Raw genomic sequence first — 67,277 nt, forward strand, 5'->3', positions numbered from 1 at the left:
CTTGCAGCTGTGAACTCGAAAACTGAGTCCAGCAGAAAGAAATCGCTTTCTTGAAAGATCAGCGAAAAGATCGAAAAATGTTTATCGGTGGCATAGATGTCAACCATGTAGAAAAGGCTTTGGAACAGAAAATCATAAAAGGAGGTGGGAAACGAGCAGTGAAGTTGAACAACCCAGCACTTCTGGCATACAATCTGCCAAAGCATCGGCACTACTATGTTCGAAACAGAGAAAAAGAAATGAAGCAGTTAGATGTCTACACAGTAGTGAAAGCGACTCTGATGAGGATATAAATTGGGAAGATGATAGGGAATACGAGCCTCTGAAACCAGCTGTTGGGAGAAAAGTGTACAAGAAAGTACATTCTTTTTCAATAAATGATAGAAGTTGTTTACTTGCTGATTGTAGGATGACTTCGGTACGCCAACAGTCAGATCTTATGAGATCGGTTCTTGGAAAAGACCAAATAGCTGCATCACCTTCGACAGTATACCGCCAACGACAAAAAACAAGAGAAAAATCTTTGATGGAAAGTGAGAACCTTCTCAACTCAGCTTCTACCATGCAATTATGTTATGATGGGCGCGTTGTCGATAAAATAGATCGATACGTTCTCTTGGGTCAACTTGTTGATGATAATGGCATGAAGCACGAAAGTGTGCTTGCTGTTAAATATTTTCCCAAAAGTGTGTCAGTCACTGCAGCACTGATTTTTGACACCATCATCCAGGAGGCTTGCAAAGTTCACCTATCCCAAGTATATTCACTATTCAGTCATGGCTGATACGACTGCTCTCAATACAGGAAAAAAGTCCGGAGTCAATACTCGACTGGTCAATTATTTTAATGATGAAGTTGGTCATGATATTCATACGCTTAAATGCATGTTCCACATAAACGAAATATATCTGTCCCATGTCATGTCTTTTGTGGACGGCGCCAAGAAGGGTCCCGGAGCAATGCAAGATGGGGCTTTGCTTAAGCAGATAGCAAGACTAGACAGGCCCAGTACTGAAACCTTAACACCAACTATTATTACGCAATAACAGCTTCCAAGAGTGGAAAAATACAGAAAAACTTTTTATCTTGATCACCTGATCTCTGTTCATCAGGTGAAAATAGACCGAAAATCAGATTTTTTGAAATAACTTTTTTTCTGAAGCAGATAGACCTTAATATTCTCTACATCAGGTATAGGAAACCGACCCTTCTGCGCATTTTGATACTAATTTTGTCGATCTATGATGAGTGGTTCCGGAGATATGGCCAAATTTCGAGATTTTGAGGCCCAAAAATTTCAAACCTCGTGGACCACCTCAATATGACGTCATAATTGAAAAAAATTTGGGGTGTAAACTTTTTCCCCCAAATACCACCAGATGGGACCCCAGGCATTTTGAATTTCAAAAATGGTGAAAAAATGAAACACCCTACTATACACATGAAAAAATGTATTATCGTTTATGATAAAAAAGACGATTTGTCAAGCAAAACATACGAGCAAGAGCAAAAAACATATCCAGCACAACAAGAGTTTCTACAGAGATGATTATTGGAGCAAAGTTATGGATGACTATTCGCCGATGGATGATGTGCCCAGCAAACGAAGCCAGACTCCTTGCACATTGATTCAACGTCTGCAAACGTTAAAGGCTGGATAATGGATATTGAACAATGCTAGAGCCCAGGACAAAACTTAAAATTCATTTTCAAAACAAACTTTAAAATAACCCTCCAAACATGGCATCTACACCTGCCAAGACAGCAAAAAGCCGTCCTTTTTACCAGTAACGTCTGCAGACGTTGAATTAATGTAAAAATGACGGATTTGTGCTGTCTGGGATGGATCCATTTACCCCTGAGTCCAATAATGTTCAGTTATAGGGTTTGAAAAATGAAACAGCAACCATTGCAACGGATTGTGCTTCCGGAGGAATGTCAATGAGAGAAGTTCTTTTTGTTACTCATCAAACCAATTTTTCCCAGTCCTAGTAGATAAAATTCTGAAGCTGAAATTAGGCCAAGAAGGCAGAAGCAAATTAGGAAGCGGTAAGGCGTGTCGTATCCAAACAACGGGTTTGAAAAGCATAACTATCAATGGAGAAAAGATTCTGGAAATCATCCATAAGGAATAACAAAATCCGCTCCTGGTTTTCGGACATCAGGAAAGGTTGATCTTATCCAATTCATAGAGGATATTTTTAAAGGAAAGCCGTTTCAAGGGATCTTTAATCCAGCACTTCAACATCAAATCATAGATTGGCTTCTCGCATTTCTCAGGACTGTCCATTCTGTACCCGGCAAGAACTTTGGTAAGGACGTCCTTTAGAGGCTGCAAATGGACATTGATTAAAAATGTTGCACTTTATCAACAACTCGCATGCTGTATGTACAACAAATCTTTGTCATTTATCAACGTTGAAGCGACATAAATTCACCTTTTGTAGACGGAAATATATTTTTTGACTTAGTCAAGCCGAGAGTTGCAAGAAACACAAATATTTCTTGGTTTCGCTTCGAAAGAAAATTTGTTTGGTTTCGGATCCGCAACGAACTCTTGTGCCGCAGCGACACAAAATATGTTGTTAAGTATTTGCTTTCACGAACTATCAAACGGTGGTTTGAACAGCCTTGAAGGGACCAAATCATTAATAATTAATTTGATAGCTTTGCGGTTTCTAGGGCTACAAAGCAAGAATGAGATGAGGAATTGAATAAAAGCATCCGGGGCTACGTTGGCTCATTATAAATGAGTAAAATGTAACTTAAACATTAGCTGTATTACAATTTACTTTTGGAGAGAAAAGTTGCTTTCCTTTGTGCGCCATTTAAATGACATCGACGTATTTTTGTAGTATTTACGTCATGAAGAAAGCCAAGAATTCATGAATATTGCAACTGAAAAAGCTTTCGTAGAAGTTCTTGATAAAATAGAGCCGTCTCATGGAGCTGACTTGGATGTAAAGCAAATAACAAAAACATTGAAAACAATGTCAACAAATGGCAGACCTAGAGTAAATATTAAAGAAAACTGGATTTTTAAAGGTCTTTCATGATTGATTTGAAGTATTGATCAAACGGACATTCTTAATCAATCACCGATCAACATGTGGAGCCGAATGATGACAAGACAGCAGAGTTACTCACCACACGGGGATACGGTACCCTCCCGAACGACCACATCTCCCACAGGGTGATCCCGTAACTCCACACGTCGGATTTGTTGGAAAATTTCTGAACATTTTTGATGTGATTAGTGTGAAATATGCAACAAATTAAACATGAAAATGTACGAAACAATGCTACTTAATACTCACCCTTTTTTGTACCCAGGATTAAAAAGTTGGAGGATAACATTGGCACGCACAGTATTTTGAAAAAGAATCATGTTGAAATAACAAATTGATCTAAAATAGTAACCTTTAATCAATTTTATACAAATTATGTTGCACAAAAACAAACTTGACAGAAAATATACTGACGCTTTCTTTGAGGGCCTCGGGGGCGGTCCATTTCACAGGAAACTTCCCCCCTTGAAGATTGAACGACGCATCCCTGGCTAGACCGAAGTCGGATATCTTGGCGATGCACTCCTCCGAAATCAAAACGTTCCTGGCGGCGAGATCTCGGTGAACCAGTTTCCTCTTCTCCAAGTACTCCATGCCACTCGCTATGTCCCTGGTAAAAGATGGTTACCGCATAAAAATAATGATATTTTAAGACAACATTTTGTGAAGATTTTTGAAAAATGTAAAACAATGTATGTTCAAAAACGTTTCACATCTATTCGATTGCTTCGAATTGGTTGTATGCCGTCAGAGAAATGCGCAAGTTACATTAAAAGTGCAATAAACAAAAACACATGAAGAATACAAATGGCACTTGGCCTACCAAATAGTCATACATCTCTGAACAAAATTATGTAGTTCTTAATGACTAAAACGCATCAAACTGAAAATAACTAACTTTTTATTCAACTTCTTTTTGATAAAAACAATGTGTTGGCTTCATAGAGGAGTGATCAGCAATTTGACAATCAGCAAACAGAGAAACTGATAAATGGTTAGAAAGTGTATTCAGCGTGACGGAACCATTCTCAAGCGATGAACCGGGCTTTAGTTGTTCGGTCGGAGTTCGGTCTCCGTTCCAAGTAACCGATCAGAGTAAACGATATATTTCGATCGAATACGATCATGTAAAAATGACGAATTTTGCTGTCTGGGAAGATATTACATAAATGTTGACGAGTCGACCTACTTGGCGAATTTCAGCAAGTCGTTACTTGTCACCATCGACCTTCCTCGTGAACGCAAGTACTCCAACAGAGCTCCCTTTGTCATAAACTCCAGGATCACGTAGATGGGATCATTGGACATTGGAGCCGGGAGGACGACTCCCTGGAGGGTAACCAGGTTCTTGTGATGCAAGGATCTGGAGGAGAATAATGGCGACGTTGCATAAAGAAACCAATAAAACTTCTTCTTCACCTTTCTTCGGTGGAATTAAGCTTACCCCATTTGGGAAAGTAAACCTCAATTTAAAAAAAAAAAAATCAAATTCGAAAGTCTTCATTTTTTTAACAATTGCATTAAAAATGAACAACCTTCTGTAGCGACTCGACGAAAAGTTGTCAACGCGTTGTGACACCTGTATGACGTTGGTCAGTTTTAACGCACCTGTACATAAACATCACCATTCCCGTGTTACTGGTCGGTTGCAAACCAAGAAACTTTCAACTACAGAAGTGATAAAGATCCAATCGTTTGTAAAAACATAATTTAACTGTGAATAAACAAAAAAGTTACATTGATCTGACGTTATAAAGCGTGAAAAAGTTCCAAAACTTACGTCATAATGGACGCTTCAGCCAAGAAGGACTGAGCGGCTTTCGAGCGATCTTTAACCGACTTGACAGCCACCTTCTGACCTCGGAAAGTCCCCTCATAGACGTCACCAAAATCACCTTTACCCAGGATAGCGCCAAGCTTAAGTTCTTTGGGGTTTATTGCCCAACCAGCTGAAAAAGTTCGGGTCATTTTTGAATTTCAATCACAGGTCAAATATTGTTCAATAAGAACGTCGTACGCATTATTGTGTTCTATCTTGAGCATCCAGGATGACCGAACGTATAAACTACATAATTTTAGCAATAACCCAATGTTTCAAAATTATCTAGCCTACTGCACGACTTTAACATAAGACTCAAACTGGCTCAATTGCATTGTGATGATAAAATCGTTCTTTTTATCTAACTTACAATTTGCTGAAAATATACATCTTGGTTTTGACAAGTTTTAAAGAAAAACACTCACTTTTTTCTCATTTAAAGATATGTTTCAGATTTCTAATACATAGCAAGAACATGAAATCGGTGAAAAAAGTGTTCAGATAATCAATTTGTTGGCTGTACAGTGCACAGTCTCAGTGTTTGCCACTTTTATGCGCAGAATACCGGTGCTCCAATTTGAAGCCAACCGACTTTGACGAAACGCGACCGTAGTTTGTTGATTCAATTTCTAGATTTCGTACATTCGATACTTTTTGAATTTTGTTAAGTTAAAAAGGTATGGGATTGGCTCGGCGCATGCTTATTCAAACGGACGATTAAAATACCAAACTCAAACAAATAATCGTGCGAGTTCATAGGACTTCTTTCCAGCCAGGAGTAAAACACTGACTTGCAAACAGCTCAAAACTCAATGCAACGTTCAAACGAGGTCCATCAAAGTTATTGTCGGCAACATACAACTGGAACACATCAAAAGAACATGATAAACTTTGCTCAGTAGCTTCATTTGACTCCAGGTTGAAAGCTGAAGCATTAATTAACTGCAACATTGGGGACAAATAGTCATTTTCTATTGGATGGTGTTAAGACATACTGCTGCTACTTTTGCCTACTTCAAAGAACTGCCAAATTTCACTTAGTAGACGAACAATAACGTTAAAAATGTACTAAAAAAATTAACACGAAGTATTCTTTAGAACGGTGGTTCTTAACCTTTTTAATATCGTTACCCGTGAGAATAACATGATGGATTTCAAATACCCCTTTTTAAAAAAATAACAAATTACAGCTTGCAATCAATTCATAAAAATACACACAAAAACGATGTCATAATTTACATTCAAATGTCTATTAAAAGTATAATTAATGGAAAGGCTGATACTGCTTTTTGACTATCAAGCTGTCCAATCTAGGCAAAGTGGAGGATAGACAGCCTTTCATATCATTGTCAATCGCAAGCTTGTTTCGATATTTCGTTTTCATAGACACTTTTGCTGAAAATCCTACTTCACAGTTCACAGCAATGTGTTGAAGGAAGTTGGGTAAAAAAACAACGCTTTTCTGGAAAGGATTGATACTCATTTTGAAGGCCAACCCATAAGTTTTCAATATCTTCCCTAGCGAATTTGGTGCTTAGATTTTCACGCAATCCAAGAAACTCTATTCCGCTGCCATAACGTCATCATTGATACAGCATTCTTCAATCGAAAATGGCTAGCTAATCCACAAGTCCTTGTGTCATCCTTCAATTCTAAGAAATTATTTTTCGATAGCGGTGACTATCGTGTTCTTATTTCAAAGAAATGTCCTTGTTTTTGACCTGAGTCCCTTACTTTGTCTTATTTTCAACAATTACAAAACTTTTAGAAACAAACTTGGTAAAATGACAGTCAAATCCCTGCTATAAGTCAAGGTGGGCTTAACTTAGACCTGTCGTGAGATGCAAGAAGTATTTTCTACAAACAAGGAGTTGCGGGGAACAAATTGTTTCTGTCAAAAAATACGTCATGTGGTACGTCATGGCTCGTATAAACGCAAAGACTTGTCAAAAAACGTTTGTTTTGAACGAAAATATTCAAATTTTAGGTTATCTTTTTTGTGGTCCATGTCGATGGCAACCTTGGTTAATGGTTATACATAAGACACCAGCATACTATGATGTCACAGAAGGCATGGTCTTAAGTGAAAGGAAATATACACGAACACGAAAATCTATCTGGTCTACGTATCGATGTTCTGATCAATAAAGTTGAAAATGAGGTAATCAACCAAAAAAACGATTATATAATTAACCCATCAAAAATGTCAAATTACTCCTTTGGGAATAATTACCCACAGGTTAAAAACCACTGGTTTTGAATAAAACTTTATAACAACTTAGCATTATCAAACGTCACGTCAATACTTGGGTAGTCTGCAGTGATTGGTCGATGATTAGACAAAAAGAAATCAAAACTAGCGAGGAGTGGCCTCAACAAGGGAAATTAAGGCATTAGCAATCTTTGTAAACAATCGGCAAAACAGTGACGTCATTTCGATAATAGCTTGCATCATTCACGGCCATGACGTCAATCAAAGGCGTAAGAATAAAGCCATGATTGCATCTGAAATAGCGCAGCATTTGAAAGTTTATGAAGCGAGCAGCTGCATTCCGATCGATGCGGCGGCTTGTTTATGTAAAAGTAAACTTCGTGAACTGAACCTAACTGTTACAAATGATGCGTTTTCTTTATGATTCGGTTACAATGAGCATCACAGAAACGCAAGAACAAGTGCCAAAAATGCAAGAACAAATTCCTGACAGAAGTGGAGACAAGTGCCACTATGATGTATTAGAAGACACGTCACTGTCAAACACGCATCACACAGACATACAAACCTTTCTTGAAGTCGTCAGTGTCGACAGAGAATTCCAACCCTCCTTTCTTCTTGAGAGGAGTCGTCAGCGCACACACTAAGCCGTCTGCGTCCCTTCCGTAGTGCTAGAAACGGAACATTTGCTTGGTAACAGAAGCTGCTATCATATTGAGCATTAGATAATATGGAAATACAAACATATCATAGAATAATTGTGTTTTGCACATAGAGTATTGGCGTATTACAATAAAACTTTGCTACCGTAAACCAAATTACAGTTTGGAATGTGAAGTATAATTAGTATTAAAACTGGAAAATATAATGATGTCAACACGTTTTTTATAGTTTCGTTATTGCTCAATCGTCTTGCTTTTCACACTATTTGCGGTCATTTTATACATTTTTCAAACAGCAAAGACTTTTGCTGTATTTTGAAAGATGACTCGTGGTTGAGTTTTACTTATAAATTCGGTTTCAGACAAGAATAATAAAAAAAGAAGCATAGCAACTCAATTAAGTGGTGTTGTAAAAAACTCGTAAAAATGGAACACTTTAAATGAAAGATCTGGCAACGTCAAAACTGTAGAATACATCAAACGTACAAAATTCCTACCATAGGTCATAACACTGATTAAGACAATATTATTAGCGTTGTTTTCTCACCTCTACCAGTTTTGTCAAATTTTCAAAATAGACTTCCTCATCGATCGTGACTTTGTTTTCTTTGAAGATGATTCTGTAATGCTCCACCTCCCCTTCGAAGCTAACGCACATCGTGTAGTCTCCCGGGTAGTTGGTCGACTCTCGAACCAAGAACAATCCGTTACTTCGAGGAACCAACAAACCTTCAGCATCCTGCCTGGTGATCTTACCATGAAACCACCTGTGAAATCACAAAAACAATGTAATGATCGTAATGTTCAATCGCACTTGTGGTGAATAAACGCTGGGTTTTGTTGTAAAGTTGCTTTAGTATGATCACATGCGCCGGAGATCGGAAATTGTACATGGGTTTGGTGTCAAGACGTTTAATGGCAATTGAATAGTTTAGCACGGAAACTACATATTGGCAAGAGTACATTGAAAAGGAAAATGACATATTCAAACGAACATTCTGAAACCAAAAAGCTTCATAACCTGGAAATAAGTTTTTGTACTTAAAAGGTTTCAGCATTTATTCAAGTATGATCAAATCAAACAAAACCAGGAGAAATGTAATGTAGAAAAAAATGTCTGGTTTCTAGTCTACATGACTTACGGCATTGCGTGCAGTTTCACTTCTTTGTGATACGTCTGAAACAATATATATATGAAAAATTTACAAAAAATTCTCTGGGCTTTAAAAGAAGCAGGTCGTACTTGCCAACTAAAAATGAATCAAGACAAAGCAACTAGTAGGAACGTTAATGTAAAAAAAAGCAGTTCACGACAAGCAAAACATTGGTCTTAGAAAATACTCCACATGCCAGTTTTACAATCACAATATGGGGAGTGCAAAACTGGACAGTTTTGAGACCAACATTAACAAGCAGGGTGAAATTATCTTAAGGTGAAGGTGTACTAGAGTGAAAACAACAAAAGAACTGACTTAGCGAGTTATGCGTCATACTCACGTTCATCAGAGGCTTTTCCGTTCTGTAAAAAAACGACACCAAAGTTACAGCATGCCAAAAATTATTCTACTTTTTTTTAAGAATGAAAATGTAAAAGTTTGACTCAGCAACAGGTGACATGTGATTACGTTTTGCCAAAATCGACTGTGTTGGCTAAAACAAAATAACCAGAGACTTCGAATTGATCAGAATAATGAAGTAGTTTTTAATGAAAGACCTTGACACGTCATGTCCATAACGTTTGCATGCTTGCTGAGCAGACTATATGGTTTTGTCAAGTGGTGACAAGATATTGTTCAGGAGTGATGATATCTATGGATTGATTTAACCTATTTTTAATTGTTTCTCTCATTAGCTATACCTGTCATTTTTACATTGATTAAACGTCTGTAGTGTAGACGTTAAAATGATGAATTTTGCTGTGGGGGTATGAATTTCCTACCTTTTTATGATGTAATTTGTTGGGACCATGCCTTGTTCTCCCCGAGAATTTTCAGCCTTGTACCAATTAGGGTCACGGGTTGCCTGTCAAGACAAATTTTTGAGTTTGCATTCTTAAAAAGATATTCTCGAGTAAAGCAAAACAAACAAAAGTTTGACTGACACCTTGCAAAGCAAAATTTTGGGAAAACAAATGCTAACTTATGTGAAGCGCTGATTGATCGTAGAATTGTCTTTTCTTCTTGATCTTATTGCATTGTTAATTGATCGTAGAGTTTTCTTTGCTTCTTGTACATCAACCATGATATTTAAACACCCATCCAAAGCAAAATTACCAAAAATGGTCTTTTGTTTGTTTTTATTCAGACAGCTGATACGAACAAAACGCAATAAATTCAAAAGTATTAACTAGTTTGTACTTTAAATACTGTATATACTATTATATATATAGTTTAAAAACATAGGCACAAATTTTGTAAAACTGGTTACTTTAGCCTTATCTATTTCCCATGATGGGTTCACCTGTAAAAGAGTGAGATGATCTCCTTTTCTAAAGTTCAAGTCGCCTTTGTTGCCTGTTACGAAATCAAACGCCCCTTCACATTTTGTCCCTGGGGGATATTGCTAGAGAAGGAAAAACAGGTTAATGACATTATTTACCAGTAATCAGATGCATGCTTACAAATTAAAACCAAGAACTTCATAAAATTTCAGGTGCAGGTAACAAAGTGAATGAAACACAAAGTTATGAAAGGCATCTTGTTAAATACAGAATTAGCATAACAGGGGATGATACTTCGAGCAGGATATGCACACTAACATTCCGCATATGAATATATTATGCAAATCATTAATTAAGTACGGATATTTAAAATTTAATATTTTTCCACCTAAACTAAAAAAGAGAATTACCAACAGGTAAAAAAATCGTTTGACACAACGCTAGCTTTAACCAACCGTCTTTCTTATAAAGGTTCATTTTGAGTTGGGCTACAAAATAGCATCATCAACAATTTTTATGCAACTTTGCATATGTGCCAACTGCAATGGATGCTTTAAAATTTCTAAGATTTATCTGATGACTGTAGTTGCAGGTGAGCTAAACAATAATAGCAACAAGTAGTTTAGTTTTAAGACAATATGCGGGCTGAACAGTTCTGCTCTGTATTTAAAGACAATGTAGTTGCTGCAATTAATGCAGATTAATAAAATCCACCAGCCGCACAGCTCGAGCGCTGGTTTTCAACACACAAGTTCAACAAATATTCTTGAATGATCAAGAATTTTCTGAAACGCATCACGGTGAAAAATATGATAATTCCTGTTTTACAGGTAAACTATTAATACAGTCTTCTACAAATTACTTTCACATGACAAGGGATGTACAGTACAATTGCACTACTTAAATATATTGCAAGTATCCATTGGACAAACACCTAAACTATATTATCATTACATGAATGTAATATTTATTTCCTGACAATGAGTAAAACTAATAGTAGGGTATGTATAATTTTATAAAACTGAACCCTTTCGTTTCTAAGTAATCTAAAGAAAGGGCCAAGTCCTAAAAAATTCAGAAGTTTGTACAGTTTCAACAATGAAGCATCAATTGCCCGGATATATGACATGTATTACCGTGCTGTACCTTTCAACTTAAAAATGCTACCGCATTAGCCTAATGCAATGATGGTCACATCAAACATATTGATCACATTTTCAATGTAACTTAAACAGATCTGGTAGATTGCATGCCGTAGTCTATTTTATTACATGATTGTAAGTTTCAAATTATAGCTATTCATTTGCTTAGACTCCAAATGATAGCAAAATAACACCAAGAATTTATTTCATGACCTGGAATATCAGCACATTTGAATGACACAATTCATTCCTTCCACTTACAAAAGCAAAACAGCATGCAAAAAAGCATTCAACAACAAGAGCAACTGCAAGTTATTTCAAGTGATAAATCGTTAATGTTTTGAATCTATGGCACGATGTTTATTTGTCAAGTGGCGATTAGTTTGATCCAACAGATTATGATGTGATCCGAACGACTTTAACTTGAATGACGTTATCTTATGCCACCATTCCAGTTTGCAAATGCAGACATTGAATCAATGTAAAAATGACGGATTTTGCTGTCTGGGGAATGCTCCAACGGTTTCTTGCATGAATACCACAGTGGCATAATGGCTTCAACTCAAATGACAGGAGACTTGAAAATTTCTTCTGTCTGTTATTGAGGTTGCGCTGTTCAGATATATCTAGTGCTTTTGGGAATGCCAATACAATTGTTTCTGAACTAGTTTATGGCCTGCATTCTGTAACATAGTCATCACCACGGTTATCGATTAAATCTCTATCTTCTCTCACGAAAAATTCAACGGCCTTATCTTCGATCATGTTACCATGCACCAAGTAACAAAGCAGAGAAGTTTCAAGCAGTAACATTGTGTAGCATTGCATATCTTAGGGGTGTTCAATTTCGATTTTCGATTTGATTTCGATTAAGGTGATATTCGAAATTCGTTTTTCGTATCGGACATATTCGAAATTATAGCCGCCCTTTCGGCTGAACCAGGGTTGTCAGACAGCTTTTAAGAAAAAGAGCCAAACAATGTTGAAAAAAGGGCCAAACTGGGTAAAAAACAGCCAAATTGTTCAATAACGTTGTTAATAATGCAGAATAACGTTAACAACGTCAATAACGTTACAACAACACAGTCTACATTCTACAAGAACAATTCCAAATCTTCATCTTCTACAGTGTTTCCAGTCGAATCTTTGGCATTGGCATTAACATTGTCGATAACTTTTGACAAAATACACCAAGCACTGTCTAAAAAATCATAATAACACTTTTCAGTCTCAATTTCCGACAGACATTCATTTAAATAGCTAGTTTGATAGTATGTGCCAACTGCTTCCAAAAAGAGCCAAATACTACTGAAAACAAAGAGCCAAGGGGCCAAACAAATTTTTTTTGCGCCAACTGCCTCTAAAAAAGGCCAAATTTGTGAAATTTGGCCCCAAAAGGGCCAATCTGACAACCCTGGGCTGAACGCGGTTGAAAGTAACTCGAGTGGCGCGAAATCTGTCTTGTCACATTTTGCAAGCTGCGAAAAAAGACTTCGACGCATGCGAATCGTCGATCACATGACTATCACACGCTCTCGCAGGTCTAACGGCCAGTCCTGCACCAGGAATGCCAGGTTGGCATTTTTAATGCCAAATTTCACAAATTTCTCTCAAGAATGAAGATAGCTAGGTTGTGCAATAGCAGAAAGTGTAAGCTGAGCTTTGTCGCAGTTTTATCCATTTTTTACCGAATCCATAAGCGCCTAAGCCGTGGGGGCAGGGCCGTAGCCAGACCGCAGAGCAAGGGGGGGTCAACTTTTTTTTAGGGGGGGCCGAAAAAATTTAAATGGGCAAAATCAATATAATTGTAGCTGTTGCTCGAGAATGTTGAGATTTTGCCAAGGGGGGGGGGGCAAATTTTTTTTCAGGGTGGGCCGAGGCCCCCCTGGCTGTCTACGGGCCTGCATGGGGGCCTGGCCCCAAGGCATATTTCTGTGTGGGGGCAACTTTTTATGCTGCATTGATACATAAAACAATAGATAAACTAGCGATCGGCAGCAGGAAAACACTTTTTGAATGCAAACCGCAACAGCTTCGCGATAAATAATCACTAGAACGAGTTGCGGTGCTACAGTCTAACAACAGACATCAAAATCTGTCATTTTTACATTGATTTAATGTCTGCAGACGTTGAATCAATGTAAAAATGACTGATTTTGCTGCCTGGGACATAGCAAAAATCTACCATTTTGTGTCGATTCAATGTCATCAGATGTTGAATACACCCAAAAACAACATAATTTGCTACGTAGACGGAGTGTGCGTTTAGCTTTATGCGCTTGAAAACATACTCGATGTCGCTTTCGAGTCGAAACCTCTGCAGTAGGGTGGTCCAAAAATTTTTTTTTTTTTTTTTTCAAGTGCTCATTTATTTTTGAGCTTCATTTGGTTAAAAAGTTAAGTTCCCAAAGTTTCATAGTGATTCGTTCACTGTAAGTACTGCCTAGGGTTTTTCATTCTTTCAAAAATCTCAATTTTAAACCATGCGAGACAATATGTCATTTTTTCAGCACAAAATTTATTTACAGTCACTGTTCCCTGGAAAGTAATTTATATTAAAGGATGAATACCATAAAGTAAAGATAACTAAGTAATAAAGTAAAGAATTTTGCATATTTGTAGGTGATTTTAACCCCAATTTGGCCAAAAATCATGCTTGTTTGAAACTTAGAGGAAACACTGTTTACAGTTCATAAAACATAAAATGCTTCACAAACAATGATTTTTGCAGATTATTAAAGTTTTTTTGTTTTTTTTATTGATACCAGGATATTGCTTTCTGTATCTTTGCACAACTTGGAGAAGAAGCTGTTTTTGTGATTCATCCATTGAAGACATAGACTCATTAAAGTGCTAAATAGTTTTTCAACTCTTTCAGCAGAGTTGTTTACTACTTGATAGCCTTTGACGATATCCTTTGCCACTTTATAGCTTTCCAAAGCATCCCACAGTTCAGTATTTAAAAGAAAAAAATCAAGGCTATTTTATCAAAAAAGAGCAATGAGCTTTTTCCAATCAAGGTTTCCATTTTCCAATGGTGAAGTCGATAAAATGTTATGATAGCGAATCTGTAACTTTAAACAAATGCTTCGATTCAATCTTGTACAATTTTCCTTTTTATCTTTTAATACATTTATCTTGTTGATCATTCTCTGTTTTTCTTGAGCTGAAACAACATCATTGCTTGCAAATAGGCAAAAAGGCATGATTTCCTCGCTTAAATACCACAAATGTTGTAAAAGAGCTTTAGTTGCAGGGTCAGCTATTGTTTGATTTGTATTCCTATACAACTGCAGTGAACGGTAAAGCTGCATATCATTTGGACTGGGAAATCTGTTATGATGTTATAATCTGAAATCTGTTATTGGTGGTTTCATCCATGCGTCAATGTACACAAGTGATGCAAATAATCCGACCTCTACAGCAATTTTCCTCTTGTTTTGTCAAGCCTAACTGGTTTTGCAAACAATATATTTTGAGAACATAAATGACCTTGGCCATCCACCAGGAATGGTGGAAGGCACCTGCAAGCCGGAAGCGCACGCCATGCTGTGGTTTTTCTCCAAGGAAAATTAGAGCAACTACAGTAAGCTCCCGGTAATTACCCCTTGGTATAACTACACTACCATTAGTGTAAAATGTAGAAATTTTACAGGTTTTTTCTTGAAATTTGCAGGAGTGGTTTCTAAACGAGGATCATCACAAACTTCATATGCAACATTGGAGAGGCTTGACTACTTTTTCTTGAATTTTTTAAACAACAGAATGGTTAGAGCTAAAGATGAACTAGAGACAGCAGAAAATACACCACCACATATAATTTCATGTATGTAATGCTTAAAGGCTAACCAAAGCAGTTTACATTCTATTTCCCTTTCCAGCAAGTGACAAGCTCCATTAATAGACCCAGTGTTTGAAGCTGTAGTGTCAAATGACATCCCAACAATTACACCATTCAAACTACAATCTTTAACAGCCTCGAAAACACTCTTGAAAATCAGAGCCTCTGTACCCCTTTCAACGTTCGGAACACCTAAAAGCTTTTCATCATTCTTACAGGTAGCAATGATTGCAATTCTATCTTCTTTTTCCTCATTCTCTTTAATTGATGGAACAGTTTTTCCATCCCAATGAACTATAACTCCTTGCCATCCCTCAATGTAAGTAGCATCATAAAAAATGCGAAACGAAGACTGTCAAAACCGAACCTCGACCCGGAACGCTCAGCACAGGACCCCACGAGAACCGCTCTTTTCAGAGCGCGGCAGTTCCACTGTCGACAAGTACCGTCGTCCCACCATCTTACAGCTGAACGCCGAGGGCATCACATCCAGCAAGATTGATGTGATCGAGCAGCTCGCTCATAAGGACCGAGCTCTTGTCATCCTCCTCCAGGAGACCCACTGCACTTCTGCAGACAAGCTAGTAATTCCACACTACTCACTAGCTGGGTTTACCCAAAGCAGGAAGCATGGCCTTGCCACGTTCGTCCATGAGAGCTTAAACTGGACGCTTGCAAACTCCTCCGCCAATGGGGAAATAGAATGGGTTTGTGTGAGCATTGAAAATTACAACATCATCAATGTATACAAGCCACCATCCTCACACCTGAACCCATCATCAATACCCGCATTCCCCTCACCCAGTATCTATGCTGGTGACTTTAACTGCCAGCACACCGACTGGGGTTACAAGTACATCAACAGCGACGGAGAATGCCTGGCTGCTTGGGCTGCAAACAACAACCTCGCCCTCCTTTACAATCCAAAAGATCCAGCCAGCTTCTGGTCCGGACGCTGGGGAACGGGCACAAACCTTGACCTGGCCTTTGCAAGCATGGATACAGACAGCTCTCTTCCTGACAGACGTGTGCTAGAGAAGTTCCCACGTTCCCAACACCGACCTTCGCTTATCACTGCCCCTAAGCTTGTCTCTCCCATCCCAAGTGCCCCAGTGAAGCGATGGAACTTCAGAAAGGCCAATTGGAATCGCTACAGCCTCATAACCAATCAAACCGCGGCGGAACTACCCTCACCTTCTACCGCCGACGTGGATGAGGCTTACCAAGACTTCTGCCGTGCTATCAAATCCGCAGCTAAACAAGCTATCCCTCGCGGCCGCCGAAAGAACTACACGCCGTGCTGGGATTCAGAGTGCGAAACTTTATACCGCTCTTATATTCGTGCCACACCAGGTGCTGCCTCTATCTCAGCCGCAACAAGACTGCTTGATCAGCTGGACTCACGAAGGCTGGAGCGATGGAAAAACACCGTCAACAATATCGACTTTACACACTCTAGCCGGATAGCATGGAGTACTGTCAACAACCTTACGGGCCGTTCAGCACGCCCTTCCCGCCAATGCCCCGTTACTGCCAATAACATCGCATCAGAACTAGTGAAAAACGGGACGTACAAAATAGGCGACCGCAAGTTCTCCAAACTTGTAAAGAAGGAAACGTCTGATCTCTGGAAAATCCCAACACCAGACGAGGAAAGCATTTCTGGTGAATTTACGTCTGATGAGTTCACCGCTGCCCTACAATCAACTAAGACCCGTAAGGCCCTTGGTCCCGATAACATCTGCCCCGAACTTGTACTCCATGCTGGCACCGCCATGAAGTCTTGGCTGCGCAAATTCCTGTCTTCCTGCTTATGCCAACTCAAAATCCCCAAAATTTGGAGACGAGCCAAAGTAGTCGCGATCCCTAAGCCTCATAAGCCACAAGAGGATCCAAAGAGGTATCGACCTATATCTCTTCTCTGTATCCCTTTTAAAATCTTCGAACGTCTTATCTACACTAGAGTCGAACCAATTATAGACCCACTCTTGCCCCGGGAACAAGCTGGTTTTCGACGTGGAAGATCTACTGTAGACCAAGTCACTCTCATGACTCAAGACATCGAAGACTGCTTTGAGGCAAAGAAGAAGGCTGGTGCTGTATTCCTTGACCTCACAGCCGCATACGACACCGTATGGCACCAAGGCCTCACCTGCAAACTCCTCCACCTGCTCCCGGACAGGCACATGGTCCGCATGATCATGGAGCTCGTTTACAACAGAAGCTTTACCCTCACCACCGGAAGTGGTAAACCAAGCAGGTTACGACGCCTTAAGAATGGCGTACCTCAGGGATCTGTCCTGGCCCCCCTTCTGTTTAACATCTACATCCACGACTTGCCAATCACGGTATCCGCAAAGTACGCCTACGCCGATGATTTGGCCATTTTACACTTGTCGAATCAATGGGATACATTAGAAGAGACTCTAAACCAGGACATGTCGACACTTTCGGCATACCTCCAGAGATGGAGACTGAAGCTCAGCGAAACCAAAACAGTGACGACAGCCTTCCACTTAAACAACCGGGAAGCGAAGCGTGAGCTCAAGATCAACACCGATGGAAAAACCCTGCCCTTCTGCCCAAACCCTAAATATCTAGGGGTAGTCCTGGACAGGTCGCTCACTTACCGTCAACATTTGGAGTCACTACGCAAAAAGATCTCAACACGCACAGCTTTGCTAAGGCGTCTGGCCGGCTCAGGTTGGGGAGCCGGAGTCGATACCCTGCGCATTGCCACCATCGCGCTAGTTCACGCTCCAGCAGAATACTGTGCACCTGTCTGGAGCCGCAGTGCCCACTGCCATCAAATCGACACTGCCATAAACGACGCCTTGCGTATCGTGACAGGATGCCTGCGACCTACACCATCGGAAAATCTCCCTGTCCTTGCAGGCATCCAACCAGCTGAGCTTCGTCGCGAAGAAGCTATCCTGTCTCTTTCTCGTCGCGCTACGAACCCCAACCACTTGCTCTACTCAAGTCTATATGAGTCTGTGAACGAGAAACCTCAGCGACTGAAATCGAGACACCCATTTGTACGTGCCGCACAACTGCTGATGAAAACCGCTGAAGACCAATCCATCAGTGCGGCTACCTGGGCGGACCACCAATGGAGCTTGGAGTTGAAGAAGAACTCCTCAAGACTCCAAAGTTTCATCTCCGACACCAGCAACCACCCAACCGGAATGCATTTGCCAAGGAAGGCCTGGGTGCGACTCAACCGCCTGCGTACTGGCGTCGGACTATTCCGCTCCAACATGCACAAATGGGGGATGGCTCCATCCGCGATTTGTGAGTGTGGCATGGAGGAACAAACCGTAGACCACACCATTTGTAATTGCGCCATCTACCATGCACCAAATGGTGTGCGTGGTCTGCGTGAACTGGATGACAAATCAATTGAATGGCTGCTCGACACCTGCCCAAACATCTAAGTTAGACCGCGTTGCCGCCACTGCCCAAGGGTGGTAAAAGGCAGAGCCCCTCGACCCTTGGAGTGGCGAAGAAGGTTCAAACGAAGAAGAAGAAGATCCCTCAATGCTTCTTTTCGCCCTTTCCTTTTCAGTCACTCGATTTTGTATTCTGGTTTGAGGGGATGATAGGTTTGAGGACTGCTATAGCAGCCAGCCTCTAAAAATGGATGAACTTCTAGTATCTGAGTGCCTTGGGAAGCACATTAATAGGTGTCCATCTGCATGTTTAATCGAAGGATGCTCATCTGCTATGCCTAATCCAGTGGAAGGGGGGGCAAATTTTCCCTTTACATTTTAGTTTGTGATAATTTCATCATAAGTTACATTAGTTAATTTATTTGTTTATTTTATGTACATGCACTGTGAGTGTGAAACTATTCCACCATTTGCATCAACATTATCCCCCATGCATGATACGATATAAAATACGCAGTTGGTATGCTTGCGCCTAGGTCTAAAATCCAACAAATAATTCAAAAAGGTAGATTTATGGTGCATCGCTAGGCAGCACTAAACATAAAGGTATAGGCTGGAAACTTTGGGAAAATGTTTTTTTAGGGTATTGTATCCAAATAAGCTATGAGCATCCACGCTAAAGTAAACTTTAATTTTTCCTATTCTAAGTTGGACCACCCTACTCTGCAGTGAAATGTCGCGGCAGTGAATCGCTCGCTGTGAAAATGAACTTGAAGTGTTTAGTATCCCAGCGACCTCGGCTTCAGCGGAGCAATCGTTTTCAAAAGCTGGCCTGACAGTCACGAAGCTGAGATCCCGACTGATGGGTGACTAGGGATGGGCAAAATAGAAGAATAAGCTATTCTAGAATTATTCTAGAATAATTTTTCGAATCTAGAATTTCGAATACCTATTCTAGAATAATTTTTTTAATTTCAGAAAAAAAAAGCTTTGTTTTTATTCTGGTTTTATTGAAGACACATGATGGAAAAGTGGCAACAAAACAAAAAACAACAGTAACTGCCTGCCTAGGAGAGCAAGAATTTGTTGCAGTGAAGATTGTTTAAAGCTTCTACTAAAATGCTCGCCAGTGAGCCACAATCGCAGTTTTGATGCTGTTAATCCAGCACTAGAGAGGGATCTTTCTGAAGATGCAGAAGTAGCTAAATACTTCCTCGCAAGATCAAACAACAGCGAGAACTTTTCTTTATTTTTGTTCCACCATTCAATTGCATCGCTGTTTGGCACTTTTGCCTTAAGGTACAATCGGATTTCCTCGGCAGCTAAAAGCTGTTTGTTGTTACTTGATGCTGAAGTATTCGTCGCTTCAACACCGGAGCTCAATAAAGCATCCATTTCATTGGATTTAGAACTGCATTGTTATGAAACTTCCTACACTAGGTGGTAGCCTCACCCAGAGTTGAATTGTTTTCCATGTTTCGTACGATGAAAATAGATGCAAATCCACAGCACAACGGTCTTCTGACGTCTACAAAGCGCACTGGTAAAGAGAGCTGGCTAGCCGTTTTCGCAAGAGCGACTAGCTATCGCCGAGCCGAATGTAATTGATCGGCGAAAAATTGATAAAAAAATTTGGTAGTCGGAAAAGCGGATATTTCATTTCGGTTTGGAAAATTCGATTCGAAATGTGATTTCAATTCGAATAATTAGATATTCGGATTGCAACTATTCGAAATTCTATATTGCCCATCCCTATGGGTGACCATGTCGCTTGTGTTCTTAAACACCAACATGGGCCTGGAGCTGTAGACGTTATTTTGTGTTCTTTTTTTCGCAAATTTTCATCGCTTTTTTTCGCGTTTTCTAGCGAATTTTCATGTCGTTTCTTTCAATAAAATCACATTTTGCAGTGTGGTGAATAGTTGTGATATTCGAAATCGAAATTCGGAAATCGAAAATAAATTGAATTTCGAATATTCAAATAATCGAAATTGAACACCCCAAATAGTACCATTGTTTTTGTATGAGTATTTTAGCAATGTTCAGCGATAATTTATTTTCTGAGCTTTCTTTTATGCAGGAAATTTACTATATATAATATTAGTCATCGTCAAATATAAATCTGAGGTCTCTTTCTATTAGACTAGACCAATTGAGAAAATTTTGTATAGATTGCCTGAAATAAGCGAAATGCCTTTTTCACCCCTAGTGACAGTAGGTGCTGCTTCGTAATCTTCTTATTCTCCAGCACACCTTCCAAAATAATGCTAAATATCGAAAAGTTGATTTTCACTTGTGGACTATCAGTAAGGCATTTGATAAAAGTGTTTTCAGTTGAAATAAAAACTTCCACCATTGGAATCAGGGCTTAACAGGTCAAAAATGGGTGATTTTGACAAAATTGGAAATGTTTCGGCCTTTTTAGGCAGGGTACGGTATCCCATTATTTGAGAGCAAAATGGTTGTCATGTTTGGATGTCTCATGGTCAAAATCATAGAAAACAATAAAAGCCAAAAAATTTGAAAATTTTTGATTTTTGAACAGGTCTAGTACCCACACATGGTTTTGTTAAATTTTCTGCAGAAAATTAAATTTCTGTTTTTACTTGTCACAAGCCTGTAAATTTTCTGTGTTTCTTAATGCAGTAGCTTAGCAGGTACAGGATTAATTGCAGAAAGTAAAATTTTCATTAAGACCATGCGGTAGCCAACCAGACTATTATTATAAAGATTATTTTATTTTACACATGCCCATAAAGGTGAGAACTGAGAAACATAAAATTAATTAATGGCACCTATTTACTGAGATTTAATTTGGTGATGTGTAATTAATGGCAATCTTAAAGATATCTCTGAACACTGCAACCTGTTCAAAAGCTAACTGAATCATGTAGGCTGAAGTCATTGTGCTACAGTTGCATTGAGGTAAGCAATTATGACCTTACGGCATTCAGGCAGCATATAGATTCAGGTTAAGGTCGTTCCCACTACACCCTATAAAAGACTTTTTTTTGCGATTGGTTGGATGACTGCAAGATATGTTTAATCACATAAAAAGCTTGACAAATTATCCATGCAATTGTCACAGCAGTTTGCTGGACTATAGTATAAATGGTCGATCTGTACAATATTAAAAATAAATTATTTAACATCAAATATATTTTTTGACTTACTGCAGTAAACATTTCATGATTTTCATATGATGGTACACCAGCACGATGGTGGCTGCTGCTAACGGCGCAATGATCAAAATCTATCAACTTTCCTGTAGGCTTAAAGTAAATATGAAGAAAAATTAAACCCCAGAAGTTGTTTCAAGTTGCTTTAGTAGGCTAGTATTCTATGAAAAGTTCTTCCCAAATATGACTAAAAGTAAAGTAATTTAATATAGGACCAGGACCAGTTATAAAATGCCATACCACCATATTTGAGCATAACATGCAAATAGAGCACACCATCTTTTCAGACAATCACAGGCAAGCATCCTTGATGCTGATTGGTAAATGCAAAATCAATTTTAGAAACAATATATAACAAGTAGAAGTACATCAAATTTATTTGATGTACCTTAACATTTAAGGTAATATTAACTCTTTCTCGTCCAGCATCATTTTAAAATAGATTTAATATAAATCGCAACAGCATCATTTTGGAATGATGCTCATTAATTCATGACACAAAAATGTGCTTTTGTAACAGAATATCCATAAATTTAATGAAATGCTTGTTTCAGTGCTATTCTAGCCACTGGGTAGGGCAAAGTTACTAGATGGGAAATTTGAAGATCAAAATTTCAAAAATTTAAAAGTGGAGAAATTTCCAGGTTTTAGAAAGTTGTATAAGGAATTGATACCAGCACAGAAAGCAGGGCAAGAAGGTTTTTTTTTTGTTTTTTTTTATCAAACTGTAGAAAATGCTGGGAGCAAAAGAGTTAAATTTGAAAAATTTATCATGCATAAATTTTAGCCACAAAGCAAATTTAACTTTTTACAGTAGTCACATGCAAAAGTTACACTAAGCAACACATTAGCAAACAGAGTTGCAACAAAATTCGTCTAATTTGCCTGACCAATTATACTAACAGGTAAAAATTTATAATGTCTGTCTTGTATTGTATTGTTAAGAGTAATTTCTTATTAAGGAAGGTTTGCAACATTAAAGTCATTTGCTAATCACCTAACCTTAAACAGTTGATTCATCATCATCGCCATTCAAATTCGCTTTTGTCCCCATTGGTGGAAGTGGCTGATTCTTTCCTTGTAGCAATTGCCTTTCACTCCTATTCTCCATCTTGTTCTGTCCATTGCATTGCCTTCATTTAGTCTGCCTCATTCTTCACCTGTTCGTTCCATGTTCTTTTTGGACGTTCCCGTTTCCTCTTCCCGTTTACTTTCAAATTCAATGCCTTTCAAAAAAACGTCTTTTCTTCTTCCTTACTTAGTACATGTCTATACCATCTTACTTCGTTTGCCCAGGCAAATTGTTTGCTTCTCTCCCTCATCTCAAGCATATCCAATTATCCATCAGTTCTTCAGTCCTTCTTTCCTGGTTTTTATTCCACACATTGCTCTCACCATTACCTATTCCGTTTTTCTAAGAATAGCCAGTTCACTCTCTCTTAATATCCATGTTTCGCTGCCATACAAGATCGCAGATCGCACACAACGCCGATAAACTTTCTCTTTCATTTTTAATGAACTTTTTTCCATACAACATTTCCTCACAATCTCTGAACTTTGCCCAACCCAACCTTGCCCTTCTTGTCACAATTGCTTTGCATCTACCGCTTCTATTTATTTGATCACCAAAATAACAGAAGTTGGTCACTGTGTCAATTCAATAATAGAAACTTTCTTTGCAATCCTCAACTAAATCTTTTCCTTTATCACATTTCCCACAAATAAAACAATTTGCCAGTCTTGCTGTTGCTCTCCTCATATTGACACATCTTGCACGTACACACTTACTACACACCTTGCATTGCATCGAATTTCTCATTCCTCTCTTTCCACATATTGAGCATGAGTCGACTTTGTTCTTTACAACTATACCTTCGGCTTTACTGAGTCACCATCAATTTTGTTTTCTCTAGATTTACATTCATGCCCTTTGTCTCACATGCTTCTTTCCATTTCGCAAACTGTTTTCTAGTCTCTCCACACTATCACTGGTCAAGACCAGGTCATCCGCATACAAAATTTCAGTCAGCTACAACTCCCTTACCCCTTCTGTAAGTTTTAAGGGGGGGCCTGAAAACATCTTTGGGCAACAATGAGTGAGAGTAACCCAAAACAATCTTGGATGAATTGTGAAAATAGCTGATTCACTACAACATAGCTACAGTATTCAAATTTAAAAATACTGTATATATATATAACCTTATGTTGAAAGATTTTACTATGTATTATATTAAAAATCAATGAAATACAAAATTTAAGCTGTTTGACTTTATCAAACGACAGTGCACACCATGCTGATGAAAATGAACCCCAACACTTATATGTTTTCATCGATCAATATTTTTCACAATATTGCTATTTCAAATTTGCATTTCTTGTAAAAAACGTCAAAATTTTGTGGGTCTTAAGCCACTCCTAAACAATAATATCTTTCAAAAACATTTTACACGAGTTGTTTTTTCAGCAACAGAAAGGGTTGATAGGATGACTCGTAAACATTTCCAAATTTTTTTTAACCTTGTTAGTTAACTACACTAATGTACATTTTTTTCCTTTTTCTTCTAAGCTTCTCGCATTCTTCTTAAAATGAACAAAGCATCTGTTTTCCCCTTCATGAATCCAAGTTGCATGTGATTTGATTTTATCGCCTTTCTCAACTGCTTCTTTAATACTCGTTCTACAATTTTTATTCCGTGATCTAACAATTTCACTCCCTTATATGCACTGGAACTTCTCTCACCCCCCTTTCCCTTGAACCGTGGCACAACAATGTTTTCTTTTCACTCCTGAAAGTATAACTAATTTTGATTTTAAATGTACGCAATTTGTTACCGTATTTTCTTTTAGGTGGTAGGCTTACATGTATGTTTGCCAGCATTGATTTTGCTGTAAATGTAATCCTGAAACTTATTGCAGAAATCACAGCTCTAGTCTGTACAGCTAACTGGGGAAGTTTGCTTTTTATGCTTAAACTGTATATGCATATATTATATAATTACAATAGCCTTTCCGATTTGAAGTTAAAACACATCAGACACCACCGACTTGGACCTATCTATACTACAGTAACAAATAGTGCCAAAAGACCATTTGAATATAAAATTCTGTACATACATTACAAATTTGCCATACCGTACACAAAGTTTCTTAAGCTTATAGAGAGATAATTCAGGCCTCGAAATTCCGGCGGTCATGGCGGACATGACCTCGAATGTCTGCCGAAGCCGACTCATTGGTCGGTCATAAATGACCGCCGCAAAATTCTTGACAAAAATAGAGCTAATGCAGCAAAAAGATGTTTTAAATTTGAATTGTTACAATTGTTTGTTTAACGCGAACAAATACGGAGGCGAAACATATTAGCACAGGCAATTGCTTTAAAGATCACATTAGAGTGGCGTGGTTAACGAGCTGATGGCAAAAGTAGCAATTTTTACATCATTTCAACGCCTTGCAATGTTGCCTTGAAATAAAGTTGTCTGAACTTTTCGGCAGGATATGTATTCTAATTTTAACAATGAGGATTATTGCGTTACATTGATCGTTTGTTAAAAAGAAACGTCACAGAGAAGCAAGTCTCAGCTGGGTTCCGCACGTGCTTAGGTGAATGTGGCGACCTTATTCACGCTGATACTGATAGAATTTCTGCACGGAAGAGAGCGTGTAAGACTAACACTATTGTGTTAGTTAGTTAACACTAACACTATTGAGGGCTAACTATTGAGTCACTGATGCGTCTTTGTCTGGACGGTCCTGAGCTAGAGATTTACGACCCCGCACCGGCAGTAATCGCTTGGCACAACGATTCTATAATAGGGTGGGCCGTTTTTTACTTTTTTTCGAAATTCAAAAACGGCTAGTCATAAAAAGTGGCACATGCATGAAAAAATTACGTGTGCAAAATTTCATCAGTTTGGGGGTGCATCTTCTGCCCCCGCAGGGGGGTCAAACTTTCAATTTTTTGAAAAAAAAAGGGCAAATTTCACTTTCCGTTTTGACATATTTTTTTTTAGAATTTTTCTACTGGCTAGTTATAACTTGTAAGTGGGATGTAAATTGTACCCAGAACTTTCCTATGTAAAGGCATGTTCGAAGCTTAAGGTTTACTGCCTCCGCAATCTGCATCGACGACCAAAATGCTGAATTTTCACCAATTTGAGATGCTATTTTGTCATTGCTCAATAAACAAACTTGTCGCAAAAGGGAGAGATGGTGTTAACGCTGTACGCTCATTTATGTTCTATCAATTAACTTTGCAGGATGATACGATTGAGGTACAAACATCAGTACATATTTATGATAAAGAGTTACAAAAAAAATAAATAACTTTTTGAAGTCAAATTCTAGAGGTGGGCCTAAATTTCAGCAAAATTTGGACCAAACGAAAGAATGTGCAAAAGTAAAACTATTTGAAATCGGTTGTTGTAGCTTGAGTGTTCCAATTGTCTGCGATGTACTTGCCCGCAGGAAAATCGTGTCCCTGTTACAGAACAACAGTTCCTTCTTGATCAAAGAACAACTCGCATAATGGTGATTGATAAACATGATGAATCGGCCACAAAATCTAATTTTAAGCGTTTTCCGAGGAGAGTCGCAAGATCAGAACAATTTCGTTCTTTATGTGAAGACCCAGGAGCAGGCACAAGTAGCGCTTTGGTTGAAACACCTTTAACTTATTCAAGCTCAGAAACTTTGTCATCCAATGAAGAATGCTGCTAAGATTTTGATTATCAACCCAGTTTTGCCTCGGAAAACACCAGAAAAAGCAAGGTTACTTCTAGTTTAGTAGTATTTGCTGAATCATGCGATCGTACTGGTATTTCAGATAGGTCTGCAACACTTATTGCTTCATCATTTCTACAAGATGCGGGAGTTGTAACGGATAGCGAATCTCAATCAGTCATAGATAAAAGCAAAGTGAGAAGAGCGAGAAAAAAAGTGAGGTTTACAACTCAAATGGAAAGTAGGCCTATCATGTGCATAAATTTGCAAAGCATATATTTTGATGGCCGAAAAGATTAAACCATCAAACAAAATGAAATCGCTGGGCAACTTCGAAAACATTTCGCAGTTGAAGAACACATTACTTTACTTGAGGAGCCAAGTTATCATTTCATTGGTCATTTTACTGCAGCCAACTGATCTAATGTGTTAATAGCTACCGGGATTCTTGAATATCTTGGATCCAATAAAATTAGCTAGGATAATGTAATGGCAATTGGATGCGATGGAACAGCAATAAACACAGGTCAAAAAAGCGTCGTGATAAAGCTCCTGGAAGATTATATCCAAAAGCCACTTCAATGGTTAATATGCCTACTCCATAGTAATGAATTGCCTCTTAGGCATCTTATAAAAGATATGGCAATACTATCAGACCTGATAGCTTCACTGGTCCCATTATAAAGCAGCTAGCCACTGTCACACAACTAGATGTTGTATTATAAAATATAAAGCAGTTCGTGCACCAGAGATTGAAATTGATGAAAATGACCTCAGCACTGACCAAAAATATCTTCTACACATGCACAGAGCAGTGAAAATTGGAGATATATCAATTTATTTCGCATTTAGGAGTCCAGGTATGATGAACCACTCAAGATGGTTGAACACAGCCAATAGAATTCTATAGCCTATTTATATGTTGCATCTAACGCCTCAGCTGTATTGGTGGAACGTGTGGACTATATTATGAATGTTTATATTTCAGTATGGTTTGCCATTATAAAGGAAAGCAATTTCACTAATGGCCAAAAACATTTCTTTAAAATTCTACACTCTGCTCAGAAGCTATCAAATAAATCTCCAATATCCTCAACAAAGTAGGCTAATATAGAGGAATGCGTTTTATGCCCATCCTGAAAACATTTGTAAATGTTTGTAAATGACAAATTTGTGTAAACAAAATCATGATAACAATTCACGTGGAACTGTAGGCTACAGTACATTCCATTTACGGAATCTGCAGATCTTATTGCTTTTATTCTAAAATAAATTATAGGTTGCGTTTTATAGCTGCAACTGATCAAACGTAGGCTACTATTGCTTTTAGTTTAAGCAAGACTACATCTTATAGTTTGTCAGTTCGTATCATCCTGCAAAGTTAGTGGACAGAACATAAATGAGCGTACAGCGTTAACACCATCTCGCCCTTTTGCGACAATTTTGTTTATTGAGCAATGACAAAATAGCATTTCAAATTGGTGAAAATTCAGCATTTTGGTCGTCGATGCGGGGGCAGTAAACCTTAAGCTTCGAACATGCCTTTACATAGGAAAGTTCTGGGTACATCCCACTTACAAGTTATAACTAGCCAGTAGAAATATTATAAAAAAAATTATGTTGAAACGGAAAGTGAAATTTGCCCTTTTTTTTAAAAATTTGAAAGTTTGACCCCCCTGCGGGGGCAGAAGATGCACCCCCAAACTGATGAAATTTTGCACACATAATTTTTTCATGCATGTGCCACTTTTTATGACTAGCCGTTTTTGAATTTCGAAAAAAAGTAAAAAACGGCCCACCCTATTCTATAACGCGAAAGCCACGGAATAAGTGATCGTAGTTGCTTTTGTAGTAAGGAAATTTGGATTGTTGTTTTCAATTGTGTTTATTGCGTCGTTACACGACTGTCATTAACGCACTGATTTATTTGCAAGCAATCTGCTCCAGTATACTTCAGGGTCGGTTAATTAAGCCATCAACCATTGTTTGTCATATCTTTATCCTGCATTGCGGGAAAGCGGACTTGAGCGCTATGCATCAGTGTACGCCTTCCGACGTACCCCTGACCCACGCTGCAGCCGACGGCAATGTCTGTTTCCGGTTGTCTACTCTACTTATGACTTAAATTTGGTACTACCCATTACTCAAAATCGATCACTGGGTAGAGGCAATTATCGTAAAGTTTCTTGCCCAGAGAAGCAACAGCAAGTGCGGGTGGCTGGAGTCGAACATGCTAACCACTCAGCCACTGCTGCCGACATTGCAGAGTTATTCTGTTGTAGAAAATCTTCTTCTACAAACACGACTACAAATACTACAAATACTGTAGCGTGATTTTGCGCAAAATCTACACGCAAAAAATATGTCCGGTTGAGATATTAAATGTCCGCTGAAAGGGCCAGTCCGGTAGGACATGCTTGACCGCCGGAAAAAAGCACAAATTTCGAGGCCTGTAATTGATAGAGGAAATTGAGGACTCATAAGATGGTGAAGATGTGAAAACATTAGAGCAACTGGAGTTTACACTAAAGATATGATTTTTGCTGGGACTGACAAACAGGAACAAATGGCAAAAAATGAAAAAATGAAGACAAATTAGACAAATTCTGCTGCTCCAACAGTTGAAAAGTATAATGATGAATTATATATATGTATATAAATTATGTACTTACCACATTTGCCATTATGTCAATGCATAAAGTCTTTTTTCTAAAAGTTATACAGAGTTTTATAAAAAGTCATAAAACTTTAAAGGGTTGTGTTGCAATACAATCAAAACTCGTCTCATAATTCTAGTGTTATATTATGTCAGATGTCATTCAAAATCGAATTAATTTTGACTTGCAAAGTCCTTAAATAACTGAAACAAGGTTATACAAATACATAAAGCTTAACGAGCAATCGAGCATGATATGCAACAACATTGTGACATAGTGTAGACAAGCACAATGCGTAAGTGCAAACCATGTTTCTCTTAATTGGTATGTTTATTTCCACTGACAAACATAGTAAGGATTGCCACATGTCATTAGAAATATTAAACACAAAACTTGCACTTGAAACTGGCAAAATCTAATGGTTGTCACTTGACAGTCGTTTAATATTTATGATATTCTTAAGTTATTAACCATGATTGTGTTCAATATAAAAAATAACTTCTTTAGTCTACAAAACTAGACTTAATTTAACGGTTAATGCACGAACCAAAAACATTACTCACCTCAAAAAAGCCAAGAGTTAAAATTACTTCCAGAGTACAACAAAGATTTTACTTTTAAGTAACCTTACAAGGCTGTCAATATAAACAATCTTTGTTATTTCAAATGACAAAAAAAACATGATTTCTACCTTGCCATCATTTATACATTATTGCTTGTTAGGCGTATTGATAAAATGTTACAGGGTTGAAACACAATGGCAAATAGATATTAGATATCTACTAAAAAATAAGACACTAGTAAATGCTTTATTTCTACTTCAATTTACTTTTAAACAAGATAAACAAACATGTTTTCATGTAACTAACGCGTTACAACAAAGCTTTCAGTTCTGATGGAAAACAGTCTTTTGGTAAAGTCTTGAACTTTTAACCAGCATTTGTCTGCTTCTACACAGAAATAACGGCTCTCTATTTCTTTTTCAGTGGCCGAAGAATGCCACATCTAGAGGTTGTGTATTGTGTAAGGTGGATTGAGTTGGGGTGCGAGCAAATGAAGCAGATATTGTTCTCGTTGCACGCTTTGATAACTCTCTCACTGAGATGTGATGACAAACTGTCTCCAATTATGCTTTTCTGCCCACTCTTCTTACAAAGAAAGGAAAAGCAGATACTGAAAAACCAGTCCTCAAAAGCCAGCTCATTAAACTGCCCACTTGATGGGGTCTGCTACTATTCGGTGAGTCCGATTCGGTGAGTTCCTAACCTCAAACCCCTAACCCTAAAAGGGCAATGATAATTAGGCTACGGTACCCGATAATTAAAAAAAAAAATTAAAAAAATTCCCCGTTAAGGGATCGAACTCACCGAAACGGGCCATTCCGCACTTGATGAGTTTGAGTATGTGTACCTCGCATCTATTGGTCCACCTTCTTTCCATTGTTCATACAAATTGTTTGCTTTGTAAACTGTGTAAGGTGGCGGTAAGGTCCCATCAGCTATATATACTAGAAAAACATTACGCTAATATTGACCTTGCTGTGGTTCTTGACCAACTCTGGATAGTGGGCTCCCCTTCGCACTACGTTGTACGTATTTCTTCTTGCCCGGATCGTCTGACAGACTAGTTTTGTCAAAATTGAGAATATTTGCGGGTGGCACACTTACAGCAAGGGTACCAGACTTACAGCAAGTTTGTCAAAGTAAGCATTTATGCATTCCTCATCAACTGCTGCTCTTCTGAGAGTAATATTAGTCATCATCCTCTTGCTTAGTTTATTTTGCACACAAAATTTATTAACCTACTTTTCCCCAGGATTAATATCCGCCAATCTGCAATTTGCAAACCCCAGCCTATCTAGATAACCTTTCGCAAACATGCAGATATTTCGTGCAGCTAATGGAAACCCCCAATCTCTCAGAATCTCAATGGGTTTAGCGAGACGATTCTCTTCATCAGCAGATATTTCTATAGGTTGTCTATAAGGGGCAGTGTGCTTTTCATTTATTTGTTCCTTAATGTCTGTCTACTAAGCCAATGTTTTTCTGAAGCAGTTTTCAAACCCATTCCACCAGCAACACTTTCTTTAGCATCTTCTATTGTTGCATCATCAAATGCTGCATATTTTTGTTTATTAGACATTTTAGTTATGGTACTTACAGGTACCGTAATATAGGTATCTGAATAGTCAAGAAAATATAAATAAAATCTTGGTATACCATCACTGAACCATACGAATATAGATTAAGTGGTGGCCAAAGTTAGGGTATTTTGTATGAAGTTGAGGGACTCCTTACTTTGGCCACTATAATATTTTAGTTGAAGTTGAAATAAGCTTATCAGATTTTAACATGTTTCTCTCTGCCATATTACGTACAAATCTTACGTACTGTAACTCACTGATTTTTTTCATGATACTTAAAAAGTACATGAACCGGAGTCAGTATTCCATGGTGTATTTTTTTCTGGTTTTAGCAAGTTTTAAACATTATTATATTGATTATAGTAATGCCCCATACACCGGGAGGCCCCATATACCAGACACCTTTAAATAATCCACATAGTCCCTACTGAAGTGTATATGCAATATGAATTTGATAAGTAAAGCAGTTCTGCTCAAGTACCGTACAGTTGATACCACAAACCCAGTTTCGGCTTAAGTTAGGGTTCCGTCTTAAGTTAGGAGGTTTTATGGTAATTATTGAAATTTCCTCATCCAGAAACTCAACATCGTCTGCATACTCCATTTCCAAAGGCATGCATGTGTCAGATATAGGGGGGTTTGGTCTGGAGGACTGCTCTCGCACTGAGCTCAATGCTGCAGATAGGTAGCAGGTGAAGAGTATTGGGGAGAGAGAGTTTCTGGATGAGGAAAGACAGCCACTTGATATGCTACAATCTATTGCTACAAAGAACCTGAAAAACTACAATCTTTTCATGAATGAGACTAAAACTGAATTCACCCACATATTTCTTGCAGACACAAATGAAACTGATACTGATAGCCTACCGATTCGAGGAAACGAAAAATGGCGTACACACAAACTTTTGGGATCATTATTGTGCAGCACTGCCGATGTCAAATCCCGCTGCAATTTAGGCAATGTCGCTTTCAGATCACACTGGAAACTATGGAGCAAGAGATCGAGAATCCCATTACAGTTGCGACTAAGATTGTACAACGCGTACTGCATCCCAATTATGATCTACAACTGTAATAGCTGGTCTGTTACCAAAGCAAGTCTTGAAAGATTGGATGCCTGTCATCGAAGACATTTACGTGTCATAACTGGTCATACTTGGCCAAACAGTCTTATCTCGAACAAAAATCTCTACAAAATATGCAACAGTGAACCATTGTCTTGCAAGATCTCCACCATGAGATGGAACATGTTTGGACACATTCTGAGACTTCACCAGGACTCACCTCCTCAGAAAGCCCTTGAATTTGCAATAATTGGCAGCAAAAAGTACCAAGGCCGAACCGGACGTCACCGTACCAATTTATTACAACTGCTGAGATCTGACATCAGAAAAGCTGGCCTGGGATCCTTGCTCAGCACACCACATCTCCATCGATTGCAAAACATCGCAAAGGACAAAACAGAATGGAGATCCTATCAACCTTGTTGAAAGACTGATCGAAGCCAGCGGATGCCAAACGATTTGGCTACACTGGCGGCGGAGACAGTTACAATAATATTGAAATTTCCTTAACACATCTTTTATCGATTCCAATTTTAAAATTATACCACTGTGGTTGCTAGTTGCTACAAACACTTCACTTAATTTTATTCAAAAGCGATGCATAATTTTTTTTTTTTTTAGGCTGTGGCTATATTTACACTATATAGTGTAATAATAGCCTCAATAGTGTTGCCAGATAAGGAATTCTGCCCTAATTTGAAAGCTGTTGAAAACAAAAACTTGTATGGAAATTTTTTTTAGTCCTGGGCAAAGATCAAAACCCTAATCTTATTCCGAAAAAACAATATATGACAAACATAGCAAAGTAAGGTAGAAGCAACAAATCGCGGGCGTTATAGGTTAGCGTGCATGATACCAAAGCAGGACGATTAGTTCAAAATATGGCACGGTCGTAACACCTTTAATAAAATTTTTATAAATTGAGAACAAAGAGAAAAAAAGGCTAGCGAGTTTTTTTCTTTAACAATTAATAGGAGTAAAAAAATCTAAATTCATAAAATTTTTAGGTGTTACGACCGTGCCATGTTTTAAACTGATTGTCCAGCTTTGCTATCATGCACGCTTTTACGTCCGCGTTTTGTCGCTTCTACCTTTTTCTAGACCTCTGCTATGTTTGTCATATACGGTACTGTTTTTTCGTTGCGATGGTCAGAACTAAAAACAAACTAAACGGCCACAAAAATGCGTAGCCTAACGATTGAGTCACTTCGGGTTCAAATTTAGTTTAAAAAAAGAAGGCAGTGGCTATTTGACCGGCGCCGGTCTTTGAATCTGAAACACTATTTGACCGGTCATGATGTCACTCTATAGGCACTTCTTTCTTTTTCTCTTTCAAAGCAAAAGACGAGAAGAGTGCGTATATAACTTGTAAATTCGACGATTATCTTCAACTGATTGGATGGCGCGTGGGTTACGTCTCTGGTTGGTGTTCCAGAGGGAATGAGTTCGATACTTCGCGGAAGCGTTTTTTTAAAATTTTATAACTAAATTTTGACCCGAAGTGACTCAATCGTTAGGCTGCTGCATTTTTGTAGTCAATTTTTATTTTCGGAAGCCTACAGCCCAATTTTTTATGTCTTTTCAACTATGAGTAATAAAGTCAGAGTTTTTTAATTTTCTTGAATTTGAGAATTTCTCTGGATAATTTTCCGTTCGTCATAAGAGGATGTGACCGTGTTTTCCGAACGACGCATTACATTTTTGCGATGTGACCGTGTTTGCCGAACGACGCATTACATTTTTGCGTCGTTCGGAAAACACGGTCACATCCTCTTATGACGAACGGAAAATTATCCAGAGAAATTCTCAAATTCAAGAAAATTAAAAAACTCTGACTTTATTACTCATAGTTGAAAAGACATAAAAAATTGGGCTGTAGGCTTCCGAAAATAAAAATTGACTACAAAAATGCAGCAGCCTAACGATTGAGTCACTTCGGGTCAAAATTTAGTTAAAAATTAAAAAAAAAACGCTTCCGCGAAGTATCGAACTCATTCCCTCTGGAACACCAACCAGAGACGTAACCCACGCGCCATCCAATCAGTTGAAGATAATCGTCGAATTTACAAGTTATATACGCACTCTTCTCGTCTTTTGCTTTGAAAGAGAAAAAGAAAGAAGTGCCTATAGAGTGACGTCATGACCGGTCAAATAGTGTTTCAGATTCAAAGACCGGCGCCGGTCAAATAGCCACTGCCAAAAAAGAAACACCTCTTGGTGGTATCGAACTCATATCCTTGGGAGTACGAGCCAGACAAAGATCGCAAGCGCCACGGATTCACTTTGCAAAAGCGGTTGAATTTAGAAGTTATATATGCACCTTTTTTCATTTGTTCTTTCGAGAAAAAAGAAAAAATACGCACCAGCGCGCATGCTCAATAAAAGCGACGTAAAGATTTAAAAAAGAGGCATGGAACGGCTGTATTTACGGCGCCGTAACTGTAGCTACTTCCTTTTATTATAGGCTCAGTACCGGTACCGTAGGCTACGTACATTTATTCTTCAATGCTCATGCCTTTCAGTTTTTTTTTTGTATTGATTCTAGGGTTCAGTCGTCATCGCATGACTTTATCAACAGGAACACCTCCAGTTGCTTTAGGTATGTGGAGCCAACTGGTTCAATTTCAACTATCGGTAATTCATCTATTTTAAACAGTTTTGTGGACCTATACTTTCATCTACTTAATCTTTAAATCTGCATCGCATGCACGTATTAAACTTTTGTGTGTTTTTTTGCCACCTTTTCCTTTTGTTGGTTTTGTTTCCGTATACTATTTGTAACTTCATCATTGCTGTTTTTTTTTTCTGGCAAAGAAAAAAATAAATTGAATTGCATGAGTATTGCCCCGATAGCTCAATTGGTTAGTGCGTCACTTCTGGAACAAAGAAGCTTCAAGATCAAGCGGCGATGGTTCGACTCTCGGGGTGTGTGCTTGAGCAACGCACGTTAAGGACTGCTCTCCATTCAGCGGCATCAAATGGATGGAATAGTTCTCCGGCAACAGGACTTCAACAATCGGAAACTTCACTCTGTCAATCTCGGTGACCGGGCCTGCGTCAGTGACTCAAAGCCTCTACAAGTATGCGAAGCTGCCAGGATTAAGCTCTGCAAGAAGCTTTCCCAGTTCGAGGATAAAAATTCCAATCAATCAAACAGAAAAGTAACCTACCTCACTTTATGCTAAAAAAATTAACTTTAATTTGTAAGTCGGTGTTGCCAAACCACAACGAAAAAATTTCCGGGTCCATTTAAAATATTCTTTCAGCATTTCCAATAAATCTCAGCTCCTTTCTGCTTGAAGTGTATTTCAAAAATGGTATTGTTCTGTTTCATAGGATTCGTTCATTCTTCTGTCTTTGCTTTTTTTTTAAATTCTAAATTTTTTTTACCACACCTTTTTTTCCAAAGCCATTTTTGATTTATTCACACTTTACTGTACCTACCAGTGCAGTCGTGGGTACTTAAAAAGTGGTGTTTGTGGGAAATTTTTTTTATCAAGCTGATACTTTTCTCATGCCTTCTCCATACTATGCAAATGGCTCAGAAAAAAATCCCCATCAATCGGATGATGGGAAACCCCTTTTTGGACCCATTTTCCAAATGACGTCACAATTCCTTTATAAAAACTTCAAGTTTTTTAAAATAGGACATATTATACACCATTTTTTAGCTTTTTTCAAGGGGAACAACTTTTCTATTAACAAGAACCCTGAAAATGGACAGAAAAAGAGTTATTACCGATTAAGCAAAAGGATAAATCCATGAATTCCAGGCAAATTTGAAATTATTCGTCACTGTTATTCTATATTCTACAACAAAAATTAAACAAAGTGACCGAAACAAAAATTGAAGCTATCGTCAGAAACGACAAAGATGTTGCTTTCCTCCTCGTCTTGTCCCGTTTCATATCTTCATTGTACGAGAACTCCTTTTCTTCGGTACCAACATCGACGTTATGCAGAAGTGAAAAAAGTCTTCATTCTTCAGTTTTTCGTCTTGTCTCTGGAATATGTCGTTCATACAAATTATTACTTAGATGGGCCTACGAAAAAGATGTGAAACTATCTTTGTATTTCAAGCATACTTAGGCTGCTATAGGCTACTATTACATTCAACACCATGACATTTACCACACCAAGAAACACATGCCATTTCATAATTGCGACAGGTGCAAGTTTTCGTTCCACATGGATTTTTCGTTTATTTCTTACATCTGCATCTAATTACTTTGGTCAATGCTTCTGGTGCTTTTGGCATAGGCTATCCGTCATTATTGGGACAAGTTCGTTGTTGCTATTGTTTCTCCATCCCCATTCACAAACATTGAATTTAAATTTTAAAGACGTAACCCATGGAAGTAGGCTGCTCTTTGGCTCGGTGGTAGCTTTTCCGGTGCAATTATCCCTTCGCATGCCATATACGGTAGGCTACATGTAGCCTATTTGTCATGTCTAAAAGTAAACAAAGATAAATATTACATATAGGATATCTAGAATTGGACAATATCTTAAAAGTGTAAACATTATTACATAATCCGTATGTAAAAATACATAGCCTAACTTACCTGAGTTTAGTAAGCGTTGAATCTTTATTGCCACCATATCAGATTTTGAATGCAGTTATATATAGAGGCTTCTCCGACCTCGTTTTGGGAACTCCAGAAATTGCTGATAATTGCAGAATTCTCTTTCAGCGTTTCTGATTTTCGCAAACTTCTTTTCCCTTTTCCAAATATCGATGACTTTGTGTCGCATCCTGACCATGCATGGAGGAAAAGAAGATCTTCTTTAATATCTTTATTACTTGGGTTGGCTTCTTTGATTCTCCAGGCTTTGTTGAAGCGCTCCTTGGTCGAAGTAAATATCATCATGAGTGTCAGTCTTCCAATGATGCAGTAACTAGTAACTAGCTGTTACGGCCAATCTCTGTACAAATCAAACGTCATATAAAACCGTTCAAGTCTACTGAATATTACGTCATGGAAATTCCTAAAGCATGTGCCAAAATTGCACCATCGTTCATAAGACCTGTTTGGACTTGTTTGGGCCTGTTTAAACAGGAAATATTACATCAGCTTGAACACCTGTTGGAATGACTTCATAATTGTCTTTCATTTATTGCGTCACAGTTACTTTCTACGTGAATTTGAGATATTGATATCTATTCTGGTCATTCGTAAAATGATTGTTTGAAAGTTGGCCGCACATTTAACTGTTGGCTTAGTGCTTGCTAGCTGGACAAAGGTTCCGTCTTTTATCCAATTAATCTGTATTGTAGTGACAGTTTTTTTTAGAGGTGTAGGCGTTACACCTATTTTCGATAGCCTCGGGCTAATTTTACTGGAATACACTGTTTGAATAGACGTTTCGAAAGTGTGTTTATTTTTGGGTCATTGCATGCAGACGAACGGATTTGGGAATCTTACGTTACAATTTTCCCACGAAGAGATTATGGTTTACCGCTGTGACCATAAAAAATAAAAGACGATTCTCTGGCTAGTGTTTGTACGGAAGCACAGGCAGCATAAAAAAATAAAAGACGAAGTTGTTGGTTGGTAGGCTACAAAAGCAAAGAAATAATAAAAGAAGATCTTGTTGGTTGGTAGTCTAAAGAAGCAAAGAAAATTAAAGACATTTCTTCTCGGTAGGCAACTGAAGAACTTTAAGCTAAAAAGTAAAGACATTTCTTCTCAGTTTGGTACAGAAGAAAAAATAACTTTGACATTCATTGGCAAGAAAGAAGATTAAAGGCAATCCATCTGTGCTTGAAGATTCAAGTGGAAGAATCCAAGCAAGTTTTGTGGACGTTTGGACTTCACATACTCGTACAGCTACGGTATCGTGCATTTAAATTCTTTTTTGTATTTTTACGGTCTTGGCAGTTAAGTTTTTTATAACTACTGTAATTTGTGTGTTTGTGTAACTTAATTTTTTAATTGTTAAATTTAGCCCTAACATTTAATATGTCTACACTCGGTGGTGATAAGGACTCGACCGCCGTAGACTCGACTGAGTTTAAGCCTGATAATGTTCTTTGCGGTCGGGCAGGCCATTCTGGGGAGGGACCCATTAACGATGAGGCTAAGTCAGTTCGAGAGGCCCGGCATCTTAGACGGGATATTTTGACTCAAATTGGGGAACTTTCTGTAGCCCTAGGTTCTTTGAGTGATAAGCAGGAACTGTTAATTTTTCGATCTAACTTATCTACTTTAGAAGAGGAATTACGGCATTTCCATGCTCTTTTGAGTAAAATTGTTAACTCTGCAATCTTGGCAGAACTTCGTGATAGGGTAGATCCCGAATTTAACTCGTTAAGAAATAACTTCGAACAAAAAGAAAGTGAGTTCTCAGATAGGTTGGATGCTGACATACATCCTGAGGATAGCGCCTCAAATGTAAGCACTAGGATGTCTGAGAGCTCGTCACGGATAGTTGCACAAATTAACCTACAGTTAAGACGAGAGGAGCTCCAGATCCAAGCTGAGGCCGAAGCAAGAGCTGCTGAGGCCATCGCAAGAGCAGAGGCCATACGAGCTGAGGCCGCACGAGCAGAGGCTGCCGCGAGAGCTGAGGCCGACGCGAGAGCTGCTGAGGCCGCACGAGCAGAGGCTGCCGCAAGAGTTGAGGCCGAAGCCGAAGCTAGAGCTGCTGAGTTCGCACTCAAAGACGCTCAGTTGAGGGCCGAACAACGTAAAGAGGCAGTTTTAGCTGAATATCGTTCTGAGTTGGGCTCCCGGCGTAGCTCTAGGAAGGGCTCTTCTAGGCATTCCAGAAGTGAACATCAATCGCAGTTTAATTTACCTAACCTTTTCCAGACGCCTGTTCAATCTGTAAGTGGACCAGTGCGATCCACACGTTTTCCAGCTGTTTCAGGAGGTCTCGGGGCCGCGGCTAAGGGTCTTCCGAAGGACCTAGTGCCAAGGCCGGCGAATTTTAGCCGAACTCTTCCCCCAGAGCGTACAGGTCACGGGGCCGCCATTAGCAGTAATGCTTTGCCCCCTTCAAAGTTTTCTGCGCCGCTAGTTGTTGATCGCCCAGCTACTCGTAATTTGGGTGGTTGTGAGAGGCGTATCGTGTCTCCTGATTTTAACGTGTTTGAGGATCGTGATCGGGCTGTGCATGGGACTGAGCCCACTCAGCCCCTTAAGGGATATAGCTTGTCTTCTCCCGCTAAATCGAGTTCTCAACAGCAGGATTGCTTTTTTGAATACCAAAATAGTAGGACGTTCTTCGATAAGGCGGCCTTGATTGGTTACGATGGTAATAATATGCCATTTATTTTCTTTAAAAATCGTGTTATGGCCTTGATGGCAGCTTCGCCCTTTAAGGGAACTCGTTTGACTTTGTTACAAGCAGCTTGTGTTAGAACAGCTGCGCAAACGATTGCTAATTTGGTTTCCGACACTCCTGGCTTGTCAGAGGAAGACAGAATAGAAATGTCGTTAGCTCGCTTGTCCCAGCGTTTTGGAGTTCGTGGAGGTCTTTTTGCCGAACCAGAAATTAGAAAGTATCGCTATGGTAGCAAATTGAATTCGACCTCTTCCAGTGATCTGAAAGAGTTTAAAGATGAATTGTCGCAGTGTCTGCTTTACGCGCAAGCTTATGGTCAGCGTGACAAATTGGAAGGACGTTTTGTTTTGGATTTGGCTAAGCGACTCCCGTTTGACGCTAAGCAGCGTTATCTTGACTTTTTAGGTGATCAGTATGGTGGCACTGATGAGCCTACTTTTCAGAGTTTGTTTGAATTTGTAGTACGGGAGGAAACGCGTAAGTCGACTGATTTTAGCATTATGCTAATGGGCGATTCTGGTGAGTCGCAGCAATTTAAAAAGTTTGGCAAAGGAAAATTGCTTTCATGTCCGGTTAGGCAGACGTCGGTAAAACCCCATGATAATGTGATTTCAGGGAGTTCGCAGTACTCGACTGCTGTTGGCGCACCGCGCGGCGGTGTGGCCAGACGTAGTGACATACCGGCATGTTTTTGTTGTTCATCACGTGGTCAAGTGGAATATCATTTTTTGTCTAATTGTAAAGAATTTTTGCGCTTGACACCTAAAGATCGGAGAGATGTCATTGTGAAAGCTGGCAAATGCTTGAATTGTTTGCGCCAGCATATGGTTAGAGACTGTAATCATGCAAATAACTGTCGTAAGTGTGGACCTACCAACGATAGGAAACACTATTTTCTTCTGCATGATTTTTATGTGACGTCACGTGATTCTCTGGATTTGGTCGGTAAAGATGAGGCTGGTGCTAGAGTTCCTGTGCGTAATGTTAAGATTGGAAATGTTAAAGCAGCCTTTAACCGTGTTACTGCTGCTCGTGTTTTGAATCCAATGACGGGCAAATCGAAGTTGGTGTATTGTCAGCATGATCCTGGTTCGCAGTTGACCTTTGTTTCGAGTGACTTGGTGTGCGAACTTGGTCTTAAACCGTATGATAAAGCGTCGTTTAAAATGGATACTCTGGCTGGTCAGAAACCTACTTGTGCTGACCTTGTTAAACTCAACATCCAGTCGTTAGAGACTGATGAACTGTTTTGTGATATAACCTCGGTGGTTAACCCAGCTTGGGCTGACGATGTTAAAACTTTACCCCATAAACAAGATTTAAGTGGTTTCCGTCATTTTCATGACGTGAATATGTTTCATTTGAATGATTGTAGTACTGTAGATGTACTGATTGGCAACGACAACGCTTATTTGATGTGTGCAAAAGAAGAGCGTGTTGGTGACAATCGTAGTGAACCGCATGCTTTGCTCACTCCTCTCGGTTGGTTGGCTTGTGGTGGTAAGTCACCCTTAGTTGAAAGCGTTGCTAAAGTGTGCAGAGTGCAGACGTCTTCAGAGTTGGATGTCATCTCTGGCTTTCAGCGTAAAATTGAGTCTCGTGATATGGAAATAGCAGACCTGAATAAAGTCATTCAGGATTTGACTTTGCAAAATGAAACCTGTGAATTGTCTCGCAATGATATTTTGGCTAGAGAACTTGTCGAACCGAATATTGAGTTGAAAGATGGTCGATTTGAGATACCTGTTCCGTTGAAGGAAGATATTGATCTACCTAACAATTTTGTGTTGGCGTCAGATAGAGCTGCTGCTTTAACGGAGAAGGCTTTAAAACAATCTGAATTTCGAGGAACTTGTGTTAATGATGTAATGTCTTCTTGTCCTGATTTGTCTGACTTGTTAAACCCTTTGGCAGATGTCTTGGCTAGATTTCGGCTTGAAAGATTTGGTTTCATGGCTGATGTGACCAAATACTTTTTTCACATTTTGGACTCTTCAATTCGTAAGCCCAATTTTATTGAACTGCTTACGTACACAGGCAGTGCCGTTCGGATCGTGAACGAACGCCCTTTGGTACCTTTGAGTGACGACCCTAGGGATTTTACTGTCATCACCCCTGCCTCACTTTTGACCCCATACTTAGACCCATACTGTGCTGTTGGGCAACCACATGATCGTGACCAATTAAGAAGGGATTATCGGTTCAATTTGTCACTTTCTCAGCAGTTTTGGAATAAATGGATCGATTTTTACTTGCCAGGTCTTCAGGGCCGGAAAAAATGGCTAAAAATGGCCGAGAATTTGGAGCCTGGTCAACTTGTAGTGGTAGGTTCTCTCCAAGACATTGGTAAACGTGGGAAGTATCAACTTGGGAGGGTGCATGAGGTAGTTCCACAAATTAGGAAAGGGAAGCCTGTGGTTCGTAGAGCCAAAGTTGCCGTCTGCAACTATGATGAGAGTACGGGGAAAGTGAAAGTAGACTACGTGTTGAGGGATATTTCGTGCCTCGCCCCCGTAAAGAACACCTAAGTGTTAGGGTTTGAGCCTGGTTTTGTCTGCGGTGGCCGATACTTGTCTGAGCCCAGAACAGTCGGTTATTATCGCAATAATTTATTGTATATAGCGTCATTTTAGCGTGTACCTATGGTACCAATTTCATGTATCGTCGCGTATTCTTATTGCTGTTCATTCTTTGCATGCCCTTTGTATTTGCGTATTAACTTAACGTGAGTGACTCAAGCAATTTGTGTATCATGTGTTTTATTCATTGGCTCACGATTGTCCTTCAATTCTTTTTTAGTTATGCCATGTTAGACTGTCATAACTAGGGGCCGCTATGTTACGGCCAATCTCTGTACAAATCAAACGTCATATAAAACCGTTCAAGTCTACTGAATATTACGTCATGGAAATTCCTAAAGCATGTGCCAAAATTGCACCATCGTTCATAAGACCTGTTTGGACTTGTTTGGGCCTGTTTAAACAGGAAATATTACATCAGCTTGAACACCTGTTGGAATGACTTCATAATTGTCTTTCATTTATTGCGTCACAGTTACTTTCTACGTGAATTTGAGATATTGATATCTATTCTGGTCATTCGTAAAATGATTGTTTGAAAGTTGGCCGCACATTTAACTGTTGGCTTAGTGCTTGCTAGCTGGACAAAGGTTCCGTCTTTTATCCAATTAATCTGTATTGTAGTGACAGTTTTTTTAGAGGTGTAGGCGTTACACCTATTTTCGATAGCCTCGGGCTAATTTTACTGGAATACACTGTTTGAATAGACGTTTCGAAAGTGTGTTTATTTTTGGGTCATTGCATGCAGACGAACGGATTTGGGAATCTTACGTTACAATTTTCCCACGAAGAGATTATGGTTTACCGCTGTGACCACTAGCCTACATCAGTATCATCAGCAATGACATTTACTGGACCTTTTCGAAGGGCAGCATTATCAAGGGATTTCGCTACAATGGAACCGTCAGCATCATCAGAGCATTTTGCCTCCGTAATTAACCGCCATGCGATGTGCCTTTCTCCTGTGCTTTGCAGTTTCATTCTTGTGCATTTTGTTTTTCAATATTCATTGTGTAGATCAGTTATTTTCAATGTAGATGTTCTTGTAAAATCAGCAGAGCAGTTGTGAACTTCAACTTCGGATTGTCTCAGAAGGGTAGAAACAAACTTGATGAATTCAGCCTTGGTTTCGATGCAGCTGAAGTAGCGATCTTGAATAGAATTGAAGTGAATTGCTCGGATCAATTTTCACAAACGTGCTCTGTGGAACGGAATTTTGGCGCAAGTGCTCGTGACTTTTAGTACTTTCGTCATGATAGACATCAAACACAACAACAGCATGGGTAGGCTATAATGGTTTTGGATATATTTCACATACGAATTTCAAACTTCGAAAACTTCATTCCTTTTTTCCAGCGAACTTTATGTAGTAGGCCTAATGCACCACTGTCGATAATAGAAGTTGCTTGTTGATTTCCTCTAAGACAGGGGTCACCAAACTTTTTTCTCTGAGGGCCGAATTGCTGCGAGATTAACAGCTGCGGGCCGGACGCAAATTGCGAAAAGATCGGCGTCTGTGGCCGAGTGGCAGCTGTGGCCGAGTGGTTAGCGCGTTGGGCTCGCAGTCGAGAGCCTGCATGTTCGACTCCAGCCACCCGCAATTGCTGTTGTTTCTCTGGGCAAGAAACTTTACGATAATTGCCTCTACCTAGTGATCGATTTCGAGTAATGGGCAGTACCAAATTTAAGTCATAAATAGAGTAGACAACCGGAAACAGACATTGCCATCGGCTGCAACGTGGGTCAGGTGTACGTCGGAAGGCGTACACCGATGCATAGCGCTCAAGTCCGCTTTCCCGCAATGCAGGATAAAGATAAACAAACAAACAAACAAACAAAAATATACAACTATTTAGAATCTCCGTTGATCTGAATTGAGCACAATAAATAACAAAGTCAGCGGTAGAATAGCAAAGTTGTGATAAAAATCGAAAGGTTGCTGGAAAAGTTATTTCCTGCTTTTATACACTACAGGGCATCGTGCTCTTGAAAAAACATTACATCTTTCCAAATTTGGCCCAGGCTGTCCCCATTTGCAGGGAATGAGATGGAATGGAAGACAGATTTTGGGATGAAAAATGTCAATGATGGAAAGGAATGGAAGATCTTGATGATGGGATGGAAGACAATCTTCTATCATTTCATCCCAATTCCATCATTAACTTTCTAACGCTTTATCAAGACATGCAAAATATTACGTTGCTTGATGAAATAATTCGACTTTCGGTTCGTATTAAACCAACGCCTAACACCAAACGGTAAGTCATCCTTAGGAAAATACTGCTGTTAAATTTTTAGCTTAAATGTAGCCGTGGTTTTTACGTTTATTTGTGGCATATTCAACGTGGAGATCACAAAATGTGAAGATAGAACAGATTTCTGAGATGGAATACAAGATTTTTAAGATGGAATAGAAGAAAATCTCAGGATGGAAAATGGAAAAAAACGTCTTCCATTCCATCCCATACCCTGCCCATTTGTGGTGGCCTAATAATAAAAACAGAACACCAACATGGAGGCTGCCTGGTGGAAAAATATACAAATTCAACATAGGTTACAACAACAAACCAGCCTACAAGAACGAACAATTTTAACAAAGAAGTCTCTTTTACACAAAAAGGCAAAGCCAAAGACGGTTGCTAATGCCAAGGGAAGCACATGTACAGAATTGTAGTGCAGCTGTAATTTCGGCAGCACGTGGCGGGCCGGATGAAATCAGTTCGCGGGCCGGTTCTGGCCCGCGGGCCGTAGTTTGGTGACCCCTGCTCTAAGACATGCGACGAAGAACCAGGCAAAAGAATTTTTCGAAGAGAGGGTTTGTCAGGCTTTTTCATCATGCCTTTCTTGAACATCGACATTGGCTCTGAAGTCAACTCGAATTCGAAAAATTGCTCAAAGCTTTCCTCGCTTTCAGTAACAGCAAACATCCTATTGAACATGACTTTCGAACCAATAGGCTACCACTTGCACCACTTTTTGTTTTGTTTACTTCCATTAGGGATTCTAATGGTTTGATCAATCTTTGCGTTTGATTGATGCGTTAGTAATTGCTACCCCATCGAAACCTTTCTGGATATTTTGACCGATTTGCTCCGCTTGTTCACAATTGATGTAATCTTTTCCATCGATGGGCACTAGACCGTTTGAAAGAGAAGATAGGTTTACATCTGGTACCAAGAATGGGTTTTTCGTTGTTAACTAGGCCAGAAACTTTTACAATCTTCGTAATTCCTCTTTTTTCTTGAAGCACTCAACTCTTCATGCTGGTTAGCCTACTTAGAAACTGAGCCTTGCTTAGTTGCGTCATTGCTTCATAAATACTTGCCGAGTGACTCACACTAAAAACCCAAAGATGTCAAACACTTTCTGTCATACTTTTCCTTCCGTCAATCCTTCACGCGACTTAATTGAGCGCATAAGAGCTTGCTCGATCGCCAGATATTTCCAAATTCCAGTGAAGCTTTTTGCTGTCCTCTTTACTGTGTGCTGCTCGGTTAGGAATTGATCGTAGGCCTACAACCATGCATAGATGAAAAGAGAATTCTGCAATTATCAGCAATATCTGGAGTCATGGTGTTGAATGTAATAGTATAGCAGCCTAAGTATGCTTGAACTACAAAGATAATTTCACATCTTTTTTGTATCTAAGTATAATTAGTATGAGCGACAACTGCGACATACTCCAGAGACAAGACGAAAAACTTAAGAAGGAAGGCTTTTTTTCACTTTTGCATAATGTCGATGTTGGTACCGAAGAAGAGTGCTCGTAAAATGAAGATGAAACGGGACAAGACGAGGAGGAAAGCAACATCTTTGACGTTTTTGATGATGATGATGATGATAGCTTCAATTTTTGTTTTGCTTACTTTGTTTAATTCTTGTTAACGAATGTAGAAGAATAAAATGTCGGCAGCCGTGGCTGAGTGGTTAGCGCGTTGGGCTCGCAGTCGAGAGTCTGCATGTTCGACTCCAGCCACCCGCACTTGCTGTTGTTTCTCTGGGCAAGAAACTTTACGATAATTGCCTCTACCTAGTGATCGATTTCGAGTAATGGGTAGTACCAAATTTAAGTCATAAGTAGAGTAGACAACCGGAAACAGACATTGCTGTCGGCTGCAGCGTGGGTCAGGTGTATGTCGGAAGGCGTACACCGATGCATAGCGCTCAAGTCCGCTTTCCCACAATGCAGGATAAAGATAAACAAACAAACAAAAAATAAGTCCAACAGTGACGAATAATTTCAAATTTGCCTGGAATTCATAGATTTATCCTTTTGCTTAATCGGTAATAACTCTTTTTCGGTACATTTTCAGGGTTCTGGTTAATAGAAAAAGTTATTTCCCCTTGAAAAAAGCTAAAAAATGATGTATAATATGTCCTATTTTGAAAACCTTGAAATTTTCATAAAGAGATTGTGACGTCATTTGGAAGAAGGGCCTAAAATTGGATTTTCCATCATTCGATTGATGAGGATTTTTTTCTGAGGCATTTGCATAGTAGGCTATGAGGAAGGTCTGAGAAAAGTATCAGCTTGATAAAAAAATTTTCCCACAAAAAATCTCCCACGACTGCATTATAGGCCTACCGTATATATCAAGTTGGGAAAATGCCTGTGACAGTGTCGTGGATCCTTAGATAAAATTGCAAAAATTTGTTATGAGAATAAAAAATCATATTGTGCTCACACTAACCCTTTTTTTTCAAAACAAACATCTTGAAACTAAAGGACGTAGGCAGTGCTGTGTTAAGCCCTTGGTGGGCCCCGGGGCCAAAATAATTTTGGGCCCCTTATCGGCAAGTAGACTTATGATAATATAGTGTGTATGTTAACTGCACTGATATGGAAAGGTGGTTCACTTCACTAGAGTTTCTCACCAGTTGAGAAAACAATACAAATGTAAATAAGAGCAAACACAGGTCCATCAAGTCATAGCTACACCTTTGCTTGCAATGAAAGCCAAAAGTGTTAACGATTTCTAAACATACTGGCAACGGTCATGAAGCGTAGGGGTCATTCAACCCAGATCTTATATCAGTATATATCACACAGTAGAAGTTAGCATAAAAATTTGACATGCTTATCACATTGAGTTCATAAAAATTTTTATATCGGACAAGAATTGACAAAATCATGAGAATTTTAAATTGGTTAGTTACATTTGAAAGCAATTTTTTCCAAAAATTACAATTGGCGTCTGAAATTTCACTAACCTATTATTTTTAAATGTATAGCCATAACATAGCAAAACAGTTTAGAAGTGCAAAAAATAAAGTGAATTCACAAATGCTTTAACAAACAACATTTTAACACTTTCACCAAGTGGTAATTATGTTTTGCCTTATAGGATCACTGGGGTGGAGGCTGACTTGGTGACCTCATAAGGTCTTTTGCTTCCTTCCTCTCTCACTTTTATGTAATGTACCAGTGCATTTGGTGTAATATTTTGTGAAAAAACATAAACCAGTGATTGACTGATTAAACCACTCACCATTACAATACTTTCAAAAAGCTACCCAAGTACCCATTCCAAATGCTAACATGAAAACTCAAGTGTACTCAAAACTCAAATGTGCATAATCAGGAACTTTAGTATGATAAAAACAGTAGTTACCAATCTAGTGATATACTTTCAATTCACAACAGAACAGTGGTAATTTATAACAGCACAGAATGGCGTATATGGTTTATTAACTAGGCCTACTCACACAAGATACACTATTATTAGAAACCTGTTGTTAATCATGCTATATTTCACTAAAACATTTTTTTTATTAATTGCTTTATTTTTGGAACATTGTGGTTGTTGAATTAAGAAGCACAATTATTATGAGCAGCAGTTGCTGTAATCTAACTGTTGAATTAACTTTACTACGTGTAATTATTTTTTTCATATGCAAACACCATTGGTCATGCTAAAAACAGCTGTTATTAGAATGGTGCATGGGCATGAATGCTGACTTATGTAGATGAAGTTTAATAACTTTATCACATGTTGCAACTACTTCACAGGAATCACAGCATACATAAGAAAATTACTATGAACTTTAACAAAACGGAGCAATATTTACAGTGCAACACTAGTTAAGAGGTTTCTAGGTAAGGTCTAACAGCTTCATTACTCACTGACAACTTTGCAGTACTCAGAAAGCCTTCATAGGTTACTGGTGCTTAATGAAATGTTGTAATGCTTGCTGCACAATAACTACTACCTAGTTAAACTTTTATAACTTCATAAACAACCATCAACCCAGCAGTATACAGAACACAGCAGAAATATATATAATTTATAGTAAACACAGGTCTATCAAGTTATACCTTCATCTTTGCTTGGAATGAAAGAAATGAAATATAAAGCAGCAACGATTTGAAATCACTAACAAAATCCTGGCAACTGTCATAAAATACTTATTATACTGGTATCTAAATGTATGCTGGTTACACTTGCCGATAGCTACCTCTGTAAAGTCAGGGATATTTATAATTACAGGATTGTAAATGCTAAAAATGAAATGCTAATTAATCTATGAGAAATGCTATTTTGTTTACTGTTTACAATTTTTTAGCAGTAAACAAAATATGACTGCAGAAATGGAATAGGCTACAAATAAGACAAACATTTTTATGGCTTACATCTAAAGGCAGGTGAATTGATTATTACACTACTCAATGTCCGCTGTCCGCTTATTACTTGCTGACCTTTGAGGTCACTTTTTGAATTGTTTGCCTTACTTTTGGTGGTTGTTCTTCAGCTTGTGGCCTGCTGGTCACTTTATCTGGTTCTTACCACAGCAATTAAAGACATGGGTAAAGGTCGCATTAAATGCTTCATGGTTTCTGGTACATTCAAGGTTTAACATTTGGCTCAACATAACTTTTGAAAAAAAAAACTATGCAAAGAGCTTTGAGAAAAACATTCCCTTGTTTGGAACATCTGCAAAACTTTTGCAGCACGTCTGCACCATTGGTAATCATAGTAAACGAATGTACTTCAATGGCAATAATGGCAAAGCAAAATTTGCTTGGTTCTGACAAACCTCCATGGTCAGCCATTTCAAAGAATTCCTCTTTGAGAGTTTTGTTTTTAAATCTGAAATGTTCAAAGCAAGAATGTTGCTAGTTCAAACAAGACATCTTCTTTATGAAATGCTGAATGAAGTCTTGGTACATAGCAATGTTACACCATTCTAGAACTAGACTACCAGTTGTAAACCAGTAACATTCACTAAGAAAACAAAACACCCTGTAAAACCAAAACGTTAAGCTAAAAGTGCAACAGCCTTAATGCAGCTTATGACACTTCAAAAAAGACTTTTACCTTGCAAGTTATACCAGTAGATGTAGAAAAATACTTTATTGTTAAAAGGGATATCAATACACCAAACAAACTTTCAGCTAGTCCAGTATTACAAAAAGTATTTTATGTGTCTTGTTTAGTTATTGGCAGACTTCAAAATCAATCGTACCTCACTCTTAAAGTTTATGCTAAAGAGAAGCTAACTTACAAAACATGAACGCTTTTACCTTACCCGGTATGCTAAAGAAAGGTTTCAATCTATGCTTTTGCAAAATTTAGACAAGGCATTGCAATAAAGTTATGCAAATTTATGTCTTACATAATTTTCCCATTTATGACAATCAATTTAAAATGAGCTGTCTACTTTGTGGTTTAACAGTAGCTTACAAAGTATGGTGATCCTACCAGTGTATAAAGTAGTTTCAGTTCAACAGTTGCCAATTCCAAAGTTCTACCACAAAATTCAAAAAAATAAACCACCAAAATAATTAAAACACATTTATCTTAAACACACCTTTGTGGGAATTGGGCCCGTCTTGACTTCAAGTATTCAATTGCGACCAACCTGTTTTATTTCAAATACAGGTAATTTTACTAATGTTGTCATATTTTAACTTTTCTTTAAGATAATGTGGTGTTTTTAGAGATGTTTTGGTATAAGGGCCCAGCATCTCATTGGTACCGGGCCTAAATTATCTTCTTAATGGACAAGTAGGCTACACGCAGTAAACTTTAACAACTAAAAAACACATTGTAACTGAAACGCAAAAGTCTATTACCTGTGGGCCCCCTGAAATTCCATCACAAAATAACTACAACACATTTATTTTAAACATACCTTTGTGGGAATTGGGCCCTTCTTGATTTCAAGTATTCAATTGCAACCAACCTGTTTTGTTTCAACAAATGATTTTACTAATGTTGTCGCAGCCTATTTTAACTTTGATTCAAGATAATATGGTGATTTTTGAGATATTTTGGTACAAGGGCCCAGGCCCGGCATCTCATTGGTATCGGACCTAAATTATCTTCTCAATGGAAGTACACGCAGTAAACTTTAGCAGCTAAAAAACATGACACTGACGCGCAAAAGTCTATTACATGTGGGCCCCCTGAGATGGTGGGCCCGGGGGCCGGGCCCCCCTTGGCCCCCCCCTTGACACAGCACTGGACGTAGGCCAGTGGTTCCCAGCCTTTTTTATCCGGTGGACTCTTTTAGTCGATATTCAGATTTAAATTCTCCCACTATAAATTTAGTTTGTTAAAAATTCGTTTACATTAATATTTTAATCTAAGTCTTGGAAGATAAAGTAAACTTTCACTAGTAATGAGCTTTTTAGCCTGCAATATTCCTTTTCATACTAAAATAATTTAATTACGCTAATGAAGAACGTTGCTGAAAAGTAGCTATTTTATTCAAAGAATAGCCAACATTCAAAATATAAGAGTCAATGCATTTACCAGTCTGTTAGAAGCTTGTGATTTTTTGTTTCGACAACTCATGAATGCTAGGAGAGTATTGGAAAGAGCACAACGAATATCATTCTCCACGTCTAACTTGTTTCTCTGTTTTGTTTTCATTTGCAAAAGTTGAAAAACCTGATTCGCATAGACAACTGGAAGCAAATGAAAGGATACTTCTCTGCCACTTTGGAATAAAAATTTCACATCAATGGTCAAAATCCAGTGATTGATTTTTCTCTGAATAAATCTTTTGCAAGAATCCGTTTTGAGTTATAAAAATTCATCCTGCAATTTATCGGGAAGTTTTTCCATCAACAATGTGAATAAATTTCGTATTAAATCAAGATCATCGTTATAAATTTCAGGAAAATATCGAATGAATTCCAGTTCTAATGCTGTGAGATGTGTTGCAAAATCAATTCTTTTTCCAACTCTGGAAGAACTTGTTCTTTGCCGTCAACAACCAGCACCGATAATAATTCCTAGTAACATGTTCAATTGTTTATTCCAACTTTTCTATTTTAATTATTATCAAGTTTGCTGATGAAAGCTTCCAAAGCATCTTTAAATCATGCTGAGCGGTACTGACATCTGCTCTTGGAAGGGCTACCCTAGCCAGGCTGGTCGAAAGGTAGAGGCCAGACAAAACGTAGTTTCCCGCGACCAGGACAGCAGAGCCTTCTGGTACCTTTAGACAATCTCCTAGTGACAGTGACATACATCAATCACTCTCTTCCAACCTGCCTTGAGCTAGCTTGGAAGCAGTACAGTTTGTAAATTCACATGGTATCAATATGTCAATGACTCATGGATACAGATAACTTATGTTGATGCGTAGCCTAATCTACTTTGAACGGAGATGGTGATTGAATATAATAATACCATAGATTGGTGTTTTTTTCTTGCCGTTTCAGAATTAGTTTATTCAATGGACCAAACATATCAACCAAATAAGCAAGGAATCTAATTTAATCCATCTGTTATAATTCAGTAATGAAACAAATGCCAATTTTATGTGAAGTCAAAAAATAATTTAAGCTCTTTTCTGAGCTCAAACACTCGTTTGGTTATGTTTCCTCATGAAAGCCATCGAGTATTTAAAAAAAGAAGTAGGCCAATGTGATGGTTTGCATCCATGTCAGTTGCTTAATATAATCAGGAGTTAATCTAATAATAATTTTCGCTTTAGCCCTCTAGTTTAGGCCAACTAACTAGGCTTAAAAAGGTTTACAATCCTAAAACCAAATTCCCCCCTGAAAATTACCCCTAGTGGGAAATTCCTCCTGGTTGAGAACCATTGACGTAGGCTATACATCATTGAAATAAAAGAAGGTAGGCCTACATATGTACGGTACAAAGTTTCTACGAATCAGTATCCCTCCGGATTGATTGAACATCTTAATAGAACACTACCTTTGTACAAAACACATTACTTGCTTGCAATTTCGTTTTCAGTTTATACCCATAAGGATAGATCTTTTTTGACATTTAGCTTATTGGCACAAGTAGGCTAGCCTAAAAATCCCCAAAGGCAATGTTTTTGGTGGAAAAGAGCAGGCCTTGATACAGAACACTCGGCAGGCAGTTTCGACCTTGCTGAACCGTAGTAAGGTCGAAACTGGCATGTAGCTGGCCAAAAGTGTGCGTAGCCCTCACGTAGAAATGACCACCCAAAAGAACCATAAGCGACTGCTTTTGCCTGAAACTTGAACTAATGGCGATGATTTCATGGAAAGCCCCCAGCCTGGTTCACACATTGCCAGCGGAACTATGATCAACTTCCAATGAGCTGTGTGGGTTCCGATAGCAAGATCCGTGTCTGGGCTCGCCTATCGAGGGTTTCCCGCAGCTCTCACCCCATATGGGAAAGCCCCTAGAAAAGGTGGGGTAAACAACAGACACCACAATGTTCATCTGGCTAGTTCATCGCGACTGGCGGATTTTATCATTTTTGACACTGATTCCCTGCCATTTTAGTTTGATTCCAATTAAAAAGATCAAGAATAAATTAAATGAACACAAATTCTAGTACCGGTACATGTGTATTTTCACATAAAACGGAGTGGTACAGAAGCGGGTCAAAAATCATAGATGCGATAAAAATCACGTCACTCATTGCACACAATTGAATAAACAGTGTCGATGCAGCACAAGCAAATGAAATTCAACATACAATACCAGACGTACACATTACATTTCTTGTAAAAGTTTCCAAAGCAGTAACTTCGCATTCAGATTTGTTGACTTTGCTAACCCATCCAGACAGAATTAGATATTTTTATAGATTCGATGTCTGCAGATGTTAAATGAATATAAAAAAGCACTAATTTGCCAGCTGGATAGTAGCTGTAGACAAACAAGAATTCGATAAAAGGTGAACTTCAAATATCATATAAGTTATCTAACGCCCTTAGGAGAGGAGGGTGTTAGATTAGTCATCTTGAAAAAAATGTCACACAGGCATACGAAATGGATATAAAAGTACAACAGCCAGTTCATTTCCCTCGGCAACTATGCCAGCCCAATTTGTTTCACCTTGGGTAGAGGTGTGCGGTGTTTTGCAACAGCCAGAGCACTTCAGGTGATGAAGCAGGTTACCAGGTCTACCTACAGGCTTGGAAAGCAGCGCTTTATGCGTTGGTCCAACCCACAATATGAAAGAAGGAAAGGAAAGGATAAACATGAAAATTGAAAATACCGTAATTTTGTGTTAGAACAGTCTCGGCTTCTGGAGCTGGTTGAGTTGCTTGACACCTTGAACAGGCCAGTTAGACAAGCCAAACATGTTCTCAGATGGTAACGTAACTGCCGCACTGACTTTAATAACTCGGGTTCTGCTTGATAAGCCTTTATCAAGTTCCCGCAAGAACATACGCAGTGATTTTAAACGATCAAAAAAAGAACTGCATCTGCTAATATGTGGAATTTATTAACTTGAGAAACCACCAGTCAGCTTCAGTAGCAGTTGAATCAAAATAAAAAAAAATAATTGATTTCGTGGCTATATGGTTGCTTCTTTTTATCAACGGTTGCTGAAGTTCACCAGATTTCTATTGATTGCTGTAGAGACACGACTACTACAAAACCCCAGAGGCATAAACTGGCCATATTCAAGCAATGTTAATCAGGCAAAATGCTTTGGAATTTTTTAACAAGTGCAGCTCGTGGCCCCTGATTGAAAACATGATTGTCTGACAAACATGACAAAAATTAATGTTTGTAACCCAGACAACAAAATTCGTCATTTTTACATTGATTCAGACGTTGAATCAATGTAAAAATGACGGATTTTGTTGTCTGGGAAGATATTGTTACTGAGAAAAAGGTCTGGTAAACAGGCTACGGTGCAAATTGAAAAGTTACAATATAAAAGATTAATTTAAAATAGTCTGCCGACAAAAATGCCCAAAGCGCCGAAAGAAACTTCACTAGTCGAGAAAAGAAAATGTGATGGCAGAAGAGAACTTAATTAAACAACAAACCATCTTGTGCACATGTGACGTCATTTAGCACATGGATAACATCTCAAGACAGCAAATCAGCCGTTTTTACATCTACAGACGCTGAATCAATGTAAAATCGGCTGATTTGCTTCCTGGGGTTCAAGCTAGGAGGATTATGCCATAGATTGAGTTTCGCTTTTAGCAGCAAGATCGTTGCTTACTTCACAATGTAGAAATATTGTACGATGCAGAATATCCACATAGTGAACTAGGAGGATTAATTCAAATCGACAATACAGTACAATAAGAATTGAGCAGATACGCAAATAAGCTTTCCACGTGAAGGGTGCAGTGCAACTGTTACGCAAATCTTGTGACATTGTTTCAATGTTTCCTAATGTATAAATAACGAAATCTCATCGCTGCTGCAATCTTCATACCGTAGAAAAAAACGACACTGCAATTATTTTACAAAACAGTAAAGAAGGTTGACCATTGGACAAGCTAAAGATAAAAGTTTCAAAACATTTGTAATTTCAAGATAAAAGCCGAGGAAGATACCACATCAACAAGGCCAACTAAAAATTTGTTGGTGAATTCCAGCTGTCAGTGGCAAATACTTCATCAAGACACAACGTTGAACAGTCGTGGTGTACGTTGTAATAATGTCTTCGACCCGGCAACAACAAACTGTTTAAACGTTTTAAATTCCATTCATTTTTCAACTTGAGGAGAGAAGTGAACAGTTGATTGACACAAGAAGCTCAGTAGTTCCCAGACAGCAAATCAATTTGCAGTACGGTGAGAGCCTGTGTCATCAACTGATTACTATAGCAACATACACACGTTATAGAGAGCAAATTCCGTCATTTTTACATTATTCAACGTCTATAGACGTTAAATCAATTTTGCCGCCTGGGCTGTGATTAATGAGAGAATCAGTTGGATTTTGGAAACGAACGTTTCACACAAGCTATGTGACACCTTCAAATCGTTTAGCTATAATTTCAAGTTTACAGACTTTTTAAGCTTGCACATCATTTAACTGATAATCTTGAGCGTGAAAAGCCCGGATCAAACATGAATCAACGCATAACAGATGGTACTGCTCGTTTGCATTCATTAAATGCTGGCATTTGCACAACAATCTAACCTCTTACTGTAATCTATTAAGAATCGATTTCGCTATAGTAATGGCATCTTCAGCTAGCACATGTAAAAAAGATCAACGCATAACATTGTCAAGTATCGCCACCTAACAAACCGATTGTAGAAATTGCAATGCCTGGTAGCTTGTCTTGCTGCCATTTCACAAAGGCGCGATAGACTATTCCAAAACTAATGCATCGTTTTTATATAAATTTGTTTATTTATATGCCTCACTGCAGCAAGACAAGCCACTGAAAAAGAACGTCACCATTTCGACAAATGTAAAAAATCTGGTGAAAACACAAAATCAACGTCAAGCAAACGTAAAAAAAGTAAGGGAAAAACCAGGAGAGATTGGCTAGTACTTGAACACTTGAGGGTTCCAGGATCGTATGTTGAAGATCTGCACAGAGGGTTTGCTACAAATTCTCATCGCTGTCTCGAAGCTCTCATTGATTTGATTCACAGAGAGACACAAACCAATCGCAACGTTGTATAGACGTCCTACTAACGCATCATTGGTCTGCAAAACGAATCACAAGTTATAATTTACATTAACGTCCACAATCAAGAAGTCAGGACTTGTGGTACTTGACGATGGCTAAAAGTTAAACTTCCGATACAAAAACTTTAATATTCTACCGATCTGTTTCACCTTGGCCGTATAACATAGTGTGGAATATTACCAGTTACCGGTACCTCGCTTTGATAAAAAAGCTCTATTATTGAAAAGTCAGAACTGATACCCCTTGAAGCAAAATAAATCGGTAAATCAAGGTCGTTACACTGCGGTGTAAAAGCGGCGGCTGGATACAGAAATCGATTGAATTAAGCATAAATCTGGTCAATCACCTAGTTGCCAATACACGCCGTTATGTAATCACCGTTTCAAGGATGAAGTTTCCCAGACAGCAAATCAGTCCTTTTTTACATTGATTCCACATCTGCCGATGTTGATTAAATGTAAAAACGAACAGATTTGCTGTCAGGGTTGTGTTGTTTCAAAATGGCAGCTTTTGCTGGACGAAAAGTGGGCAAACTCGATAAACAACTAACCGTGATTCCACTGCGTAGGAACTGCCATTGTTGAATCCCCTTAGACCCGTCACACTTCATTAGTCTCGTGGAGGATGACGTGGCCGCGAGGCACATCTTGTTGCCAAAGCGAAGTTCTCCTTAAAATAAATCGTCAACGGTTGAAGGCTTTTAAGACAATGAAGGTCAGGAATCGAATCTCAAAGACACCGACTACGTTGCAGTGATGTTACTTTCATAGAACTTTGTTGCAAACCATCACATCGACATTGAGGTCAATTGAAAGGGAAGCAGACAGCAAGAAATGTAAACCTTAGAGCCTCACGCTGACACAATACACCGAAAACAAATGGAAGTTGTTACCTGAATGGAGGTTGTTACCTTATAAACAAGCCCAATGGCTGTTCCTAGGGCTGCCATTTGTAAAAGCCCAACAAGCTCTTTGGAGCTACTGAGTTTGAGTGCCTTTTGAAGGACCCACTTTCAATGATGTAGAAATAATACCATTTAAATGTAAAAATACTTTTAACACAACAAAACGGTGCAAACAGAAATGGAAGCGAGTTTCAGACTCGGACGTTTTTTCGGTCAATCAGACGCATCTCAAAAGTGACATCATAACTTCCTAGTATGTATTCTCCTTTCTCGGTTAAACTTTGCTTTGTCGGTCATCGAAACTGACATGTGTATTGATGAAGAAAAACGTGTAAAATAACAACACACTGAACAGCCACTGCCATTGGTCGCCCCTTTGTCAAAGGCAGAAAGCCAACCGTGTTGTCACAGAAATTACAAATCTTTTTACTTCAACACAGTGATTCCCTTGAATAAATCAAACAGTTTGGTTACTCTAACTACCATCTTAAGCTATCCGATTCAGTACCACAGACCTTTAGCAATCAAAATGGCTTCATCAATGTGCACGTTATCATATTTTTTTGTTTGTCGTATCCAGGCTTACACCTGGTGGTTGAAGATTTTGATTAAGTGGACGGGAAGGCAAGGAAGCCAATCTTCCACCATCAGGCATGCCTTTAAGTGTCCTGCCAAAGATACAGCCGCATGCTGTTGAGCGGTGTCGAACCTGCGCCCTTTCTATTGCCGTTCCAGGGCTCTCACCACTCGGCTATGCAGCCGACATCATATAAAACAGGCGAACAAATAATGTTCGTCATAGCAACTTAAAAACTTTGAACGATGATTTAAAAAAATGTGTTAACTTAGTTCCGGTACGTCCGGTTTTCAAGATATTGCCGAAATATTTTGACACCACAATGGTATTTTTAAGGTCAGCGGAAATAATAAGGAGGCCAGTAAAGTGTTTATGTTTCATAGTTTGTACAATGCAAGACAAGAGGCTGAAAAATTTCAACCATTGATAATGAAACTTGAGGCTGCATGGGAAGCTGAGCAACCAATGAACTGTGCGTTGTGAGTGTTGTTCTAACGACTTCTGAACGAAAGCATCTACTTTCTGGGATGCGATAATTTAACAATTTAAACTCAAACAATAATAGAAACCACAGCTTTGCTGAAAACTTTCCATCCTTTCCCGCGAAGTTACTTCAATTCACCCCATGACCTCTTTATTCTGTCTTTTTTGGTTTTAAAATTTAATTCGCCTCACTGAATCTTGTTATCAATAGTGCTATACAGTTATGTTCCTTTCCATTATTTGTGTTTACATATTTGTCCGTTCTGGTGTACTTTTTAAGCATTTTTTTGTGTTATTTCCAATTTACTTGTTGTTGGCTCCGTCGTTGACTGATCTTGCCGAATCTTCGTTTTAGCTTCTAGTAGATGTTAGTTCTTCCAGCTATCAGTGGGGGAGTTTTTATTAAGATAAACGGAAAACGGAGACATCCTAAAAGAAGATGTGAAGAATGAGATAGACAAGGTAGGACAGAAGAAAAATTAGATGGAGAAATGTGGTGAAGACAATCGATGCAAGGTAAAAATCGACCACCCACACTAGAGGGAGCAAAGTCAGGCAAGTAGGTAATTCAATGTAGTTTTTGGCTGAAAATTTCATTGAGATATGTTTGTGGTAAAGCATAATAATTTCTCTGTCGACTTAATGAAATCGAAGCATTTGCATAAAAGCTACCATGGTAAAAATATTGACCACATAAATCTGCACACTCACCATCTGCGGTGAATACAAACTCCTGAGCCAGATCTTTGCCTCGGCAACTTCCTGCTTGCAGAAGGTTGCCTTTTTCTTCGGAGCCAATCAAACAAATGGAGAGGCCGGCCACTTTAATCTGGCCACGACCGAGAACTGATGGGGCTTTTCTAGTGACGTCATATTTGATGGTGGATTTTCGCTCGTTGGGGATTCCAAGTTCAGGATAAACGTTATACAGGTACCTGGAGACAGTACAATGCTTATGAATGATGCTTTGAGTTTTATTTCTTTAATTGAACTGCCAATTGTCGTGAAACGGGGATGTTTCTAATGCGGTAGGTCAATCTCAGATAGCGAAATCCGTAATTTTTACATTGATTCAACGTCTGCAGACATTGAATCAATGTAAAGATGACGGATTTTGCTGTCTGAGATGCAGCTACAAGTATAAAAACAATACATACTGTATCAACGTAAATTTTGCCAGCTTTGCCAGAAATCAAAGTAGTTAACACCCAGTATACAAAATTTGGTTCTTACACTGCACATTGATTCAATATTTGTAGACGTTGAATCAATGATCAAATCACGATCAATCAATAAAATATTCATTTCGCCAAAAAGAGCCAATTTTGGGTAGCGGCGGTACACATAGCCCGCTTCGGTGCGGACGTGGTCGAAAATTATCGTACAACCAATGCGTTTAATAAACAAGTCTTTGCAAAAAAAAAATAATTAGTGGTATAGTACTCAACAAACTAATAACTAGGCAACAAGTCGATTACCATTTAAAGTTCTTGCAGTGGAGCTTGTGGTTACGGAGCTGGTATCTTTCGGTTAAGTCACCAGCATCAACTTGATAGTTCGGCTTGGTGTTGAGGAAGTGAATTTTATAATCGTCCAACCAAACTTTGGCTACTCGTAAGGCGTTACGCAAGGCGGCGGAATTATTCACCCCATAGGGGCGACGTTTACGAAAAATGTGCCCGACGCGGGAACAGGGGGCAATGGCGAGAGACCCCCCACACATCCACGTCCTGAAAGAGAGTTCAAGGTTCTCTCCTCCCCACTCTTCCATCTCTTCATCGTAGCCACCAAGAGCGAAAAAGGAATCACGATTGACAGCAAAGAGTCCTCCGGATATGGTCGGAGTAGAATAAGCTTTGAGTGGGTCCTGGAAAAACAAGAATCTCAATCGTATTTTAATCTCAGTGAATAATTAACTCACCTTCACTTTTCACAATTCATTCACCTCAGTGCCTCTACTAATACTTAAGCAGCACTCTTCAATTGACGTAAAATAGTATGCCACACGTTTGAAAAGTTCCCACTACCCAGCTACAAAATTGCAGCTTTTACATTAATCAACGTCCATAAACGTTGAACCCATATCAAAAAAATAGGCTTTTTCTAGCTGGTTATGGATACCGCAAACAATAAAATAAACAGATGAGCGCACAAAGGACGGTTCGGTCAAAAGGCGTAGAAGAAATGACACATCTCTTACATCCACCTAACCCAACAACTCACAGAGATGCTCTAGTTTAGATGGATGTTGTTAAGAACATGTGTTTCGGCTGAAGAATCTGTGATCATAACCTTAACGGCTAATAGCCGCTCTACGCTAGATTTACAGTACGTAACTAAAAACAAACTGCACAATTCAATGATCAAATTCACCGAGAATTTAAAAAGCAAAATTGCTTAAAATGTGGCGCATTGCTCAAGAAATAGCTGCGTTTGCTGAAGACAATGTTATCATCATAGATCGCCAAAATAACAAGATAACTGTAACTCAAACAAAACGAAGCTCCTGCAATTGCAGCGGCATGTGACAATCCATACGTTGGTGCGAAATGAAAATTCAACGACAAAAATCAACTGCAATGTTTAAACAATCGACACGGAACGAAGTCAGCAGCGAGATAATAACTTCGCAACGGAACCTTCAATTTATCGACAGAACAGTCAATGTTTCAACCTGCTGTCGTTTAACCAACCAATTCAGAACATGAAGAAGGCTGGCATGTCAATATACCACCAGAGATAGCCAATGACACAACATTATTGCATTGTACACAAGGGAACGTTCTTCCTGGCTTCTCAAAATTAGCGTCAAGAAATAAACGTTCGAAATTTTGTTATAAGCCACTGGTGTGAAATGTTGTTTCTCGCGAAACTGGGTAGGTGTTTATTGGAGAACACTTTTAGGTCTCCACACCCTTGACTTACATTAGTTTTTCTACTCAAAAAGTAAAGCGATAAGACAATACCTGCCATTTTGTTGGAAGCGCCTCCCACGCAAAGTGCAATCCCCAGTTGAACCCTCCCCGCACCAATAGAGAGGGTTCGTAATCTAAAGTATCAGGATCGATTGTGTCGACAACAGGGCTCACTACCTTGGATCTAGAAAGCAACACAACGACTGAATAGATTTAGCCTTTTAAAAACGAACGCCACCAAAAATTACCGCATAAAATTGGATGGATACTGATTAAGAAGATCATTTAGAAATGCTTTTTTGCTATTGTACGATCACAACCCAAAGTCGGAATGGCCCGTTTCGGTGAGTCCGATTCGGAGAGTTCCCTATTCGGAGACAGCTTTTTTCGGAGAGTTTCCTATTCGGAGATTTTTTGAAATTTTTTTTTAAAATTATCGGGTACCGTAGCCTAATTATCATTGCCGCTGTTACATCGTTTTAACGTCGCTAAACGTTTAAATCGTGCAGAAAAAAATAGAAATAAAATGTTTGAACAATTAAATAAAAATTCGTCGGTACCGTAGCCTAATTATCATTGCCGCTGTTCATAATCGGTCGTTATCTCCGCCTGCGGCAGATTGCGCATCAACATGGCTTATTTGCTTCCAAGAGTGGCGATTTTGAGCCAACTCGCCCACAGTGTCTTCAAGTTGAGTCCGGTCCATCATTGAATGTTGTCTTGCCATGGTTTTGGTTGTCTGCCACGTTTTCTTTTTCCTTCTACTTTGCCTTCTGTGCAAACTTTGCTGATTCCGAATTGTGATCTTTTAGTGTGGCCGAACAGTTTTAAAACTTTTGATTTTATTATTGCTGCAATTGGATGTAGTTTTTAATGTCGTTAAACGTTCAAATCGTGCAGAAAAAAATAGAAATAAAATGTTTGAACAATTAAATGAAAATTCGTCGGTACCGTAGCCTAATTATCATTGCCGCTGTTACATCGTTTTAACGTCGCTAAACGTTCAAATCGTGCAGAAAAAAATAGAAATAAAATGTTTGAACAATTAAATGAAAATTCGTCGGTATTGTAGCCTAATTATCATTGCCGCTGTTACATCGTTTTAACGTCGCTAAACGTTCAAATCGTGCAGAAAAAAATAAAAATAAAATGTTTGAACAATTAAATGAAAATTCGTCGGTATCGTAGCCTAATTATCACTGCAGCTTTTACATCGTTTTAACGTCGCTAAACGTTGAAATCGAGCAGAAAAAAATAGTCGAAGCTTTAGATGCGTGGGGTTTAGACCTAACTATTGAGATCGACTAAAAAGCGAATTAAATTTATTTTTGAACTATTAATGTTTGCTCAGATAAAATGACATGTATCCTGCGTCGCCTTCTGCATGCAAACTTAGAATATATTAGAATCCTCACCTATTACAAAATTCTAAATCTAACGACGCCTTCTGTTTATTTACAGTAGAGAATTTTGTATTTTATTTCACAATATCGTTTCTTTTATAGTTGAAATTCTTGAAGCTTTAGATGAGTGGGGTTTAGACCTAACCACTGAGATCTTAAATCATATTTATGACGCCAGAAAGACCCTAGTGATATGGTACGTTCCATATTCATAACTTTACCAAAGAAAACTGGAGCAACAGAATGCTCACTTCATATCTTAAATATCTTTGCTAAGTTGACGTGTATTGTTTTTGATATGATGGTCACAAATAAAAACAATTCAACTGAACTGACATGACGAATTTTCATTTAATTGTTCAAACATTTTATTTCTATTTTTTTTCTGCACGATTTGAACGTTTAGCGACGTTAAAACGATGTAAAAGCGGCAATGATAATTAGGCTACGGTTCCCGATAATTTTCCAAAAAATTTCAAAAAATCTCCGAATAGAGAACTCTCCGAAAAAGGCTGTCTCCGAATAGGGAACTTTTCGAATCGGACTCACCGAATAGTAGCAGACCCACCCAAAGTAGCATTGACATTTGATTCCGGTAGAGGTGATCGTGATAGTGTAATAAAAAAAGCGTATAATATCAACTCACGTGTGGTTAATAAGTTCTTGCAAAAGCGGCTCAATCCAACCAATGTTAACTTCACAATGGGAATCAAGGAAGACAAGTGTATCACCTAAATGTACAGACTGTAATGGTCAGCACAGGCAATTTCAGTTCATGAAAATCGATTGGGACTGAGTTACCTACATTTATTCATTATTCAAATAGACTTCTGCAAACTAGTTAGCAAAAGTGTCTTTTTTACGTCTTCAGACGTTGAATCCATGTAAAAAGAATGAATTTCGCCAACCAGGCGAACATCAACAAAGCGCAGCACAAAAGCACTGACAAACCTGTTGCATGACGAGCCCCGAACATGCGCGCTCTGATCAAGCCCATTTGTTTGTCTGACCTCAACAGAAGCAGTTTAGATTTGAGGAGATGCTTATTGGAAAACTCTTCAATGACGGCAGAGTATTCTAAAATATTCATCAAAGTTAGGAAATGTTGATGGTTGGAAAAACTGTGACATATAAATCGTGAATTTTTGACATTTTTGATTTTCAGACAGCATTGTGAACAAAGCTCGCGTTACAGAAATATACCGCCATAATAAATCAACAAACAATAGATTTTATTTAAATCCAATTTTTATAAAATTGCCGTATATATAAAGTAAATAATTCTATGGCCTTATGAATAACTAACTAGATTAAAAAAATTTTTTATGGTGCCAGGCAACTTCAAAGTTTGCGGCATTTTTCAAAAGGAAAGGGCACGAAATGGTGCTATACAAATAAAATTGTTTGTTGTTCCCTTCAAGGAACAAAAGAAAATGGTTTGTGGCAATAGTAAATAAATCTAGAAAGCTGTTTTAACTTTACCGTTTTCACTTCCATCATCGACCACAATAATTTCTTTCAGGAGTTTGGGTGAAGTTCTTTTAAACACAGTGCTGATTGTCCGCAAAAGTGCAGATAAAGCTTCGTTATAATAGCAAATTATTACGGACACCTGCGCTTGCACCTCATAAAGCTTTAAAGAACAGCTGCAAAAAATTTATAAAGAATTCTAAAATATTTCTAGACATTTCAATCAACACAGTCAGGTAAAAGTTTATCTCATACAACCCATTTTTCCAGTCAACAACATCTTTTCTATCCAAGGCACCGTTACAGTATGTTTGTCCCCAAAGTGAGATCGTCTTGGTCAAATATTATCACAGCCGAAACATGTATATAATCTTTCATTTCAAACAAAACAAAGTAACCTTAGCGGGTTTAACATGTTGTATTACACAGAGATATAACACAATTAAAAAAATAAACTCAAACGTTTTCGGCACGTACGTGTATTTTCATCAGGAATTACTTAAATCTGAAATATACAGTACGTAATATGAAAATTGTAAGATATATAAATTTGACTTTGCACTGTAACAACACTCCGGACTGAAAAGCACAAACTGAACAAGTGATACAAGAATGATTACGAGTAAATTATACGGCGGGAAACAGATCACATGAGGTCTAAACTACAGGCATGTGACAAACAATCAGAACACACACAACAGACAAGTAATTCCTGATAAGGACACACGACCACGTACATGTCGAAAAGGTTTGAGTTGATATTTTAATTATGTTATATCTCTTTTATAAAACATGTTAAACCTACTAAAGCTACTTTGTTTTGTTTATCTATGGTTCAACAAAGCAAACTCTCTACCAAAGCTTTATCTTTCCAATTTAATCTAATAAATTTTTTTCTACTACATTTCACTCTTGAATTTCTATTAGAATAAGAACATTTTGGTGATCCAACGTTAGGCTTCCTTGCCTTTCCGTCCACTTAATCTATATCTTCAAATAATAACCACAAAGTCCGAATACGACAAAAAAGGTGAAACAGCCTGCAACGGATTCTTGGAGAATAGTGATTTAGTTTGCTTAATTTGCTTCAGTTGGACTTTCTATTGGGTAGCCTACTCTTTTTGTGGTGCCTGTATTAATAATATTTATTGCAAAACTATTAATACATGGTGGTTGGTGGTACATAAGTAATTGTATGTTAAAAACTTATATATATACACCAAATAGGAACCACAGAGCAAGAGGCTTATATAAAACTCATGTTAAGTAAATAAATAAACAATACACATGTCACAATAGACAAAGCAATTGGCTACCTCTACAACTCATTATATAGCCTATCTTAGTATGATAATGAAATGTAAAGTTGAGATTAGTCTTAAGATCACCTTTTAGGACGAGTATCTGGAATAAGTCTGGCCTGAGATCCAATGCGGTCGCTCACAAGTTGGTTAAAAGAGTGAAGTTTGAACCCCTTATTATATTTATCCAATTCCTCTTCAGTGTGGATCATAGCTGAAGATATATATGCACTGCAGTGGTAAGCATCAGTTTTTTGCTTTGTTGAAAAGTGATAAATAACAATAAGAAAAGCTAAGTGATAGATTTGTAATAAAACATGTTAGGTTTTGACAACTTTACAGTTACACATGCCTGTCTTATTTTCTCCGACTTACAAAAACAAGAGCATATGTAAGAATACTATACATATCAGCAGCGCAACTAGAAAAAATCAAAGGAGGTCGGCAATGAGAGAGAAAACTAACAAATATTTGTGGAAGTGGATATATCACAGTTAGATTGTTAGAATATTAGCCTAGTGTAAATTTACAGCACAATGATCCAATTCTGTAAATTGACAGCGCAATGATCCAACGTGTTTTGTATAATTCTGATATTATTTACAAATCATGAATATCCTCATGACGGAACATCTCTTTATTATATAATACTTGAATAACCTTCAGAAACACAACCTTAGCAAGGCCTCCTAAATGTGCTACAATAAGTTAAAAGCAACCAACTCTGAATGCATGTGAAGGACTGAAGGTATGTGAGTGAAATTTAAGGACAAATTGAAAGATTGATTTTCCATCTGTAGGTTTGAACTAATGAAGCACTAAACTCAATACACTAATACAGTGTACCGTACCATTTCAATATGGGAAAACGATTTAACTAGAACAGCTGTTCTCAACCGGTGGGCCATGGAAACATTTTAAGGTGGGCCACAGACCTATTTTAAAATTTGCCAGAGTTAGTGAAAAATTTAGTTCCATTTGTGTTACTATAGTTAATTTTACACTTGTGAGTTTTGTTTAGTTGTTTTGATAATAGCAACAATCAATGGTGCTGCTGTAATTTTCTGCAGAATGGTAATTTCCATTATAATTATATATATATTGAAATAATAATTTTAATGGCGTGATGTAACCAATGCCATCTGTTGCATAATATACGAACGCTGATTTTAAGCAACTACGACAGTGTGGTTCTTATAGGGAGCCACTTGGCTCCGAAAGGAGAAACTTTTAACTTAAAGAAAGGAATAATTGTGTGGAAAGGAATTAGGAAGAAACGTAAATCAAATGTAAATTTATCTAAATAATCTATTGAAATGATTAATTTATTTATGAATGAGCACGTAGTTTTAGATCAATGTTGAGTTTTTGCAGCACTTTAGGATGTGGTAGACCACTTTGTGATTACAATCAAGTCATAGCCTAACTGAAAATGGTAGCCTACTGAAACTTCTGCAGATCTGTTTTTAGTATTTTTTTTTCTGAATTGTGGGAAGAAATTGACAATACTTGCGTCTTTCAAAGGAGGAATACGGCATTAATGTTGAGGACCACTGCAACTACAAGTTGGTCAATAACGTTCAGGAGTACGCATCTTATTGATGCACGGTTCAATAAATAATTTGTTTTCAAATATTTTCTGCTGTTTTTTTGTTTTTAAACCTATTTTGCAGTTTTTTTCTTGCATAAACAAATAATGGGCCATAAGAATTTAAAAATGGGCCACGAAAGAAAAAAGGTTGAGAACCACTGAACTAGAAGCTTACACTATCTTGAGCAGTACAGATCAAAAGTTTTAATTTATAGAGTATAGCCTATTATACATACTTATATTGCTGGAAAACACATAAACATCTGCATCTTTTTCAGAGATTTCTTTTGAAGAAATGAGAGGGAAAAACAAATTGTTGGTTGAATGTTGTAATCGCAATTTCAAGTTACTTCTTTCTTCATGCAAGGAAAACCCAATGTATCCAATGTATAAAACAATAACAATGATTGCCATGAAAATCCATAACTTGTAACCATTGCTGGGCCTGCCTTTCTTCATTTCAAGTACAGTATAAGTTGAAAGTTCTTATATCGTTCCAGCAAGCAGCAGATTAAGCATTGAAACAAATCAAAACACTAGTGAGACTTGACCAAGATGCATAATCT

At 38.3% G+C, this 67,277-nt stretch overlaps 2 protein-coding genes across 2 annotated transcripts; both read right to left on the reverse strand.

Annotated features, from left to right (window-relative positions):
- Positions 1 to 1,934: 1,934 nt before the first annotated feature.
- Positions 1,935 to 29,178, reverse strand: LOC145775437 (tyrosine-protein kinase CSK-like). The gene is made up of 12 exons (XM_082586732.1): positions 29,150 to 29,178; positions 21,750 to 21,848; positions 10,222 to 10,323; positions 9,700 to 9,783; positions 8,904 to 8,929; positions 8,309 to 8,528; positions 7,668 to 7,770; positions 4,849 to 5,017; positions 4,258 to 4,431; positions 3,483 to 3,678; positions 3,148 to 3,234; positions 1,935 to 2,332 (listed from the first exon to the last, which is right to left on the reverse strand). Exons 1-12 carry the CDS (start codon positions 29,159 to 29,161, stop codon positions 2,162 to 2,164), a joined length of 1,443 nt encoding a protein of 480 aa, XP_082442858.1. The 5' UTR covers positions 29,162 to 29,178; the 3' UTR covers positions 1,935 to 2,161.
- Positions 29,179 to 52,992: 23,814 nt separating this feature from the next.
- On the reverse strand, positions 52,993 to 67,072 carry LOC145775956 (polypeptide N-acetylgalactosaminyltransferase 11-like). Its single transcript, XM_082587365.1, has 10 exons — positions 66,948 to 67,072; positions 65,208 to 65,334; positions 63,832 to 63,995; positions 63,301 to 63,426; positions 62,996 to 63,080; positions 60,998 to 61,130; positions 59,510 to 59,898; positions 58,743 to 58,966; positions 56,618 to 56,736; positions 52,993 to 56,084 (listed from the first exon to the last, which is right to left on the reverse strand). Exons 2-10 carry the CDS (start codon positions 65,330 to 65,332, stop codon positions 55,920 to 55,922), a joined length of 1,530 nt encoding a protein of 509 aa, XP_082443491.1. The 5' UTR covers positions 65,333 to 65,334; positions 66,948 to 67,072; the 3' UTR covers positions 52,993 to 55,919.
- Positions 67,073 to 67,277: the final 205 nt, after the last annotated feature.

This window comes from Aplidium turbinatum, chromosome 8 (assembly GCF_918807975.1).
Source record: "Aplidium turbinatum chromosome 8, kaAplTurb1.1, whole genome shotgun sequence".
Classification (NCBI taxonomy): Eukaryota; Metazoa; Chordata; class Ascidiacea; order Aplousobranchia; family Polyclinidae; genus Aplidium; species Aplidium turbinatum.

Excerpts from the sequence above, each read along its gene's own strand:
- LOC145775437 (XM_082586732.1), bottom strand. Across the intron at positions 8,529-8,903 it reads GTGAAACTGCACGCAATGCC|GTGGTTTCATGGTAAGATCA; the intron begins GTAAGTCATGTA and ends GTGATTTCACAG. Across the intron at positions 3,679-4,257 it reads GACTTGCTGAAATTCGCCAA|GGACATAGCGAGTGGCATGG; the intron begins GTAGGTCGACTC and ends ATCTTTTACCAG.
- LOC145775956 (XM_082587365.1), bottom strand. The coding sequence starts at position 65,332 with ATGATCCACACTGAAGAGGAATTGGATAAATATAATAAGGGGTTCAAA. Across the intron at positions 58,967-59,509 it reads CACTGCAAGAACTTTAAATG|GTACCTGTATAACGTTTATC; the intron begins GTAATCGACTTG and ends TACTGTCTCCAG. Across the intron at positions 56,737-58,742 it reads GTTTGTATTCACCGCAGATG|GAGAACTTCGCTTTGGCAAC; the intron begins GTGAGTGTGCAG and ends ATTTATTTTAAG.